Below are 64805 nucleotides of genomic sequence, written 5' to 3'. Positions count from 1 at the left end.
TAAGAATGGACTTCCGGAATGGATGAAGTTCATAAACCAAGGTACCACTGTACACATAACTGTAGTTCTGATTTCAGCCACTGTGCTCCACCAGTTCCCATTGTTTTACTCAGCCTAATACCTGGGCAGCCTGGTCATGGCACAGTAATCGCTTATTATGTATCTGCCCAGTAAGATGTTATGGTTAGGGCTAGCTGTGTGGATCCATCAAGTGAGAATGGCTTTGTTGTGCACATATGAAAAACACTTGCTTTGCGCCTGAGGGTTTAGAAAGTGAAACCCTAAAAGTGGGAGCTGCTAAGCTGTACTAGGGTTGCCATTTTTAAAGCTTGGGTCAGGCCAGTGTCGTACTCTGCACAACACCAGGTTGTGGAGATCATGTGACCATGCAGGACTCTCATTCAAAAATATATTTCTGTCCCCATCCTATTTTGTGCACTGCCAGTCCCAGTTGTTATGCTGAAAGATAAAGCCGTTCCTTTATCTTCCACTTGTATTTCCCCACAACCTCAGGCTGGACCTTTCACCCTGCTGCAAGGAAAACAAAAGCCGCTTATACAGTCTTGAAAAAGGAGGAGGAGGAGGAGGAGATAAAGAAAAGAAAAGGAGTTTCCAGACACATGAAAAGTTTCCATTCTGTTAAGTTACTAGATACATGGAGAATAAGTTGCTACAAATTAAATAGTAAATCACAGAATTCTAGTCTGCATTATAATTATCTTATTAAATTGTTTTGATCTCTACATGTATGTGTTTTTAACCTATTAACACTTTGAAGACCCTTGGGCAGAAAAGCGACCAAAAATAATATATATTCATTATAGTGTGTGTGTGCATATGTTGGTCATTTTGGGTCAAGGCTCATCTGAGTCCATTTTGTTCCCCCATTCACTAGTTTGAAGTTTAAACATATTTATAACTTCTGTTTTGTTCTGACAGAAGTGGATGAAATTTGCAGGCACATTAGTTCCTGAAGAATGGATAAAGCCTGTTAAATTACAGGCAATAATAAGGACCAGGAGCTATTGTGCTGAGTCCTTTTTAATTATTATTTTTAAATAAACATCTAAAAATGTGTTTTTGGGGACTGGATTAAATTTGCAGACAAGGTGATCCCTTCCGAGGGTTTAAAGCCTGCTAAATTTCAGAAGGATGGCTGCAGTGGTTTCCCCACAAGGGTCACTGTTTATAGTTTTTGGGTGGGTAAAAAAAAAGGACCACTTAATATTCCCTAGTGCTTGGAGGACAATTGGTCTGAAAGTAGCAGACTTAAGAGATATGCCCTTGGGAAAGAACCCTGCCAAATTGTAGACAAATAAGTCTAGGACTTTTTTTGCTAGTCACATTTAAAGTTGATTGGGGGCAGGGGGGAGAACTTAATCTTCACCTTGATCAAATCATTTAAATAGAGCCAAAAAATACTTCACATTTGTGAACATTACGTGCTCTATTTAATGAATGATTTCCCCTTCCTTCCTTCCTTCCTTCCTTGATGGTTAGTTTTGACATAGCTACACAGTCATGTACTTTGCCTTCATGGTCTTCAATAGTAAGGATTGCTGTCGTCCCCCCCATTTTGGCATAACAAATTATAGCCGTTACTACAATGTGCACAAAACAGGCAAATCTCTTGCATTACTTAATAATGGAAAATTTATTTCCCACTTGCTACATGTTGTTAACATTATGTTATCCCTTACCTTTGCCCAGGTATTCTCTTGTTTCCAGATAAGTCCACCACGTATGAAAATGAACTCTATCTTCCTTTTGACATTTCCAACATTTCTTGCTAACTATACTTCATAGGTTACATGATTTCACTGCTGCTGTTTGCCAATATATCATCAGCTCAACACAGTGGTCTTGATAACTTGCACAAAGTGAGCAGCTTATTTGCTCTTTTCCTCAAGTATTCCCAGACACCAGAAGTTCTAGCACATTCCCAAATCTTCATTTTATCATCACTTTAATGCAGTGTAACATAGTTTATCATTTTAATATAGGCTTATTTTCCATATTTCAAAATCTCCTAAGACGGGTCCAAAATTGAACTCTTCTCCATATATTACTGTACGTACATATGATTTATCAGGACACGTTGTCTGCCTATACTGATCTCATATGTTTATTAAACTATCAAAACGTTAGATTCAGAATATTTCTACTTATTCTTATTATCCATCCATATGATCCAAAGAAATCCACTTGAAATCCACTTTTGTATTAACCTATAAGGTGCCACAAGACTCTTTGTGGTTTTTGTTGCAACAGACTAACATGGCTATATTATATCACTGGACGTTGTTAAGTAGGACTTGCAGTTCTTGAGAGAGCATATCACAGAGGGCAACACACTTCCCTCTTTCTCTCAGACTACAAGACCAAGGCCGTGTGCTGGCAGATCATGGTTTATAACTTTGGTTGTTCTCGTCTAACCCTGCTTCTGATTGGCTTTGACAGATTTCATAAGTTCTGGATACCCTAAGGGGAAATAGGGATATAAACGTCTTAACTGTGATAATCCTCAACATTTTAACCTGATTTCCACCCACCCCTGACAGTAATCACCTTGCAGCCACTGTGGACCTCTAACCCTAGGTGAAATGTCCCCTCCTCTCATCAATGCCTGGATGCTGACTCAGAGCTATATTGCCCCTATTTGTGGAAGTATCACTTAGCTGTCAGAGTTAAAAGTTGTTGATAAGACATCTCCTCTGGGAATTTTCTTACCCATTTTAAAGCTAGCAGCCAATACCACATTTTGTAGTCAATTTCCTAAGACATGCATCACGTGAACAAGTGCTACCTTTTGTTGGTCCTGAACTTAATGTCAGTCGAATCCAAGTTATTGTATCAGTATAAAGCAAACTTGTGTGGGAAATTGTTAAGTTATTCATCATTTTACATAGCTTTATAAATAAATCCTTGCTTCAAACCAGGGATGGGGAGCTTCTGCCTGCCTATATGTTGCTGCACTCTAATGCCCATCAGCCCCAGCCAGCAGAGTCTATGGTTAGGAATGATGGGAGCTGTAGTCCAGCAATGGAGGGCTATAGTGTTCCTTTGCTGCCCTAAACTAAAAAGCTTCAGATCACTTTAGCCTTCACTAATAAGGAAGTTGCTCCAAAATCTCTATAAACCTGCCATTTTATTGCCAATCCCTTTCTGAATTTATCCCAGAATTGGGCTTGCCTTTTTGCTGCAGCTGTCATTCTCAATGAGCTTTCCACCGCTCGCCCAATATCTCTCCTCTCTCAGTAAATCCAGAACAGCAAACACTAAAAATACTTGGATCAACTTTGCTCATGACGACGTGTCATTGCACGTAATATAGAAGTCCATTTTACCCAATGCAGAGAAGCTTCTGTTGTAATCTTTTTTGTTTTATAAATGCAACGTATTGTCCCTTCAATAGCAACAACGAAAAAGTCTTCAGAATGCGACACTCTTTTAAAGACTATGTTATCTAGTGTTGTATCATTTTGTAACTCCCTCATTCACCTGCATTTCCCACAGTTATCCCTGGCTACCTGTAATGTTAGGTCATCCACGAGTTGTGAAAGATTTTGTAGCAAATTGCTCATCATGGGAAAAATTATTTCATTTTAACAGATTAATGCCTATATTTACAACACTTTCATAATCTTTTTTTCTTTTGACCTGCAAGATAAGTACAACTGACATTTAAAAAGAAACAAAATGGGAGAATATGAATTTAATTAGACTTTTAATTAAGTTACTGTGCGATTCCTAACCCTGTTCATTACAAGGAAGGCTCTGAAATCACCAAGCACCTCAAAATATGACAGTCACTTTTAAAAACGCAAAAGCTTGACTTTTAAATTAGCTTTAAATTTCCTTCTAGATTTTAGGTAGTTGTACTTGATGACCCTTGAGGTACCTTCCAACTCTACAATTCTATGATTCTATTATATCCTCCCTTTTAAAACCAAGCTCTAGCTAAGATTTTTAGAAAAGGCATTTATTTATTGTTTTCTGCAGAGATCATGCTAAAATCTTAGGGTACACTGTATAGTTTTCTATCACTTGGCAATTATAATCATTTTGCACAGCTTAGTCAAATATTGGAATCCTACCCAGAGAGTTCAGTTGTTTTAAAGCAAAGAGTTAAAGTACAGTGGTACCTCGGGTTACATACGCTTCGGGTTACATATGCTTCAGGTTACAGACTCCGCTAACCCAGAAATAGTACCTAGGTTAAGAACTTTGCTTCAGGATGAGAACAGAAATCATGCTCTGGCGGCGCGGCGGCAGCAGGAGGCCCCATTAGCTAAAGTGGTGCTTCAGGTTAAGAACAGTTTCAGGTTAAGAACAGACCTCCGGAACGAATTAAGTACTTAACCTGAGGTACCACTGAATGTGTTTAACACACTCTCAAAATAATTGAAAGGGAAATTCTGGATTAGAAAACACTGTGGAAATTGCCTTGTATTATTTCACAATGTTCCTTTATAATATCTAATTACTAAATTTGTATAAGCCACCCATTAACATTTGTTCTCTTATTTTTACAGAATAAATTACAATATTAAATATAAATTACAATAGTTAAAATTAAACAACAGAAACAATAAAAGCTGCCCTTTCTAGTAGAAGATAAATAAAACCACTTAAATTATAAGATACAACTCAAACCCTCTGGGGCAGTACCACCGAGCAGGCCCCAAGGCATATGCGGAAGGTGGCAGTCCCATAACTGCACTGACGGTCTTCCTTTTTTAGAGTATATAAACTATCTAAACAGAGGTACTGAAAAACTTTAATTAAAACATGGGGTTTTAAAACAATCCCCATTTCAATAGAAGTATCTCTATTGTACAGAAGGCAAACAAGCACTTCTGACCTAGGTTTGCTTTTTCAGATTTTTCTGTATCTGTTAAACTGTGAGCCAAACCTGAAAGAAGTGCTTTCAGAGGAGATCCAAATGACACCTGTAATAGACAGGTCTCTTAATCAATTGACCACTTTGCCACGGTGTGTGTACAACTGGGAAGGCTATGTACAAATAGAGAAAACGTCATAGTGTAGCAAAAACCATTACGTTCTTTACCATTTCTCCGGCCTCAACACACACAGAGAGATAGGCACTTCCCTAAGTAGATTTTGTGCACTACTTAAGTGTTTATTGTTTATGAGACAGATTAATTTGAATTAGGAGCACAAATACTATTAATCTCATGGGGCTGAGCTACTCCTAGGAGTGCAACAACTAGCTGGAGACTCATTAATCTTCAGAGGGGTAGCCCACTACTCTGCTTCAACAGAAATACCAAAGGGTTTTGTGGCTAACAAATTTATTATAGCATAATATTTTGAAGACCACCTTTCACTCCATCAGATGCAAGAAATCTTATCCTGAGTTGCAGGTATAAGCACACATTGGTGGTGTATTTAACAGTTTACAACCTCCTCACTCCCCAAATGTGTCTCAGGATAACATTTCACCTATCCACATTTCCTGCATCTGATAAATAGACTCCAGTTCACAAAATATTATATTGTAATAAATTTCTTAGTCTTTGTTCAAATTAAACTGGAAACCTTTTCAGAGCCCTGCTTAGGGTGATGAGACCGCTGGACAAACTCAAGCAGGCAGATAGTACTCAGCTTTCAGTACAACCCTCTAAAATCAGTGAGACTTTCTCCAGTAGGATTGCAGCCTGGGCCTTTTTTTCTTTTCTGGGCTTTTGAATTTGTCTCTTCTTCCAAGTAAAATAAGGAAGTGGGAGCAGGAGAAATCCCTGCCGCGGAGCACGACCACCCTCCCTTGCATGCGCCTTTTGTTAGGGGCGCTCCTCTTCTCCCCAAGGAAGGAGGAGTACCTCTGCTTGTGGGACAACGGCTGGGCTTCTAGCAACGTGTAGGTGTGAGTTGCCTTCAAAAGGATAAAAGGCACGGCTGGCGGGGGGGGGGGCAGTTTGGAGAGGGCAAGCCCTGACACTCACGAGGCTTTTGGGGATGGAAATCCGAGGGTGGTTCCCAGCAGCAGGTTCCAGCCTTCCTGAATTCAGGATCTGCAGGAAGAGGGGTTTGAAATCTCGGCGCAGTAAATCACCTTACACGGAGATCCTATGGGTTTCATTGCCCACATTATCTTATTGGTATCATCAGCAAGCCCCTCTCCTTTGAATGAGCCGCGTTGGCATTTCTTATTGTAGCAAGCGGCTCTTTTAAAAATTTGATCTATGCCAAACTGGCCAAAAGATTCACGATCGTTCCAGGAAGCCATGTTCCGTGTTTCTTGCCCTGTCAGGGAAGGAGATTTAGCTACCAGAGTCAATATCAGTAGGTGTTTTGTTTTGTAACTCCAAAAAATACCGAAGAAGAGATAGTGTAAACACGTACTGAGCACGTACTGAGACCGTTGTTACGGGGTTGTAACTAAGCCTTTAAGCCACTGTCTCTAAGCCTAGCCTACCTCGCAGGGCTGTTGTTGGGGCGGGGTAAAATGGGGAGGAAGAGAACTATGTGTGCCCCGAGAGAAAAGATAGAATACAAATGTAATGAATAAATAAATTATATTATATTAGAGAGAGGCACACTAGAGATGTAGTTTTAAACCTTTTTAATGACTCTAAAGATAGTTTTGATTATGTTTTGTTCGCTGCGCTGGGACGCTGCGGGAGGAAGGGCGGAAGAGAACTATAATGGAAATGTAATAAAATGTAATAAATGTCCTAAATCGACTGCTGAGTGAAGAGCGGGCAGCAAATATTTAGAACAGACATGTAAACATAAAAGCTAGTTTTGGAAAGCGTTCCTGCCAATTAGTAGTATTACGACCTCGCATCAGAGAGGAGCGTCCCCCGAAGATAAATGAGCTCTTGCTTTCTTTCTTCCTTCCTCCTCCAGCTTCCCTACTTGATTTCTCTGTTTTTCGAAAATTTTAATGAAAAAAACAGCTTCTTTCAAAGGTGTAGTGCAATGAGGATTAGCGTTTCGAATTATTAACAGCTGCCTTTCTTAATATTCATCGATGTGTTTATTGGAGAGATCCACTGGAAGAGCACGACGTCTTCTAACACGCTCAGCGCTGCTGCCTGTCATTCTTTGGACGCTTCCGACAACCAGGAAAAACGGTTGTCCAATGATGATGGTGGTGGTGGTGATTTTAAAAGACCGGTGTTTTTTTTTTTCTTATTAAAATCTTCTTCCTGAATGGATGCAGTTGATTCTACTTAAATATTTTAATAATAATAATAATAATAATAATAATAATAATGTGTTCTTCAAAGTGGAGAAATCTGCGTGCGTGTTACGCTCATTTGAAGCAGGAAGCTGTGAAAACGGAACCTTTCAAGAAAACGTAGACTCACCCGATTATTACGTTAATATTTATAAAGGTAAAGCTTCCCCCACCCAACATCTCCAGGAAAATATTAGGCCCAGGTTTCTGCGATGTCCCGTTAATGCATTCTCAGACGTCTGGCAGCCTATGTACAATCTAAAATGGTTGGGATGGGATTATTAGAAAGACCACTCCAGCGTGGCTATGTGCTTTCGGGGTCTCAGAAGGATTTAAAAAGTGGAATTGGTGTCCATTTTTTGCACGGAAAGCTATGCTTTTCTCACATGATAAACACCATTGCTTCCACAGAGCTGACCTTAAGAAACTAAAATGCAAAACGAACAGACAAAAACCCCTTAGGGACCCTTTCCATTTTTTCTCAGTCTCTTTTTAATCAGGTGCTCCAAGTGGTGGAGATGCCAGGTTGCCGGTCTTGTAACTAAATGATACCGACTACCTGCCCACTGCCTGGGAAAACCCACGGAAATACCACCTCTCCCTTCCCCCCTCCTCGTTTTCTTCCTGGGCCCTTTACCTGATGACCCCTTTTGTGCCTGGATTTCTTTGTATTCTCTGGGAACTTCTCAGGCCTTCCTTACCATCTAAGCATAACCTCCTCTGTCGGGGCCTTTCCTCTCCCCCACCCCGTCATTTCTATCTGCTGAGTAATTTGTACCCAGTGGCTTCCCTTTGATTCCTGCACTTTGAAATGCAAACCTGCCTTTCAATGCAAATGCTCCGGGAGCTTGGCCCAATAAAAAGCCTTTCCTCAGGGAGGTGCCTTTGCAAAGTGGGGAAGTGAAGGGAGGAAAAGAAAAAAAAACCAAACCACACCACTGACCAAGAAGTTCAGGTGAGCAGCTAATCAGGAAGAAGCTGCGAGTGATCGGCAAGGGCAGGCCTGGGAAGAGGCGGCTGTGGCACAGGGCGCACACATTATGCGCGCAGGGCCACTTGGGGATGATGTATGTGGGATACCTGTTGGATAAGGACGCCACCAACATGTACCCCAACCCGGTCAGGCACCCCAGCCTGAACCTCAGCCCTCAGAATTACGTGCCGGTGCCCCCTCAGTACTCGGAGTTTGCCAGCTACCACCACGTGCCAGGGATTAACAGCGATCCTCACCATGGGCAACCCGCGGGCGCCTGGGGCTCTCCCTACACGCCCACCAAAGAGGACTGGCATTCCTATGGGGCAGGAGCCCCTTCTTCTGTCGCCAACCCGGGGCAGCTCGGATACAGCCCCCCTGATTTCAATCCAATTCAGCCACCGGGCTCTGGACTGCTGCCTCCGCCTATGAGCAGCTCGCTGCCCCAGCTCTCGCCAAATGCGCAAAGGCGCACGCCTTATGAGTGGATGAGGCGCCCCGTCCCCACCAACAGCGGCAACGGTAAGGAACCGTCTCCGTTTCTTCCTCCTCCTTGCTCTTGGGGAGAGGGCTCGCTTAGGTCACGCAGGAGACCAACTTCTGCTGTTTCTCTGCCTTTCCTTTTTTTTTCGCTCAGCAAGCCCCACACGAGTTTCCGTTGCTGGTTAGTAGGACTGAGCTGTCAACTTTATAAGGTTTACTCTTCATTATCTTTCGCCCATCAACTTGTAGACACAAGAGTTTGTGGTCAAGCGGCATTTTAACACGAAAGGGTGCTTGAGAGGCTGGCTGCAAACCCAGGGCCATTTCAGACTCTACACTTAGCAGTTAAACCTGCAAAGTATATGCGGTTGGCATGCGTAACCTTCATACTGTACATGTAGATTTGTCCGTCAGTGAGGTGTGATTGGTGAGAGAGTCTATAACTTGGTGCTTTGCTTGCAAAAGGTGCCAGGTTCGATCCCTAGCATCCCTGGCCAAAAGAAGTGGCAGGTAGTGGGAGCCTCTGCCGGTCAGAGTAGGCAATCCTGGGGTAGATGGACAAATGGCCTCAGTACGAGTTTGCTTCATATATCCAAGACAATGGTCACAACTCAGCACAGAGTTAAGGCGCTTAAATGTGGATCTTAGCTAGTGTGTGTATGATCCATACTATATGTTAATCACATTGACTATGACTAAAGAGATTTACCTGGAAGTATGATTTCTTTTTTCTGTAAACGTTATAGCCAAAATTATAAAGGTTATAGGTCTAAGGAGTGGGTGCAATGGAGGATTTCTAAGAACATAAGATGGGATGAAGATAATATGTAACATTAATAACATGTAGTTTATGGTTTGGGCTGATGGCTGTGTATGTATGTGTTTGCTATAAAATGGATGGCTAGAACTTTCAAATAGCTACCTTTAACTGTCGCCTTTTTCAGTATCATTGTCAAACACTTCACTCAGATTCTAGCACTGAGTCACAAGTTAATTTTTCTCTCATCTAGTAAGCCTGTAGTAAACTGACATTTTCTCAGTCTAGATTACTGACAGCCTCTGCAGGTAAATATTATGCTGATAGACAACTCTGATGGATAAAGCAATCTATGTTGATTGCAAATAGTTTGGTAACCTGGAAATTGCAATATGTCGATTGCAAATATTTTGATTGCAAATATTTTGGTAACCTGGAAATAATTTTTGTTTTATTTTGGTAGACGCTTTGAAAAAGGACTGATTGTGGGGAAGGGGTTAATATACGTATTTGGATGTGTTAGTTACCCATTTATTATTAAACTAGCAAGGGAGTGGGCAATCTTCTTGCTTTGTCATTTGCAGGGGCTTGTGTTAATTAATCAAGGAGCTGCTGTGCTTATGAGCTCTCTTGTTTGTGGGGTACATCACACTTTGTTTTTAGTATATACTTGCTAGCAATGCAGTATTATAAGAATGTTCCACTATGTTCAATAACACTCACTTCTAGTAAGTTTATCTTGAATTGCAGTCTGTGTACACTGACAAAAAAGTGTCCATGTTCCAATTTTCTGTTACATATACCTTTTAAAATATAAACAATTGTTTCACATAAGATGCGAAGTGGCTCTGCTTAAGCAACAGCCTCAAAGATGCACTCCTGTATTTGTCTGGAAAAATCAATATTCCACATGGTGTCTAATCAAATTTTGGATCATTATAGGACATGGGCATGGACTTAAGTTTTAATAATTCTATTCCCCTTTTTCTTGCTCCATTACTGGGAATCAGCCAGGCTTATGATACTTTAAACTGAGATGCTCCTTTATTTATTTTATAGATCTATAATTTTGGAAGCTGCTACCATGAAGCTACTGCACTTCCTGTGCAATAAGGTTTCACTGTTTCAGTTCTGATCCTGAATGTTTGCAAGTCCTTTTCAGATCCTTGCTGGAGGTGGTTATTGGGAATGGCAAACCAGCTCTTTTGGTGTCCTGAGGCAGATGAGAAGAATCGCCCGACATTATCTAATTTGTGTGAGCAAATGCCAAGAAAAACTTAGAACCTAGTTAAGCAAGCAGAAATATCTCTTTACTGGATCTGATGTACTAGCAAGTGACTGGGGGCGAGATGTGATTTAAGGGTGGGTTTAATACGGACGGATGGATTAAATTCTACTTTTCTTAAACATTTCTTCAATAGAACTCAAACCTGTTTACGTAACTTCTAGGCAGCCTCTAGTCCAGCCCCAAAGCTGTTTAGCTTCAGCACTCTGGCTCTGCTACATGGATTCAGACCATAGCCCAGGTAGCATGCGAAAAATCATAAGTGACATCAGCCACAGTCTTGATGACCACCATCTCTTCTTTAAATGAGAAACTGTCAGATCACTCATTTGGGTTTGGACTGATCTGTTGACAAATAATATGGAACTACTAAACTGGGTGATGGATTTGCTTTATGTGATGGTTTAGAAGGCAAAGAAGAATGAAAAGATAATTTTGTATGATTGTATGGAAGAATTCGATGTTTTGCAAGGATGGGTTACACCTATATATGAGAGTTCCACTGGATCTGAGATATGCTTTGTTTTTGTGGAGATTCTGTACATATGTGTGTGTGGTGAGTGCATACATAGGCATCTGCACATAGTCAAGATCACTTAACACAGATTAGGTACTCTTTAATACTGTCTGTAATCATATTGTTTTATTCATAATCAGAGTGGTAAAAAGGTAGATTCCCACCTTTCAATTCTTGTGTTTATACTCTAATCCATTTTAGTGAGTGCAAGTATGAAACCACTGGGTGTTATTTATAGGTTCTTAATTAAGGCAAGAGTATGTGAGAATGATGGATCTACCCTGTAGGCCAGGGTAGGATTGTGGGTAGAAAGAACTACCGGTATGTGATTTTCTGTGAAAAATAGGTGTTGCACAAGAATGAGCTACTTAATATCACCATAAGATGTTAAAATAATAAAGAGTTCAGTGGCTCTTTTTGAAGTGTGACTGCTTATGTGACAATAAATTGGGTATAACTAACACATTTATTGTGACATAAAACTTTCACAGACCAGAATGCATTTCATCATGTGCAAAGTGTTCTTCTAATGCTGTTAAAGCAGCAACTCTTTATCACTTACCTAGAAATAAGCTCTATTGAACTAAATTGACTTATGTGAGTAGTCAAGGATAGAGTTACACTGGGAGTATTTTTAAAGAAACATGAAGCATGGTTTGCAATCAAATGAACTGATTTCACATAGTATGTAGTTTTACAGAGGCCGTGGGGTGGAGGACAGGTCATCTCTTTATAGTGTTTATGTCCACATGACAGCTATAATAGGAGTAGCCTATCGTTTTAACCTTTCTGCTGATGATTGGGCAAACAAAGATTTGTAACTGTGTAATTTATCGAAATAAATAGAACTTCTGCGGAATTACAAAATGTAGAATTAAATGCAAACTTGCATTCAGTGTCGAAAGGAATTCAAAGTGAAAAAAGGTGGGGAATGGACAAGAAGATAGATACCTGTTGACAATAGATTACATAATGATTTAACTATCCTCACCAACCGCTGTGGGTGGTAGGTCCCAGAGCGAACCTCATAGCTGGGCATTCGATCTCCGCTGTCCAAATCTGACATTCTGCTCTCTGCATGCTTGTGTCTCAGTTTCCTTTTAAAACATGATTTGGTGTTTCAAAATGTCACAAATCCACCTTGACTCACAGCGAAAAAATGGGAGGTAATATTATAAATTCTGGGGTACTTTTTTTTCAGGTGGGAATTATGTATGTGGCGTGGTCAAGCAATGCACCACATGTATGTCATTTATATATGCCACCTTATTCCAAGAAGCTCAAGGTGACATACTTGGTTGGTTCTCTTCCATCCACTTTCATCCTCGCTGCAACCCTGCGAGGTAAGTTAGGCTGAGGCCACCCAGTAAGTTTCTTTTTTTTTATTTTAATAATTTTTATTAACTGGCCAATCACATCAAATTAAATCACATCACATAAATTCCAAATTACAAAGCCAGATTTTTAAATTTTGTTGGGGGAACCCATACTTCAAGATCCAAAGGGGGATTCAGATCATCTTCTTATTACTGCGTTAATGTCCAAATCAGTCCCAATCAGTCCAAACAAAATTCATAATTCTATCCAGTCTTATCTTGGTGTTTCCACATCATATCTTGTTCATATAATTTCTATTTTTCCTTTACAATCTCTTCTGTTAGTCTCCTTAAGCCGATAAGCAAAATAATAATCCTGTGTGGATTTCCCGTTCCTCCACTAAGTCCAGATGGTTTCCATATATCTCCTTCGTAGATAACATCGCTCTTTCCATCATAAATTTGGCATTTGTCGCTCTTAAGTCCCACCGAGAAGTTGATCCACGATATGTAAACAACTCTATTTCTCTCTTTCTCCTCCCAGACCTAAGAGCTCCAACAATGCCTCCCAAAATGGCGACGGCATTTTTAACTGTGTCATTCCAAAACTCTTAGCTTTCCAGCTTCATCTTGAAACATTGCTTTGGTTCGAAAGTTTATCTCCACACAGCCTTAAATCCACAGCTTAAGTCCTTAGTTTCTGACTCATTAGGGGAGGGGATTCTTGTTAAATCACATAAGGAAAAGGAAGGCAGGTTTTCCCCCCCTCCCCCCTCAGTCATACCGTATCTTGACGTATCTTCTCATATTTTATTCTTGTCTTCTTATCAGAGATCTCTTCTGTCAGCAGTCTTTACTCCCCTTTTTCCTTGAAGCATGTGCAATTTATCTCGTCCAAATTGTTTCTTTTGAAGATGCTTGCAACTAGCGGCGCGAATCAGGGACGGCGTCCAGGAGTGCCGGAATCCCACAGGAGGGCTTTGTGCCTAGTGTCCCCACCCCCACAAATTCGGGGGTGGTATAGGGCACAGCAGGCAAGGGCCGTCCCCCCCATAATCCTGGGGGGGTTAAGGAGGCTAATTACCCCCATCATAGCCTCCAAATTACCTCGTGTGGGTCGGAGAGATGTTATTGTCAGCCATCTTCCGATGCGCCACCTAGTGGCCCCCCCCACCCAGTAAGTTTCACGGCTGAGCAAGGATCTGGACCCTGTCGGTCCAAGTGCTAACCTAACGCTGGTCTAAGTGCTAACCTAACTTAGTTGGTCTTTAAGGTGCTACTGGAAGAAAAAAAATTTTTTTGTTCTAACGCTGGAATGTGAGGGACGGACTGGGGTTCTCATCCAGCGTTAGCCATACTCCGAGTAGAGCCGCTGAAATGAATGGACTTTTAAATCTCTTCCCTGCGTTTCTATGAGGTGAAAAGGGCGCGAGCGGCGAGAGCGAACTTTCCCGCCAAGTCCATTATTCCTCCTCGTTGCCTATATTGCCTCGCCTGGAAGCCGGGCCTCCCCTGGACGGGAGCTTTCCGTCCCCGTCGCGTGTTCGCGCCCACCCGGGAGCTCTCCAGCAGCCGGCTTCGTGATGGCGCTGAACTCTTGAACTCTGCGCGGGGTCGGGATTTTAAAGGGCTGGGCTTGCTGCCGGGTGGGAAAGTGGAAGTCTCTCCCCAGGGAAACGCAAATGAACATGCCGGGGAAAGACCCCGCGGCGCTGCCCAGTTCAAAGGCGGCCGGGACCAGGAGCTGGTTCATGAAAGGGCCTGCGAGCGCCTCCCTCAAACCCAGGGCAAATTTACAAGCGTGCCCCCTTTGTCATGCAGATAGGCAGCGGCCCTGCGTGCAGCGGGGCGCCCAGCGGCTTCCATTGTCCTCAGCTTCGGGGGCTGGGAAGCGGGGGCTCCTGGCGCCCTTTGAAGTGGGGGCAGCATCTGCAGGCACTTTCTGCTTCCTGCCCGGCTTCACTTCGGGCCGGGCAAACAAGCCCGCCGCTGGCGTGCGACAGGCCTCCGCTCGCTCCCGCGCAGAAGGGCCAGACTCGCACCGAGGACAGGCCTGTCTTCGCCCGCGCCGCTTTCCTTTCTTCGGCTGAATGTGAGCGGCGAGTTGTACTGGTGTCTCTTCATTTAAGCCGAGCGGCGTGATGCAATACTTCAGCATCTATCTCACAAATAGGCGCCGGCATAATAGGTGAAAGCTTGTTTTTCAGAATCTCTGCTTCAGCTGGAAATTTGGCACTGAAAATCCTTCAGGTTTAGAAATGTGTCGCTCAATTCGGTTTTGAACCACGTTTTATATACCATAGGCCCAAACTTGCGAGACTTGATTTCAGCGAGAGAGATTTAAGCAGGAGTTTAACATTTCCTTGAAATCAGCAAGACTTTTAAATATCAAACTTGTTATTTAAAAATACTGTAAAACAAAGCAGTGGGTTTTGTTTTGGTTTTAGTTCACCATCTTTATTCCTTGTAAATAATGATTTTGCCGATCACAAAATTGCCTTCACTTGGGCATACAGTGGCCCAAGTCTCAATCATGCCATCAAACCTCATTATTTTTGAATGGAATGAATGAATGATTGAGTGGGAATTGAAAACCTGGTCTGGTCATACGAAGATGCACCTCCTCGGCAACATCTGAAGCAAGCACAATCAATGACTCTACCACCATCACCACCTTGCACCATGATTCATGGATTCATCCACAACAATAGTGACTTCTTTTCTGCCCTCTGACAAGGCTATACTTTCCAGGAATGGTGTAATAGTATGTTCCCATACTGTTTTACTTACCCCTCTACAGCCTTTTTAGTGAGGGATAATGCGTAAGTACTGTTTTGTGGGAATTGCAAGCATGTCTGCACCAAAGTAGGTTGAATCATTTAGGAGTTGAGCAGGCTGTTATAATACATTGATATTCAGAGACTCCTGGTTTCCTTAAATAGGTTGCTAAAGAAAAGTACAATGAAGTGGGCTGGCTGGGAAGGTCTCAGAACAGTCAATATTCCCCTTAGGAATTCCCCTTCTGGAGAGTAGATCCTGGACTATTTCCCTACAAGAAATCTTAACAATGTGTCAATTCTCCTGTACTTTATAGATTCTAGGAAAATCTGTTCATCTCCAGATGTCTATTTTGGTTTTGTTCAGTGAATTCATGCATCACAAAATTTTGGAAGGCATCTCACCTTGGACTGAACCAGTGCTGATTTAATATTTGCACATGAGAGTTGAACTAAAGCACAGAATTAGGGGTGGGGATGCATTTTAGTTGGTGTTTTCTCTTGAGTCTGGAACCATACACACAGTTTACAACTTGCATGCTTTTCTAGACAGGCCTAAGCAAGGGTGAGGAACCCATCGCCTTCAAAAATACATTTTTGAATTGAGTTAAGTCTTGAAGGTATGTGAAGGTGATCAATCTCATTGCTTGCAGTGAATTAGATTAGTAACCTTTCTAATTGAGTATACGGTCAATTAGACTGAACTCTGGAAATGTACACCCTTAGACCTAGATCCTATAGGAACTTCATTTTTTTTTCTTTAGCAAGGATGGGGAAACTACAAGAAAATCACAGCAGCTGCTATTTGTGTGAGTGGGTGGTCAGACACACAGGTTCAGGAATCTGTCATTCATGCATCTCAGACCCAAATGTAAAAAAGGGGGGGAAATCAAATATTTGGTCATTTTCTAGCAATATTTTTAGAATATGTACATTGGAAGTGACTCTGGAGAGTAGTACTGCAGTATGAAAGGCCACCACTGCATGAGTCACTGCTGAAATGGGGATCTGTAGGAGAATATTGAAATTTTGTCATATTATAAACTTACTGTCTGGCTGCCCTGGCAGACTGTACTTAAAATAGAGCCAAATCCTGGTGCACCAAGGGGGAAAAAACCAGTTTATGCAGCCTGCATTAACTATAAAAATTTATCTCTGCTTATTCTGCTTCTCTGAGTGGCAGTGAGGGGAAAGGAGTGAATTCTGCCAAGGCCTCTCCTGCTCCTGAGATTTACCGGTAGTTATCTACACATTCTCAAGCCAATCTTCCCAAACAACAACAATGAATAATATTGTTGTTCTGACGAAGGTATCTGACGAAGTGTGCATGCACACGAAAGCTCATACCAAGAACTAACTTAGTTGGTCTTTAAGGTGCTACTGGAAAGAAAAAATTTTGTTTTGTTTTGACTATGGCAGACCAACACGGCTACCTATCTGTAAATGAATAATATGAAATCTTAGATTGCAAAGAGGCAATCCAGTGTTTGATGTCCATGATGGGCTGGATAAGGGCTAACAAACAGAAACCAAAGCTAGTTCTTCTGATCAGTAGGCAGGATTTTGGTTTGGAGGTTCACTGGCATTGAAGGGACATGCTATTTGGGGTAATTTTGGACTGAGTCTTAGACCTGGTTTTTCAAATCTTGGACATGGCTAGAACCATCTTTGCATGAATAAGATTTCTGTGCCATCCACATACTTTTTTGAAAACTTACAATTTGGCTGTGATGATCCACGCCATCTTGCCTTGATTATTTTAACATGTTGAATATAGGGCTACCTTTGAAGACCATTCAGAACATTCTGAACAGTTGGATCAGGATGCTGCCACCAGGTTTCTTATGCAGGTGAGATATAGTGCTTATGTTACCCAACTGCATTCTGCATTGGCTGCCCATTTGTCCCCCAGCACAAGTCAGAGTTCGGGTTGACCTAAAAAGCCCTAGGGACAAGGTTATCTGAAAGACCATCTTCTTCCATACAATCCTGCTGAGAATTGAGACCTTCCACATATGCCTTTCTTACTGTCCCTTCAGCTATTCCTAAGACAACAATTACGGATGAAATTTTCTGAAAATCTTTATGTCAACCTTATCCAGAGAGATTATTACCCCCCCCCCAATTCCTGCCTTGCTCCTTGATCTCAGTGACAAGCAAGTTTTTTAAAAACCAGCTCTGCTAAAAATAGAAACATTCTAGCATTTTATATGCATAATATTATATGCATATACATTCCAGGTTTCTTATGGTAGTGCTCACATAAAAGAGGTACATGCAGCAATGCATATAACGAAATAATACTTGTGTTTTAATACTGTACTTATATAGGACAAAATGGTGCTTCTTTTTATATACGTATAATAGATGTATAATTTTGCATATAATTATCCAGGTTTTTTAAAAAACATAAAATGCATGAGAGGTTGTGACATAAACTTTTGTATTCAAGAGGTGATCCAATGCTTGATTGGGTCAGAAAAGCCAGATTCTGTGTCTAAATCCATTCAAAAATATTTTTTTCCTCCATCCCACACGACAAGGCACAAAAGGGCATTTTCTGTGGTGGTTCCTGCCCTCTGAAACACTCTTCTTCATGAGATAGAATCCTAGAATTGTAGAGTTGGAAGAGACACCAAGGCTCATCTAACCCTCTGCAATGCAGAAATTCCAAAGGCACTGACCCATTCCTCTCTATGCTTCCTTCACTGCTTGTGTTCAACAGGACAGTTAAAACATTTCATTTTAATAAAGGTTTTGAGACCTCTTAATTTTGGGGGACTGCTGGGAGTTTTACTGTTTTCTATAACTTGCCTTTATTTCATATTGTTTTTAATGTACACAGCTCTTAGGGAGGAAGGGTGTACAATATTTTAAAAACAATAAACATGCACATTATCAGACTTCTGAATTGAGCTGAACCCTGTGTGCCCTACCATAGTCATTGCAGTTGATTTATTTGCCTATTTTCTCTCTGCCTCACAATAATGTGAATGCCCTACCGTAGCAGCCAGTTATATGAAAAGTGTGGACAAACTATGGAAATGCTAACGCGCGTAAATTGTGTGATGAATAAAGAGTCAGAAATGCATTGTATTAGATGAGGTATTCCTTTCCCACATACTACCTGCACTGGGTTGTTGAACTTCATTTCTGCTGGATATTATTTGCATTCTGACATAATGTTAATTCATGGTTTACAGTTATGAGAATAACAATAACCTACACACACACACACACACACACACACACCCCACCCCGCAAGAGCTTCCCCACTCCACTAGGAGATCAGAAACTTCTGCTTTGGTTTTAGATTAGCCAGGTTTAGGACATGGCTTTGAACCCATGGCTGTTAAAACAAGCCAGTTTAATAACCAATACTCTGTGTTTATCGTGATAACCAAACACAACCATTGACTTGCATGGCTTGTTTGCACAAATACTTTTTCATGTATTAGTGGTGACTTTAGGCAACTGTAACATATGACTAGTTTGCACAGAATGCATTGCAACCAATGGGAAAGTAATGTAGGTGCAAGACTGAGAAATGAAATATTTGTGTGACCTTTTTCATAATAAGGTGCATGGGACAGGTGAATGATACACCTTCTTTAAAAGGAGCAGTAGGACCCAGTTTTGTGAGACCATTATGCCCGGAAACCCTGATCCTTTTCCAGAGTGATTTTCCCAGTGTTTGGGCTGCATTTACTAAGTTTCACGAGGTAGAGTTTTAATTTGTCCATGTTTTTGATAGTTGGTAGACCCAGAATGACACTAGGTTTCCACTATTTTTGTTTTGTGCAACACCTAATGGGCATTTGATATATGCTTGTAACAGCCACGGCATTGCAGAATATAGTAATAAAATAAGGCCATTAGATGACATGTTTAATGTTTTTATAATGCCTTAGATTATAATGCCTTAATGTTTTTATAATGCCTTAGATTTTAATAAACCGTTTAGAGAATGGTAGCTTAACAGAGAGGTCTTTTTGCTAGTTTTCTGATTGGTTATGTCGATTCATTGTAACACTTTAAGGGCCTCGAACTTTCATCTTTTTGATTTGTTTACTTCCCAAAGGGTCTGTAGAATAGAAAACATAAGAGAACTGGTACTGAAAGAATCACACATTTGTTATCTGTGTGGTTAACTTGAGAGCCTTTTTTAACCAGGAAAGGATTACAATCTAGTTCTGCTTAGAACTCATCAAAGGCTTGGTATCACCTTCACTTTATCAAAACTGGAGCCAGTTGGTATTTTGAGGTCCTGGGGCAGCAAAGAAGGTGTCTTATTTTGTGATGGTGGGAAACAAAAACACTGTAACCAGATTTTACTTAAAATGTTACACAACAGAGTTGCATTAAGATAAAATAAAATCTCAAAAACATTTCTAAATAAGTTAAATGATCTGGTTGGATTGGATTATGAGAAACTTATTCTCTCCTTAAATACAAATAAACAAAATAAAAAAAATTAAATAATAAACTACCGAAGAATTCATACACATTTCAGTTACGACACTGAAAGGAAAATATATACTTGTATATTATTATGAAAAATGTTTTATATAAAGTATCTTAAATCAGGGTGAATAAAAAGCAATTATTTTCAAAAAAATAAAAAATTGGATTAAAAAAAATTTAAATGAGTTTTTTTTTAACTTAAATTGGATTTTTAAAATAAAATGCTTTTGGAGGAAAAATCTTTCTAAATATAGTTTTTTATTTAAGTTACATTATAGTCCAAAGGCTATTCATCAGGAAATAAGGATTTGTTTTATGTTTTTCATGTGTGCTAAAACTCAGTCTAAGTTTTTTTTTTTTTAAATCGTTTAACCACATCAGTTAACAAACATGGATACATATGCTATAATGTTATTGTTTTAGTTAAATAAATTGTTTAAATTGTTCTTAAGGAAATGATTATTTTTCTCCTTCTAATAAATTACAGAAGAAAAGTTGTCCAAATATAAACAGTTAAATTATTAAACCTCCCAATAATTTCATAATTATCTGTCAATGTATTTCTAATAGTATAACCAAATCAGTAATTTTTGATATAACTGTAAAAACTACTCTGAAAATTTATTATTCCAAAAATGTAACCTTTATCTGGTTGTAAATATTAAGATTAAACCAGCAAGAATGAGTCTTTCTATATATAAAAAAGATTTAAATCAAGTCTTACTGACTAGTGATTTAAATCGTTTTTAAAATCGATTTGATTTAAATCAATCCACCCTGTCATAAATACGTAACATTTTTCAATGAATAGTATTTTATTGCCCAAAATAACTTCATTAAAATACACTTAGTTAATAAAGCAATGCTCTAAATATTATTGAGCAGTTCTGAGATTGGTAGCACTTGTCATAAACCCCCATAAGTTGTTATACGGATTCTCACTAATACAAATAAATTTAATATCAAATCAGAATAAATGTCTTAGAACTAGGCACATAGGTGGAATTTATTGTATATACATATGGTGCCAGAGGACTGTAACATTTGTGAAATTCTTTTTTTGATACGTAGGGTGGTATCCAACGCTATTCAAAGTAAACTCATTGGGTTTAAGTAAGAATTGATTTCAGTGGGTCTACTGTGAGTATGGCTTAGTTAGGTGACACACCATGAAATTTCATTTCGAAATAGAAATTGAAAATATGAGCAACGAAAGGGAAGAACACATAAAAATACAACACCACTAATTAAGAGAAAAGGGGAAAGAATAATAAAAAGTGAAGCTTAACTGGTTATATTCTTGGTATATGAGGTTGTGAGCTGTGATATTTTTCTAGAAAAAGAGGTGCCAGAGCTCACCATGAACTTCTCCCTCATTCTCTTAGAATGGCAATGAGAGGTGCCAGAACTGAGGGCTCGGGTGAGCTCCGGTTGAAAAAAAAAACCTGGTTGTAAGGCAATTATAGTAAAACAGCCTGAGGATCTCTTAACTATTGAAAGCATCGGATGTGGAAATGATATAATTGAATGATAATGAGAAACTACTTGTACATATATATAGAAAAACTGTTAACGCACATAGATTGGAATAATCTAATTCTTCTGCCAGTGCAAACCCTTTCATTTCATTTTGGCCAGTAAGGCACTTTGTATACAGGTGCTGTCCTATGTACATTATATTAGGTACATTATATTATTTAAAATCTGTAATCATTTTAAAGCATTTTTAATAAACAAAGGAGTAACCCGCTCAGGAATAAGATTAACATAGAGAGCAAATAAAACTATTAAATGAAATGATACAAATCAAACAATCAGTTTGCATTGATTAATGGCTGGCATCATGCTGCAACTGGAGTATGCATTTGCCTTAAAAATATCAACAGTTTAATTATGCATGTTATAAATCATAATGCTAGATGGCTATATTAAAGGCTCCTTCTCAGCTTCTTATTGAATACATCGCTACTGGGATATATCCTGAGAGCTGCTGGAAAATAACGTAGTGGTGTTATTAAATCTTGGAGAACCTGGGAGAAAAAGGGACCTTTAGATGATACGATTTAGTGTTCAAGATATCATGAATGAAATTATTAAAAGCGTCTAACACCCTGATCAACAGGACTTAGATCTATTGATTTTAGTGGAATTTATATCCACTTGTTTAGTTGGATGGGGATTTAGGTCATTTTGTTTGCTTATAACCAAGCACACAGTTCCAGCTTGTGATATTGAGCCTACCAATTATTTAAGCAGGAGCAATTTCATCTAAGCAAGCTCAAACACCTTTTGCTTGAAACTAAACAGATATATAGGCACACGTAGTTTATGCATCATTAGCAGCGTTAGGGATTGGGCCAGCTTTAATTTGCTTGTTTGTAGCATTTTAAGACCACGTACCGCTAAGAGGAACAGCACCTTTCACGATTAACAACAATCTAAGAGCATCAAACATAACTGCAACTTTATCAAAATATGAGAACACTTAATGAAATAAGAATAAAAATAGTTGATGCTGAATGTCAGCGTATTTTTGTACTATCCACTCAGCAACAATAATTCTAAAAAAACTCAGCGGCCAGGAAATGCCTTTTTAAATAAATAAATAAAAACCTCACTTGATGCCAAAAAGCAATGGGACAATGGCAGTACATGATCTTATTTTTAAGCAAGCTACCGTATTCTACACAAGCTACAGCTTCTGAACGTTCTTTAAAGACAGCATGTGTAGAGTGGGCCACAATAGTTTGCCAAGGTATAGGTGACTGGCCAAAAATTAGAATAGCAGCAAACTTTAGCACAAATCGCACAAACATGAGACTTCAAGAGTAACACTGCATCCGTAAACATTTTGAAACTGCAACCACTCCTCATTTTTTTTTACGCACACAGTAGAACTCACACCTAAACTATATGTAATGACGAAGATCATTAGTTTTTAAACAAATCACTAATAGTGATTTACAGGGGCGTAGTGTGGGGGGTACCAGGGGGCCGTGACCTTGGGAGCACAATATTTGAGGGGGCAAAAACCAAGCGCCCCCATGTAGGCACCCCCAGTGCAGCCCAGTCCAGCCCAGTGCTCCTCTCCACCCACAGACTGGCCTCCCCCCTGCCTAGAGATGGGAAGGCCTGGAATAAAACTGGAAAAATTGGGGTAAAAAACAGGGCTCCCCCCCATTTTTGTCAAAGCCGTTTTCCCCCAGAAAAATTGAAGAAGAAAAAATAGTTGGATATAGTTTGAATATTCCACACACTTTCCTTCCAATTTTTCCTGAAAAAAATGGCTTTGGGAAAAAACAGAAAATAACATGACCCCCCCATTTTTCCATTCCCCCCCAGGCCTTCCAGCACCCACACTTTAGAGCTCCCAGCCAACTGACACCAGGCAGGTGCTCTCACTGTACTCTTTCCAGCAACTGCTCAAAACATTTTCGTTAGAGCCAGCCCATCTGAACACGCTGCATATGATTTACTTCCTTTTAAACACTGCTGACTTTAATCATCTTTTGAATACTCTTAAATACCTGCTTTTAACTGTGTTTTATCAATCATTTTAATGTTCTGTTGTATATTTTTGTTTAGAAGCTCTCTTACCATCATGCGGCTTATAATATATAATAACAAATTCAATTTAAAACACACACACACACACACACACACACACACACACACACACACTCCTTTTCCTTTCAAACAGAGTTTGAGGTTTAGTGCAACATACTATTCAGTAACTGGATGTTGGTTCCTTCTGGGCCTGGCATGCAAAAAAATTGCCTTATGCTTTACCCCGGCTGTCCTCAAGTAGAGATGGGAAGGCCTGGGGGGACGGGGACGGGAAAATTGGGGGGAAAACAGTTTTTTCCCCGTTTTCCCCCAAAGCTGTTTTTTAGAAGTCCATGAGAAAAATGACAAAAGAGGAAGAGGAAGAAGAAATGGAAATGATAGCAGTAGTTCAGAAAATGAGATAGAATAAACTGCATGTATATGCTGTGTCTTCTGTTGTGTGTTTTTTAAAGCACTACTCAAAGGGTAGACCTTCTATGGAGCTTAAATATTGAGGCAGACCTTAATTTTATTTGCTGTTGGTGCTAAGGGGCAAATCTGATTATTATTTATGTTGATGGTTTCTTGATTTTTTTTGTTGCTTTTGATGGAAAGGGGGATGGTTACCTGTTTTATTGTAAGCATAATACTTTTATATAAACAGTGTTTCACACAAATTGTAAAACTACTCCACACTGAGTTTTTTTCCCATTTTTCCAAAAGTTCCCTTCCCCCCGGAAAAAAACGATTTCCCCCCATGGCTTCAAAATTTCCGGAAATTTTACATCTCTACCCCTGCCCAGGCAGGCAGGCGGCTCAGCGCAGCCCTGCTTTGCCCTGGTGGGGCTGGGGTCGCTCTGGCAGCATTCGTGTTGAGGGCTGGGCGGCTGCCTCTCCCCCCTGTGCATGCCCACAGGCCCTGGGCACTGACAACTGATCTACGCTGCTGGTGATTCATATTGAGACCGTGGGGCTAGAGAAAGGAGATACTCCAGAGGCACATTCCAGCAAAACAGTATTCAGTAACATTTTACTGAAATTAACTGGACTTGCCATTGCAACTAACTTGCTGGATTGTGTCTATAATGTTGTTTGGAATATTGTTTTATTTGGGCAACAAAACAAATGCCTATTATTATTATTAAAAGCTACAGTCATTGTTAAATGTTGCTCTTTTCCTCTGCAGAAGATGTTCACAACCTATGTGTGAAAGTCTTGCACTTCTTTGCAATTTTTCACAGACTTCCTTGTGATTTTATTTTCAACCCACCTTTGTAAATAAATAGTCTATGAATAGTTCATTGCCCATGTTTTATATGTGAGCTTTGAAACTCGCCCTTCATATAAGTAGTAATGTGGCATAATTTCCACTCTGGTGCAATACCTTTTTCAAAACAATGAGTCACAGTATTTTGTTGCTAGATATTCAAGCTTGGCTATTGTCATTTTGTCACAGTGGTTGCAATGGAAACGAGGATTTGAATGCAGTGACAAGTCGATGTTTCCAAGTTGCAGAAAAACAGTTGATTAGAATCTAAATAAACATTCTCAGAAATACTTCTGTTTCTGTTATGGGAAGGAGATTAAAATTCACTCAAATCCTAGGAGATGAGTGTGTTTCAGTCTGAAAATACTGCTGCAGATTTCACATTAGAGCCTTTGTGGAGTCTTTAGCAGAAAGGCTTTTCATCTCTGTGTGTAATTCCTATGTGTGAGTTCATTGTGGATTTTTCTGCATGATAAAACTTTTGGGGTTTGTTTTCAATATGGAACACATCACTGTCAAATACCTGAAACTGATAGCTTCTCTTCTCTATGCAGAGATACATATAGAGGCATGCTATATGTACACACAACCATGCACGTACACACACAAGTCTTTCTTAAATTATTAACCACAGCATGCTGCTGACCTCATATGAGATTTGTTGAGCAGCCAGTCCTTTGTCCAAGGTACATACAGTCCTTAAGGTATGGTTTCTTTGAAGATCCAGAGAATAGCAGCCTCCCTTTAAATATGCCTGTATATTTAACCGATACAGTGGACACTCAGGTTGTGAACGTGATCCGTGTGGGAGGCACGTTCACAACCCACAGCATTCGCAACCCGCAGCACTATGTCTGCGCACGTGCAGGTCGCGATTCTGCGCATGCGCAAAGCGTGATTTAGTGCTTCTGCGCATGCGCCGAAACCCAGAAGTAACCCATTCCAGTACTTCCGGGTTCAGCGCAGTGCGCAAACTGAAAATGCACAACCTGAAGCATCTGTAGCCCGAGTATTTCTAATGTGCATTGTACATTGAATGCACTAAAATTAAAGATCTGAATGGACATTAAGGGACTCCAGTGGTGGAAGATACATCTGCCAAAAATAAAAGCCCTAAAAGGATTTATACTGGAATAAAACCAGCTTTTAAATTGTAGGCAAGCAGATCTCATTCTCTTTTTACATATAATGTGTATATATCTCATGACTTGCATCATTATATTAACAGGAACAGTTCTGTTCTATAGCATTGCTTGATGCATATTTCCTTGGAAACAATAAGGCTTACTTTCAAGTAGGTGTGCAAAGGATTGCTGTTTTCATTCCACACTAGCACAGCAATCTACCTGCCCCCTGCCACCATCAGGAAGAACTTTTTGTCAGTAAGAGCGGTTCGACAGTGGAGCAGACTCCCTTGGGAGGTTGTGATTTCTCCTTCCTTGGAGGTTTTAAAGCAGAAGTTGGATGGTATGTATTATCTAGTTGAGATTTCTGCATTGCAGCGGGTTGGGCTAAATGACCCTCTGGGGTCCCTTCAAACTCCACAATCCTGTGATTCTATGATTCTGCCCTGGCCTTGTGCAGCAGAGATGGGGAGGGGGGGAGACTTCAGAGACTTATGATTGCAGCCTAGATCTATTACACAGAGTGAAAATGACAAAGGTGAAAACAGCTTAAAAGGCAGCAGCGCAAAACTAAAAAATTAGCGGATCATTTAAAGCAGCCTTCACCAACTTGGTGCCATTCAGATGTTTGGGACTGCAACACTGTGGCAGCTTGGGCTGATGGGAGCTGTAGCTCAGAACATCTGAATGGCACCACATTAGAGAAGACTATTCTAATGAATGGCAGAGAGGCAACCTGGTGGATCTTCACTGTGAAGTCGCTCCACAATTTTGATGTCACCTCCAACCTGAGCTGATGTATAGATCAGTGGCATAGCGTGGGTTGTCAGCATCCGGGGCAAGGCAAGTAATTTGCGCCCCCTAACCCGTGGATTTGCGCCCCCTAACCCTAACCCCCAGATGTTGCGCCCGGTGCGGCCGGCCCCCCCTGCACCCCCCACGCTACGCCACTGGTATAGATGACCATGAGAGCAGGACCTGTGAGACTGATCTTAAAAGCTGTGGGTCCACAAGGGAGTGGACAGTTTTGGAGATTATCTGGTCCCTAAGGTGTTTCTGTAGCTATGCAAGGGAAAGCTATTGTCCAGATTAGCTCTGGCTCCTAAAACAATCCAGCCTAATCTAGATGCTGGACACCTAGATATTCACCTGGTGAGTCAGCATCCACAAGCCTGAACTGAGATAAAACCAATTCCACTCCAAGACTGAGGGGGATGGGTAGAATCAAGGAGAGAACAGGAAAACAAGAACTCTGTGGTGGGGTGAAAGGCAGCTTGGGAGAGCGACATTTTGATCAGGAAAACGTCCTACTGAGAGAAGATTAAGCAGCCACCCCCGTTCCACCACAGCCACTACTGCAATCAAATTCAGAGCCCCTGAGACGGCATTAAAATAAAATTGAAGCTTGCTGAGAGACATGTATTTGCTACTTTATGCCTAGTTTGGTCCTATTATGGAATGCTGTGATGCCTAATCTTGTTTTTTTAAAAAAGAATCCCTTTACTCCACAACAACCATTTAGTAAATTATGGCGCTTTCCCCCCATACACTGCTTGCTGGATTAAATAGTGTTCTGTACTCAAACATTCTGCATTTTTCCGCCTCTGTGGTGAATAATCTGCACACGCACTCCTGTCTTCTTCTAGGTAACCAGGCACACGGAAGCAAGAGTTTTAGTTCCTGTTGTGGCACAGCTTAGAAAGTATGCCAACCTTGCTCATTATGCCAGGCAGCTTCACTGCTATTTTAGGTTTCACAGCTGAGAAGATGGCTGTTCCTGTGGGTTATGAAATAAGGGAGCACTTGTCCTGGTTGGAGAGGCGTTGTGTTTCGAAGGTACTTGCACAGGGAGCAGATGTGGCAGGCTTTTCACACAAAGTTGCTCAGGTAATTACTAATTATACTGCAAAGTCACAATCCACTTGTTTTAGGGCCCCACTGTTGAATATTCTGCTGAATGGCTAAGAATATTCTCTCAACTCCAAATGAAATCTATTTATTACTTCTTCCACACACCCCTCCTTTTTTGTTGCTGTATAACCTAACACTCACCTCAGAGCACAGTTTAACAAGAAAAGTATATTATCCACAGTGAGAATCTGTGCCTGCTTATTTGAGGCGACTTATTCCCAGGGAACTGTGTATAGGATTGCAATAATATAATGGGAATCACTGTATTTGTTTGGAGTCTGCTCTTTAAAATTATTTAGCATTTGGGATATTGTGGTTAGATAAACCCCTGGTACAGTGGCACCTCAGGTTAAGAACTTAATTTGTTCCAGAGGTCTGTTCTTAACCTGAAACTGTTCTTAACCTGAAGCACCACTTTAGCTTATGGGGCCTCCCGCTGCCGCCACACCGCCAGAGCACGATTTCCATTCTCATCCTGAAGCAAAGTTCTTAACCCGAGGTACTATTTCTGGGTTAGCGGAGTCTGTAACCTGAAGCGTATGTAACCCAAGGTACCACTGTATTTCCTTTCCCATCATCACTTGACTAAAAGAATAGTGGTCCCTATAAATTTCATCTCTTGTTTCTGACACACTTAGGGTGGTAGTCAGGTAGCTTTTACTCAGAATAGACCTGTTGGATTTAATGAACAGGTCTAAGTTAATTTCAGTGTGTCTGTTTCGAGAAAAACTTAGTTGAATACCAACCTCAGCTTGGAAAGGAACTTTCTCACTTGATGAGAAAATCTGTCTGAAACAAACTGTAAGCCACCCAAGCTGATGCATTAGTTTGGAGATGTTTTTGGTAAGTACATTTTAGCTTGTGTCTTTAAGAAAACGCAGCTTTTTGTCAGAGATTGTGAGCTTGCATGCACATGACATTGGCCTGCTTTGGATGACACACTAAGCCAAACGTAGGCTAAGCCAGACCTTAGCTTGGCCTAGAGCAGCCCAGCAGCAAAATGGACCAGGGAGGAGTAAAGCGGTTGTGATCTCCTCTTGGGAAGCTTGTACACTCACCCGATTTCATTAAGCTAAAGTTGTTTCGCATGTTGTGTGAACCAGGTAGTTGCTTCTCCAGTTACCCAGAACTGACAGAGATTTGGAAGTAAAATGATTCCTTATCAGCCTGACTCATCCCCATGCCACATGGATAACGATTCTTGAAACTGAGAGGAATTCCAAAATAGTTCTTGGGTATGGTGAGCACGTGCTGTTCCAAGAGAACAATGTCACGGGAACTTAGGCAACCCCTTGATAATGCCTAAAGCAACTCCTGGAATCCTACCACCTACATGTATTTATTTCATGTTGGTTGTATGCTGCTGCCATATTGGGAAGAGGTGCCATTGGTCTTAGATGTGCATTCCTTTTGTGGTCCCCCCTCCCCGAGTTGCTATTTGCTCAAAATCACAGATTCCTGAAATACTTTAACAAATCGCATTAATCTTCCCACTTTGGGCAAAATTTCACATTGGTTTTCTGTGTGAAAACTGCTATTTCAGAAGGCGCAAAACTGGTTCATGGAAAATCTTTACCCTCCGGCTCCTTTGTGCCCTTTTCCATGCCTGTTCTGATCCATTGATAGCTCATCTACTTCTGCTTAGAGTGACAGGGAAAGAACATGTCCGCCTTGCCCTCCCTTGTATTGCCATACTTTGCTGGAAGCTTCATTGCCCACCACTATTGAGCGGCATGACTTTTGCCCCAGTCTAGCAGTTCTGGTGATGCATCATGAATGATCAGGTAGGGACAGAGTGTAGATGTGGATAGGCATGCACACCTGGGTGGTAATCCAAATGGACATACCATTAAACACTATGCAGAATATTCACCTGAAAGTGGATGTTAGTAGTTTCAGTGGAATGTGCATCATTTGTACGTAAGCCAGGATGTGAATCTTCATCCACATTCTGAATCAACTGATCAATTTCATTTATGGTTTAAATAAACTCTTTTGTTATTTGGGAGTACATAAATATTGCAATAAGTACTACTGGAGTGGAGTGAGGGAGCAATGAGACGTCAGGGAACACATCGGCAACCTTGCAAACAGTTTTGCATTCTGTTGAAAACGTGTGCAAACCATTAACAAGCGGGTGTATTTAACCACAGTGAAAAAAGACCCTAATGTTTGGCTGAACACAGGTGTAAATCCATTTCTTTTTTACGTCCATGATCTATTCAGATATTGATATACTGTAATTGGTTTATACTCTGGTGTGCCGCTCCAGGCATTAACACAATCCTTTTGTTTTCTTTGGGGACAGCTTGCTAGCAGAGAGTAGATTAGGTTATGCAGATTAATTGGGATAAATCCTGGCCCCAGAATAGCAAATGATACAGAACAAATCCTTGGATCATGACTAAATTAGTACTTAGGTGTTGATTGTTTTAGGTAAAAAACCTGAATGTGTATCAGTGCGTCTATGCATGTGCATACACTCAAAGGTGATTCCTTTTATGGTTCGTGTAGCATATTAAAACAGTTCCCTTATCTAATGATAGCTAAGTTGAGCGCTATTAGGGTTACACATTAACAATAGTAACGATACCTTCCCTCCATACAGACATTAGCCTCCCCATGATCCCCATTTTGAACTTCTTGCCTCTGGCCTCATTAACAGGTTTATTTGGGCTGATCAAGGAGGTCATTTACCTCCCATAATTGTGACAAGATTGTGGATGGGGGCGGGAATTCAAAATAAGTTAGCCCTTCTTATCAGAAGATAGTCAGGTGGTGGCAATAAAGTTTTCAAATATTAAAATTGGACAATTGGGCTCAATTCCTACTATCAGGAAAAGTGGTTTAATGAATAAAGAATAGGAGTTAATTGGAAAGCAAAGATAGCAGGAGAGCTGCCTTTGAAGTTAGGGATTAGGGCTGGGTGATATCTGGTTTTCAACATCACAATATTTCACCAGCTAAACATCGCGATATTTCAATATATCACAATGTTTGAAATAAGGCTGAAACTATGTAGAGGTGAATGTGGTAATGCCCTGGCAACTGCTACTACTTACAGGTCTAACACTAAAACTGATAAATTTTTACGTACCTTTAACATATTGTTAAAACTGTTATGTTATAGTACTACTGTACTGATAATGTTTAAATTAGCACATTATCTCTAAAACTAAAGCTGTAGAAGTAATTCAGTACCATAGATATCAAAGGTAAGGTGAGAGAGTTTCCTAAAAAATTAATTACGTTACTAAACAAGAAAAAAGCCAATCACAATCACTGTCACAATTTTAGATATTCCAATATATTTCACTATTGAGTCTTAGCTGAATGTGTGCATCCCGCAACACCAGTTATTAGATTGTTAATTTTCTTTTCTAAACCAGGCCAAAATAGAAAGAAAGGAATGAATACATTTTAATAGAACAAAACATTGCCAAAGAGGAATGTGCATTTCTTTTATAAACCAGGCCAAACCAGAAAGAATGGATAAAATTTTACAGAATAAAAAATGATTAAACATATATATATTTTTGCAGGGAAAAATATTTTTGCACAGTGCTTTAAAAATATTTACAAATATATGAAAGCAAAATACCAAACTATAGCAACTAGTGGTTAAAAACAACAAACAAACAAACAGAATAGTTTTAAAGACACCCAAAGTTTGACGTTCTGCTCAAATCAGTAAAACTCAAATCCTATTCAAATATGAATTTTCTGACAAAATTGCTTCCAGCTAGATTTTAGGAGTGGGTCTTACCACTTTCTCATCAGAGGAAGAAGGAAGTGCCGAAATGGGGACGGTCTGCATTCAGATAAACAATATATTTGCGACAACTGCATGTAAAAATGTTGTTATTTTTTTCCACTGCAGATTATATTTTGTTTAAAAAAGGTGTGTGGGGGGGGAAGTATTCTAGGCTCACACTCTTCAGTCAACCTTAGAAGGGATGTGAATGCGTATGTATAATGGGGCATGGCTTTGCTGAGGCTAGCAAACTGTTCTGGTAACGCCTATATTTACTGTCCATATTACCAGCAGAACATCCTCTTAATGGGCAACTGAGCATGGTGGAAACAAGGGTGGGAGGGATAAATTGATGTATGGATGATACATACGGTATTTTTCCGTGTATAAGACAATGTTTTGTACGATTGGTGGGTGTGCGATTGTTGGCAACCCGCCCTTCCAAAAAGCTCAACAATTCCAGACAATCTCCCCCCATTTCCTTAATACGGGGTCCCCAAAAATACAGTAAATAAAATCTGGCATGAAATGCAGTATTACCATGCAGTGGAATGTTGGATTGACATTTCAGAAAATTGTAAGTCATGCTGTTTAACATGTACATGAAACTGCTTGATGGGGTTACACTCCCTCTGAAGGAGCAGGTACATAGCTTGGGGCTCAGGTGGCCTCAGTGGTGTAGAGTACCTTCCATCAGCTGCAACTGATGGCCCAGTTGCACCCCTGTATGGACAGGGATAACCTAATTTTTGTCATCTATGCTCTGGTAACCTCTAGGTTAGATTACTGAAACACATTATGCTTACGGCTGCTCACTAGGGCAAGATGGTTTCAAATTTCACTGATCCTGGCCAGACTGCACTGGCTAACAGTTAGTTTCCAGGCCCATTTCAAAGTACTATAAAGCCTTAAAAGGCTCAGGACTTCTCTCCGTATGAGCCTACCTGGACCCTAAGATCATCCTCTGAGGCCCTTCTTCTTGTGTCTCCTGCATGAGAGGTCCAGAGGGTGGCAACACAAGAACAGGCCTCCCCATTTGCAGAATGCTCTCTCCAAGGTGGCTTGCCTGGTACTGTTATTACATCTCTTTAGACACCAGGTGAGATCATTACTCTATAATCAGGCCTTTGGCTGATTAACATTCTATGGCCTTTAAATGAGTTTGTCGGGGGAGGGGAGTTATTGGTTTTGTTTTTGTTTTCATTGTGCATTTTGTGTTCTCATTTTGTATTTTTATGTTGTGAACTGCCCTGTGATCTTTTGCTGAAGGGCAGTATACTACTACTACTACTACCATTACTACTAAATAACAGGTTTTCAGAAGCCCATCATTTCTGTCTTTCTCTTTGATAATCATTTCAAATGACACAGGCAACTCCCTATTTACGCAGGGGTTACGTCGTTTTTGCCATATTCGCACTCTTTGGGGAACTGTTTTTGCCTCTTTAGGTGCCATTTCTGGGTTTGCGGCAATGTGGGCAGTCACACATGACTTGATTGTGTGTAAATGGGGAGTTGCCTGTTGAAGCAAGTACACAGAAACCTATCACATGAAATGATTTAGGTATAGTTGTCTTTTGTATCCAAACTACCAATCTTCCATGCTTTCTGGTCAGCACACATTCCACTAATACAGGGGAATTCCCACTTATGTGGGGGGGTTCTGTTCCCAGCTACCATGCGCATCAGCGGGATGTTCTTAAGTCCCTTCCCCCCCCCCTGCCCCCTTTCAGTGCTGAAAATAGTGTGTGTGTCAGCAGTTGCATGTGTGCTGATCGTGCACGAGTGGGAAATGCCTGTATGTCAGAATTTGCAAATTGTAGCTGATACATTTTACATTTTCCCTTTTTTCCTAATAGCCCTCTCCCCACAAACCCATCTGATAACTTGGAACTGATATAGTAATTGTGTTCACTCTCCACTCAGTCATTAGTTTTTTTCTTCTGTTTATGAATCATCCGCATTTCTGTGCTCTACACATATTTGCTAATTATTGACATGGATGAGTAATGCAGCTAAGCCAGGGGTTGCCAACCTTTTAGGGGCCACAGGCACATTTTGAATGTTGAAAGTGCCATGGGCACCACCCCCTGTGGTTATTCCTCCCCCTCCCAACCAGACAGAAAGCAGATCTGTGTAAGCATGTGCATATTCTTTGCTTTTGTAAGTGGTCTGAGTAAAAGTCAGGTGCAGTAGAATTAAAATGGATCCTCTTGAACTTGCCGAATGTTTGACATGGTTTAATGGTGGTTTTCAGGGGATCCCTTGAAAAATTAGAGTAAATAAGGATCCGTGTCTCAGATCCATGTTTTTGTGTCATGGCAGTGCTGGAAAACAGTGGATCTGTAGGGGGTTTCCAATGGATACAAAAGTGATCCATGATTTGATGGTGGCTTGGGATATGTGTGAACCCATGAAAATTATGAAATTTCAAGAGGATCAATTTTACTGCTTCCTGTTAAGCTGTCTAGGAGCCAATCTGAGCCTCGGAAAGCACATAGAACTGAAAGAAGTGGCGAAGAGTGCCACTCTTTCAACTTCCTCCTTCAGTGATATGTAGTTTTTAGGAGGGTGAGGGAAGATAACCACTCTGGCTACTTAATAAAGATAGTGCAGTGACACGGCGGAGGGGATTAAGAGCTTTCACAGGCATCAGGGGAAGTCCTCCAAAGTGTTGTTGTGCCCATGGGCACCATGTTGGCAACCCAGAATGAAATAATATATAAGCTGTATTGTTTGTGGACTCCTCTTTAATACTCCCCTGCTTCCTTCTAGTTCCTTTGAGTGACAGAATATTCAGATTATTTGACACTACTTAACAGCCTGATCCTATGCAAAGTTAGACATGCCTAAACCCACTGATTTTTTATATGCATGGGATGGACTGTTAATCCTATTTGGCTGGCTGATAAAATAGATTAGAAAAAATGAGTTATCAAGTATGAGTAATTAACGACAAAACAAGCACGCAGACCTTGTGTTTCTCCAGTTAATTGGGGGCTGGGATGGGGAGGTAAAAATCCTATTTAAATTCATGAAATGTTTGAAATTGAAAGACAAAGTCATGAAGAGCGTTGTAAATGTTCTAGTAAGATGCCCATCAAATGGGCCAGAGGAGGGAACATATTTCAGAAAGTGGTGATATAGATGGACTGTAGCTGAGTGTGTTGGCGGGTTGTGAGTCAACCTCCACTAAGTTTTCCCATTCTTAGGTGGGTTTTGGACACCTTTCTTTTCCTCTGCATCTTTTTCCTCCAGGCTTGCCCTCCTATATTGTAGCAGGGCTCCTGTGCCTTTAAAATGCTGCATGTCCAGCACAAAAGTAACAGCTGCTGCTGCTACCCTCATCTATACACTCTTTTTCTTCTATGTAAAGCTGGTGTTGTAGGAAAAGAGCAGAGGGTGAACTTATAGTAGGAATGGGAGAGCATAAGATTGTGGGTCCCAAATATCAATCAGGTTGCTTGACTGTTTAAGTTACATCCCATTTGGATTACTGCACTGTGCTCTATATGGGGCTGGGGGGCTGCCTTTGAAAAGTGATCAGAAACTTCAACCAGCTCAAAAAGCTGCAGCAAGATTGCTGGCTGGGGCTGGCTATAGGGAGCATATGATTTCCTTGCAAGAACAGCTTCACTGGGAGGGAATGCGAAGGTGCTTGCACTCTCTAAGACAGAGGCACCGATGCAGGAATAAGATGGAGGGCTGGTCGCGCGTGCGCAACGTCATGACGGCGGTGTCACGCATGACGTCACAATGTTGTTTGCGATGCCTGGATGGGCGCTGTTGCGTGCAACATCCAGACATCACGCAGCATCTCTCCCAGGAGAGACACATGGCTCGGGCACGCTGCAGGCCCTGCGGTAAGTCCCACCCCCTGGGTGAGTGGTACCCAGTGCGCCCCCCCCAGCTACGCCTCTGGGGAATCCCCTAGGGCCTGTTGTGAATCATGGAGGCCAGTGTAATCAGTACTTGTTTCAGCAGTGGGCACACAGCAAAATGGCATTCATGCAGGCATCACGAGAAATACTTGTGTGGAGAGGCACATCGTGGAAAGCCAGTGAGAGCCAATGTGGTACAGTAGTTCTCGGACAGTGCATTGTCCCTCCCATACTGCTCACTTGACTGTCTGGATTAGTATGTAAATAAAATGCTGTAATAACTTTTGAGAGCCAGTGTGGTGTAGTGGTTAAGAGCGGTAGACTCGTAATCTGGTGAACCGGGTTCGCTTCCTCGCTCCTCCACATGCAGCTGCTGGGTGACCTTGGGCTAGTCACACTTCTCTGAAGTCTCTCAGTCTCACTCACCTCACAGAGTGTTTGTTGTGGGAGAGGAAGGGAAAGGATATTGTTAGCTGCTTTGAGACTCCTTAAGGGGAGTGAAAGGCGGGATATCAAGTCCAAACTCCTCCTCCTCCTCCTCTTCTTCTTCTTCTTCTTCTTCTTCTTTTGAACTGAAGTCAATGCTTCCTATTTATACTCAGAACAGAATTTGGCCTACTTTTGCTAATATACTTCAGCAGCGCCAGGGCCAAAATCTGGTGCTCGACATTTGGTGAGCAGCTGGAGATAAGCAATTGCAATTGCCAGGCAGAATTCTCACCGACAACTGATGTTGATCCCAGGCATTAAAATTAATGAGCAAATGCTCTGGATTTCTCACCCGCTGGGTGCTGGTTTCAATGCCAATCTTATTGGCAAAAGTTAAGGAAAAGACAGCTAACAGACATCTGCTCTTCTCTGGACTGGTTCCTGTTCAGTGGACTGAGATTCCTATTCAAAAGGATGTTGATATCTTAAATGGTCCTGCCTGACATTTTGGACAGAATTTATTTATTTGCTGTTGAGAGTCAAATGGTCATACGGTACTCATGCACTGTGTCACCATAGAGCCCACAAACCCCATAGTTCCCTCATGGGGCTTCCAAGCCTCTGGAATAATGCAGAGGTGTAGAAAGTTAATTGTGAGGACTGCTGCAAGATTACACAGCCTCATTTCCATTTTTGTTCCCTACTCCACTGTGCACAAGAGCTCCATTGTACATGACTCATAATTAGTCTGCAGGGGTCCAAGCTGGATAACTGATGTGAATGTCAGGCTGCCCACAGAGAACTCTGCTCAGTTCATTTCTGGTGGATTTAAATTAAATTCGTCTTGAATGCTAACAAATTGAACAGGGTGCTTGAGAGAACCTGCAGTGGTTAATTAAATATATGAATTGTTTCTATTCTTGAAATTACTGCCTCTTCTTTTAGGAGTGAATGTTGATCCTTATGCAACCTACCTGGCACCATCCATGCACAAAAGGGGAAGTACCAGCAGATCTACAGAAATAAATAAGAAAGGGGGGGACCCTAAGAGGGTGGGAACCGTAAAGCAGCCCAGTGAGAGCAAAATATGCACAGTGGCCACAACAATTGCTGACTGACAGCTGCAGGAGAGAGATGGAGGAAAGCAGAAAAATGAGTGAGAGGGAGAATTGGATGGAATATCGTGGATGAGAACAATGGCTGGACTGGAACCCTAAACAGGAGCACTGCACATGGCTACGTTTTGTTACCAGTTCCACTTGTACAGCTGTTTTATTACTCACAAGGGTTTCTAGATGGCAACAACACAAAACACACACAGGGTGGCACACACATTTTGTGTTGTCTTAAATAATGTACAAGCTAGCCTGATTTGTGCAAATTCCACAATATGTAATCCCTTCTCAGGGGTTTGCCCTCTGTTTGCATTTGTCTCTTGAGGAATGGACACTTGCCGCCATTACAGGGAAGGAAAGGACGCGTACGATGTGGAAATGTCTCTTAGTGCACTCCTTATAGACAGAGGTTTCTTTGTAAAAGTGAATTGGGGCACAGAAACAACATGACTTCCAATGCCAATGGCAATTGCTAGGTCACACCTCAACTACGTGAACATCAAGTAAGAGCAAAACAGGGAACATCAAGGGAGCGACTGCAGCTGCTAAGAACGTGCTGCTGTTAAATGGGAGGCCTGAATACCTCTGAAGAATGGAACACTAGGATGAAGAAATGTCAACACTTGCAATCAGAGAAAGCTGCATGGTGTACCACTGAAGAACTGGAACTGATATGTATCTTAACACTTGGCCAAAGTACAAAAAAGCGTACATTTAAGAATACACTTCCTGTAACTTTAAGAAAAATCTATAGCTAGAAGTTTTAAAAGGCACAACATGAAATACGAATTTTAACTCAGAGAAACATTCCACCTCCACTACCGCTCCTGCCATCTTCCACCAGATTACCACTTTGCCATTCCCCACCTCTCCTGTCCTCCTCCTCCTTTTCCCATTGCTGCTTTCTTCAATGTTGTTGTTTAAATTAAATTAATGTACTTCCCTTCATCAGACGACCACAAGGCGGTTATGGCAATACATTTTCCACATCCCTTCTGCTAATTCAGTGTCTTACTGTTTATTAGGGAAGACCAGAACGAAAGACAAGTATCGTGTTGTCTACACAGACCACCAGCGCTTGGAACTAGAGAAGGAATTCCACTACAGCCACTACATCACCATCCGGCGGAAAGCAGAACTGGCAGCAACGCTGGGACTCACTGAGCGGCAGGTTGGTACAGAAGGGTCTTGCACAGGAGTGGGGGGTCCTGTTGGACTCCCAACTCCAATCAGCCCCAGCTAGCATCACCAATGTTCAGCAGTGCGGGAATTGGGAATCCAGCAACAACTGGAGGACCACAAGTTCCTCGCCCCTCATGCAGCAGGATCACAAACCATCACAAAATGTAAAGCATTACAATGAGCATCTCAGGCACAGATGCCAGTGCAAATGTTGAGGATAAAGACTGCAATCTTATACACACTTACCTTGAAATTGACCCCACTGGATACAGTGGCTTATGTTTGTGTAAATACATATAGGATCAGGCTGTGAACGTGCTTCATGGTTGGTTATCCTCTGTCTTGCTTGGCAGGTATCAAATGTAGGCTAGATACCTACATAACTGTTTTTTAGTTAGGTGGTCCAGGTTGGTGGGTAGTGATGGGCCAAGGAAAAAGTGGTCAGATGATGAGCCCTTTATAGCACTGGCATCATTCACCTGCCTCAGTGTAGGTCCCACTTTCCTCCTCACTGTTTGACTATGACTGAATAGTTCTCAGCAAGAAACCTTAATGCTCAGCTATTACTATGTGGAACATAAAAATGACACGGAAGATTGGAGTCCCCAGAAAGGTATCTGATTGCAGACTATTAGGGGCATTAGAAAACAGCAACAACATCCTAAATGAATTCTTACAGTTATGTATCCATTTTGCCTCTGCTCTGAATCATGCCATGCTCTTCCTCCTCCCAATTCCTTTTCATCTCTGCCTTTCCTTGGCCACTATATATTCTTTTACTTTGCCTGTCCCCTCATTCGTCTTCGTACTGTAACTTGAACCATCTCATACCTACAGTACATACACACATCATTTTATTAGTATGCCACTTTCCATAGTTCAAGCCATGCTCAAGGCAGCTGACACCACGAAAGAAATCACGTAGTTACAAACATAACAAAAGTAGTCATAAGCAATAAATAAAAATAAATAAAATACCAAAAAGGACACAACCAAATTGAACAATTTCAACATAAGTCATAATGCATTTAAAAATATAGTATCAATAACACTAATAACACTTAATACTAATAAAGATTAGTATCAATAACAGCACACACACCTGAACAAAACCCCCTATGCACAGCCCAAGAGTCTTTTCAGCAGCCTCAACTTTTGTAGATGGAGTCAGTCAGGGCTCCGCTGTCCCAGTCCAGGTGAAAAAGGCTGACAAGACAGGGAGCAGGTCTTCCTGGACTCACAGTGAAGATGGTCTTGTCCTGTGCATCCATCTCAATCCTCTTTCTCTCCCATTTTCCTCCTTTATATTCTGTATGGCCTTTACCACCTTCTGCGTTTGTCTCTGCAGGTGAAAATCTGGTTCCAGAACCGCAGAGCAAAGGAGAGGAAGGTGAACAAGAAGAAGATGCAGCAGCAGACCCAGCCTGCCAGCACAACCACACCGACTCCTCCAGCAGTTGGCACCCCTGGTCCCATTGGAGGCATCTGCAGCAGCACTACCAACCTGGTTTCCTCATCACCAATGACTATCAAGGAAGAATTTATGCCTTAAACCCAGCCCTTCCAGTTGAACTGCATATAAACCAAAACAGCAATACAGTGGTACCTCTAGTTAAGAACTTAATTCGTTCTGGAGGTCCGTTCTTAACCTGAAACTGTTCTTAACCTGAGGTACCACTTTAGCTAATGGGGCTTCCCGCTGCCGCCGTGCGATTTCTGAACTCATCCTGAAGCAAAGTTCCTAACCCGAAGTACTATTTCTGGGTTAGCGGAGTCTGTAACTGAAGCGTCTGTAACCTGAAGCGTCTGTAACCCGAGGATTAACCACAAGAATCGGCACTAGCTGGCATACTCTAGAAACTTACGCAGAGGCAATGCTATCACTGCTGAACCAATGAAGCCATTTCCTCTTAGACCCACTGGGTTATTTTCTATGATACCACTGCTGGGGAGAATCATGGACTTATTCCTAGGAATAGAAGAAATAGGCTCATTATCTTTTCTGTACTTTTCTTTGGGAAGGACTTGCTCCTGTTGCAAAATATTTAAAGAGAAAAGAAAATGCAAGCATGGATGCTTTGGGGTTGGGGGGCAGAAACAGAGAACCAGGGTACTTAGGAAGTGTTTCAGGAGCATTTGCCAGTATCTGGCATCTGACCACAACCAGGCCTTGATATCTTGGCCAGAGGGACTGAGCTTGTCAGGTCAGCTATCCAAAGCCAACTCCAAGCCATCAGAGAAGCCCATCCACACTAGGCAATGGAGGTCAGGAGGCCAGTGCCACACACCTGAGTTACAGTTGATATTTGTAGCACTAGGAGCAAAAGTCATTTAAAAAGCAAATAAATAGGGGCCAAGTACGCAAGAGCAAAAAAAAAAAAATTGAGATTAAATGCTGACACGTACAAAACAATGAAAGAACCTTAAATGAGGTAATAAGGTATAAGGGAAAGGAAGCAAAGGGTTGGCTTCTGCACAGCACTGTCTCTTACTACATCAAAGATTGAATGCTAAGAATGTCCTTTGGTTGAGTTTTTTGTTTTTTGTTTTTAAGTTTTATGTGCCTGCACAGATTTGTATATTTTGTCCAGTGCTGACCTTGGTTCAGTTCCTGGTAGGTGGAGTGGCAGAATTCAAGACAACAGCCTAGCAGCTTTCTGACTCAGGTTTGTCCAGTTTCCTCCTACCACTTCCTTACGTGATGTTTGAGCTGTTGAGGAACATGTCTTTGAATGGATTGCCAGGGCTTTGCATTTGTTGTTGTCTGCTGATTTGGCTATACAGCCATACCTTGGATCTCAAACGCCTTGGCTCCTGAACGATCGAAGCCTGGAAGTGAGTGTTCCTGTTTTCGAATGATTTTCGGAAGCCGGACATCTGGTGCGGCTTCCACTTGGCTGCAGGAACTTCCTGCAGCCAATCAATAGCCGCACTTTGATTTCCAAACATTTTGGAAGTCGAATGGGCTTCTGGAATGGATTCCGTTTGACTTCTAAGGTACAAATGTACTTTCCTTCTTGCTTTTATATATGCCAATATTTGAATGACTTGCACATTGAGATGAGTAATGGCCATTACACTTCCCCCTGAAGGCGGGGAACCATTAATTATCAGCCTGAGGGCTGCATTACTTTCTGGACAACCTTCCAGGGGCCACATGGCTGTAGTGGGCGGGGACAGAGGCAAAAGTGGGTGGAGCATCACATGCAAATTTTACCTTTATACAGTAGGCTAGTTTCTACACTTATACACACACATCCCTCTAGCCTCCATCCAGACAAGCAAAAGACATTATCAGAGTTCAAGGACAGATTTCAGTCAGTGAAAATCACTCAAGGAGGGTGTGAAGCAGGGGAGAGGGTGTGGTGGTGGGGAAGTCTCAAGGGGCAGATATGGGAGACTTGGAGGGTGGAATTTTGCGCCTGAGGTTTCCACCCCTGCCCTGGGGAGATGGAAATCCTAAGCACAGCCCACAATTACTTTAACTTAATGTACCAGTTCCTTGTTTCCACATGTAAAGCACTGAGGCAGAAACAGAGAGTAAAATGATTAATCAGTGAAAAATGGACTCGCTTGTAACCGGACTTTGGAGCAAAACTTATTGATTTGGTGTACCAATATGACTTGCTGCAAAGCTTCATGAGCTTATTCCTGATCTTCATTCAAATTGTATTACTTGGAAGTAAAATGAATCTTCTAATCCTGGAAGCCCAATGGAAGTTTGGAGAAGTGGCAATAAAGCTGATGTCTCCCCAATGAAGGTTAACAGTTGGCTGAATCAGACCTACTTTCATTCATTCGTTCTCCACCTTTGATGTATATTTGGCTTTGAACTCTTAGTTCTCTCCTCCTGAGTATTCCCTCTCGACACCAGTGCCTTCTGGGCTTAGTGTCAAAACCACTGATGTTTATATTTCTTCATAATGGCTACTCAGACTGGTGATATTTTTTGTATTTAAGGTACATTTTTTAAAGCCTCTTTAAAAATAAAAAATACATTTTATGTATTTGTTATTCTATCCTTTGTACACTGTGGTGAGATTTGTGAATTCCTCAGTTTGAAATTGGGGCAGCAAATGGCCTATAAAAAAGTTTGGCATTGAAAATAACGTATGTGATCTACTGGTGTTGAGAAGTGGGAGTTAGGACAAGTTGTTGTACAGTAGCAAACATGGGTCTGAACCAGCTTTCATTGTTCAAACATACATTTTTAACAGGTGACAATTACATTGCACACACAGCACTGAATGTGTGCTATGATCTTATAGGTTGCCATGTGAATTGGGAATCCAAATATCTCCCAACGACATGACTCCTCCATTCTACTTTTTTTGGCCACTGCACTTTGGTTGATTGTGATGGGTGGTCTTAGTCAAAGTGATCAGTGACGTTGTGGATGAGGAATTTTGTGATGCTCTTGTAGTAGTCTTCCCTGCTAAAGTTGCACCTTTCCTCCAGATAGTCATGCTGATGGAACTGCCATTGTGCTAACGTTCTGAGCCATTGTTTCCTAATGCAGGAAGTTTTAGGACAGCCTGGGTTTTTTATATAGAAAAAAATCTCTTATTAGCTGCTTCCAGTCCTCATCATATTGTTCCCTGACTACTGCTAGACTGCATCAGGCTTGTAAAGGCCATTCTTGTCCAGGTTTATCTCCCTCACCACTAACATTCTTGCAGATAGTCGCTCAGATTCAGAAAGAGGTAGACTCCACCGTGGTAGCAAGGCCAGGGTGGGAGAGTGCTAGAGCCCTGTCGAGTCAAGCTGCATGGGATCAATTCCAGTCTGTTACCTCCGGGGATGTGGACTGGCTGCTTAGACAAGTGAAACTGACCACCTGTCTCCTTGATCCTTGCCCATCCTGGCTCATAAAAGCGAGCCAGTAAGGGCTGGGTGATGGGCTCTGTGGGGTGGTAAATGATTCCCTCTGTGAGGGAACTACTGCATTGGGCTCTACATGGGGCAACATTTGAAGGTGACTTAGAAACTACAACTAATCCAGAATGTGGCAGAATGTGGTGACTGGGAGCGGCTGCCGAGATCATATAACACCAGTCTTGAAAGACCTACACTGGCTCCCAGTACGCTTCCGAGCACAATTCAAAGTGTTGGTGCTGACCTTTGAAGCCTTAAATGGCCTTGGCCCAGTATACCTGAAGGAGCATCTCCAACCCCATTGCTCAGCCCAGAAACTGAGGTCCTCCTCCAAGGGTCTTCTGCTGGTTCCCTCACTGTGAGGAGCAAAGTTACAGGGAGCCAAGCAGAGGGCCTTCTTGGTAGTGGTGCCCACCCTGTGGAACATCCTCCTTTCAGATGTCAAGGAGATAAAGAGCTACACAAATTTTATAAGACATCTGAAGGCAGCCCTGTATCAGGAAGTTTTTAATGCTTGATGTTTTACTATGTTTTTATATATGCTGTAAGCTGCCCAGAGTGGCTGGGGAAACCCAGCCAGATGGGCAGGGTATAAATAATAAAATTATTGTTATTGTTATTCTTATTATTACTACCACTACTACAATCTGGTGTTCCTTTGTGGAATGGTTCTGTTTTAAAATGTATGCTTCTTATTAATAACCTGATTCTTGAGTTTTAAGGTTATTGGTAACCTAACCTTCCCTGTGTTAAAAGGCTGCAATTCACTGCAAACCATTTCTTATCCCTTTGCAGCCTTAGTCCATTGAGGTGCATTGTGATTAACACAGTTAAGGAATTTGGCGTGTCTTCTTGCTGTTGGTAATATGGTTTTTAATCTGGTGCCTCATGCTATAAGATAGAGCTCACACAACCCTTTCAGGTCTTGAATTTCCTTTCCCATTCCAGAAGTAGGTACGACTTGTACCAGAAGCCAATATGTATCTCTAGATAATATTTTCCCCTTTAACTGGATACCTATTCCATTATGTGCTGTTTGGATTGTTTTACTAAACTATTAATTTGAGCTGTGCTGGCACTTTTGGTTTTGAGCATCTTTGTTTCTCCTGTCCTTGGTCTATAGTACATTTTGTATGATCTGAAGGACACAAAATATCCTTGGGATTGATGAATAGAGACTGCATCCTCTTCAGGCCCCTTTTTTAGCTGTATGATTCTATAAGAACTTAAAAGAGTCTTGCTGGCTTAGGAAAGTGGACCATAGAGTCCTATCTCTGGTAAGTAGCTAAGATCCAGCTACAGAAATAATGTAAGAGAGGAAACAGGGCTATTACAGAGTGATCATTACTTATTTCCACCTTCCAGCAACGAGGTTCAGGAATATCTTAAGAATTAGCTCCTTGTTCACATCCATTCATTATTTTATTAAATTCTCCTTTGAGAATGAATACACTTGCATTGTGCGGAAAGGATCCTGCTGTACTTGTTTTAAGCCTGCTTCCTATGCTAAATTTGGGGATCACAATTCGTTTTTCGCAGATACGGCGAAGAAAGCTCTCTTCCTTCTCACTTGCACCCAGCGGCAGGGTGTGTGTGTGTGTGTTTTCCAGAGGCTAGTTTGCTTTGCATAGAAGCCTGGTAAAGGGAGTTCTTGAGAACTGTTGCAATCTTGACACTGGGGGCAGCTGAGGAAAGCAAGAGAAGGGAAGGGCTTGCTTCTTCCTAGGGTCAAAGACCAAGGCCAGCAAACCATAAACAATCAGTTGCGCTGGGCTTCTAATCTCGGTTTATGGCTGTCCACAGGCTGACGAGCCTCCCATCCAAGAACAACAAACAAAGAAGGAAGGCATGCGATACTATCGCATCGGGATAGTACAAGGGGCAGCTGGCAAGGGTACCTTCGGGACCCAAGGAAATTGCTTTGAAAACATGAATGGTACACCTTGGCCTCTCTCAAGCTTAGTTGTCCTGTTACACACATTCCTTCCACTAGCAGAGCACCAGGACCAATTTTGCAGGTGGTACTTCTCTCAAATGGTATGTGGAGGCATAGTGTCACTTGAGGGCAGACAAGGAGATATGGTGGTGAGTCATCCTAGTTTCTGTCAAATTCAATGTCTTGCTAGTCAATTACATGACAGCAAGATGGCCTTGTGCACCTCTTATTTTCAGTTTTATTTTTTAATTCAATTTATTATATCCCACCCTTCACCAGCTCATGAGCCCCTCAAGTCATGATTAAGCAACCAGGAAAATCAGTGAAAGCAATTAACAATTCAGATACTTGAAGTATATAAAATAACAATACACAATGCAACAGCAGACAACTCACTGGTTTACATCTGGCGCATCAGGTACTCTCGTCACAGAAACCTGGTCAAAGATGTGTGCTTTTACCCATCACTGAAAGGTAAGCAATTAGGGTACTAGACGTACTTTGAGGGGAGGGTATTCTACAATTGAGGTGCCACCACAGAAAAGTCCCTGTCATGTCACCACACCATTAACTTCATCCAGTGATGAGGCTATGACAAATGCCTATCCAGCTGATCTTAATGCATAGGGGGAAGTACTATAGGGAAAGGTCCCACTGGAAGTCAAATTGGTAGCATATAGGCAACTGATATTGGATCCAAGTATCTGGGGACTATTCTATAACCTGGGTGGGATTAGATTTGGCAAGCGCCTGCTAGGCTATAAAAGGTCTGCAGCATTTTTCAGGCCCTTGTGATGGAGATCAGACAACACATTTCAAAAGATGAAAGCGATAAAGTATATTTACGAGTTGTGTAGAAGGCACCAGGTGAGGACCACTTTTTAAAAAAATTCTCCCATATATACAGAACTCCCTTTGCACCTTTTGGACTGGATCTGTAGGTTTCCCCCTCTGTGTCAAATAACTGGGGCCAAATAAGTGTTTTTTAATTTTTATAGTACAGTGGAACCTGCGAACGTGATCCATGCGGGAGGCATGTTTGCAACCCACAGTGTTCGCAACCCATAGTGCCGCATCTGTGCACACGCGGGTTGCAATTCAGCACTTCTGCGAATGCGCAAAGCACAATTTAGTGCTTCTGCGCATGCGCCAAAACCCGGAAATAATCCGTTCTGGTACTTCCGGGTTCGGTGCAGTGCGCAACCTGAAAACACATAACCCGAAGCGTCTGTAACCTGAGGTACCACTGTACATGGAAGATGGATCTCCCTCAGAAGGTTCTGGACTCTCCTTCCTTGGAGGTTTCTAAGCAGAATTTGGATGGCCATCTGTCATGGATGCTTTAGCTAAGTTTCCTACATTGCAGGGGGTTGAACTAGAAAGATGACCCAGCTCTATGATTCTGTTTTTCTGCTTCAACAATATTTCATTATGTTCCTATCACTTTATGTAATTATGTTTTGTATAAATTATTTTTTAAAAACCATGTTCTATTTACAAACAAAACATTAAAATAGCTACCTTTCTACTGGTATGATGGGGCATAGCATAGCCAGGATTTTTGTGGGGGGGGCAGAACCTCAGTTTTGTATTGATTTTTACTTATTTGGGGGGCAGTTGGCCCCCTGGCTATACCCATGGGGGAGTCACAGGAAGGAAACAAGGCTGGGAGGGGGCCACGATAGGAAAAAGGTTGGGAAACACTGGTCTAGGTGACCAGCATATCAGGAAGCTCTACAAGCGAGGGGCTATCTCTAAGAAACAATGTCTTCAAAGGCTATATGACCCTGGTCAGCAACTAATTTTTAACAGCAGAAGTCATATTTTGAACCAAACAAATATTTAGAGACTCAGCCACATGGGGTCACATAACCTGAACCCCAAGGAATTACCTCTCGCAAATTTCATCTCAATGGAAATACCAACAGCACTTCCTTTTAGCATTACAGCTGCTCACCATCATTCTGCATATGTGGAGCATGCTCACAGAGCTTTGCTGCTGTTCCTGCTGCAGATAAAGGGGTGAAGGAATCTTTGCCTGCATCTTAGTATGTGTGAAGTTTCCGTGTATGCTGGTGGTTGAATTTGGCCCCAGAGCTCCAGATACCTGCTGCTCCTTTATCATTTCACTGCATTTCTGCATCTTTATCCCAGCAAGCTAGATAAATTAGTAGTTTATTGCAGCATGCCAGGATTCACAGCTTATCATTGCATATGCAAGTGTCAATGCGGGTGAGGAATGCACATGCCCTACTTAGGAGAAGGAAGTAAAGGCAGGCAGTGTAATCTAGAATGGGACAGAGCTAATAACATTGAAGAGGCATAAAACGGGAGAACACAGGATAGCTCAGTCGGTAGAGCGTGAGACTCTTAATCTCAGGCTTGTGGGTTCAAGCCCCATGTTGGGCCAAAGATTCCTGCATTGCAGGGGGTTGGACTAGATGGCCTTCCTGGTCACTTCCAACTCTATTCTATGATTCTATAAGGAGAGAGGGAGAGGGGAAGAGAGAGAGAGAGAGAGCACACACTGGGGATTCACTGACTCAACAGCAGTTCCGGCCATGTATTGAGATGATGAACTTCCAACCGAAACTCTATCAGGCTTCTGCCTGTTTGCACAGCAGGGTAAAAGTCCATGGAACGACAGGCTGGTCCCTGTGGTTCCCGCCAGGCATGTGTGCACAGGGAGCAGGTGATGATGAGAAGCAGTCATAAAAGTGCCCTCTGTCCCCACCCCCGCTCAAACGGCTTGGCCCAGGTTATGAAATGGGCTCAGGTGCGTTTGCCCAAAGTCATCTCCCCACCTGTGTGCACTTTCAGGAGCTTAGCTGAGAGAGTCCTGTTTGCCTTGAACCAGGAGTGAGTGCAAATGTGCAATTTGGCTTCATCAGCTATCTACTGCTGCTTGTTTCCTGGTTTTTCATGCTTCTACTTAAAGGGGGGGATTTCAAGGCACCCCCAGAAGGTCACATCAGGTGCTCTCTTCAGTGGTTCTGCATGAAACCCAAAAGGCAAGAAGAATTATTTAAGTCACTGCTGTTTGTTTTCTGCAATTGTAGCTATGTATACTTTCTACACACATCTGTGGCTCTGTGGCATAATTTTGATCTCTGCTTTTTAGTCCTCAAAGTTGTAGTAATAGATGGCAGATTAATGGTCTAGGTGGTTCTCTTAGATCTTAGGGAAGAGGATTTCCCCAATGTTGCTTGGACATATTTTTTTTTTAAGGAAGAAGACAGCAATGACAGGGATTTCATCTAGCACATAAAACATGTGCTCTACAAATGAGCTATGGCTTTTCTGGAAAAGGCTCCCTTGGTTGGAAGACTGAGGAGACTAAAGAGTGTGTAAAGTGGGGGGGGGATCTAAGTACTGTGATAATTCCTGCCGTCCAGTTACCACCTTTTTCCTTAATTAATTTGGAATACTTATATACTACTACCTCATTAACCCGTTTCTGTATCTGTCTTGCTGCATTTCCCCCCTAAACGTTCTGGAGTCTGTCAAAATTTGAATAAAGCATTTTCAGGTGGAGCCATTCCATGCAGAATAAGCCAATAAAGTGGCATGTTTGTCTTTGTTTGCATAATGCATTTTGTGCCTTTTGAACCGTGTGTAGGGGTGAAGAGACTCCTCTAGGGAGACCTGCTCTTTCCTATAGAGAAGAAGGAATTTCAGCAGGAGGCGCTGCAGGAATCAACGTTTGTGCATCAGTGCAGGCTTCCTTCATGCATTTGCCAGTAGAGGGAGCAAGGATATCGGGTGAGGGGAGGGGGGACTGGCTCAAAACAGGAAGATGTCACAAATGCTCCTGATCCCCGAGCTGCTAGGGTTCAGTCCCTAAATCCCTGGGTCACAGTTCAGTGCAAATCCATTTAGAAGAGGAAAAGTACTGAGGAGGTAGCTAGTCAAAGGAGGGTCAGACAGGTTAGAAATGGGCAGGCAGGGAACATGAAAGTAAAACATGAATTCAGCTCTCGCTGTGATGAATTTGGAACAAAATAAGGACCTGTCTCATCTTGACTGAAAGCATTAGTATACGCGGCAGCTGCCCGATCTAGCAGTCACACTGTGTTCTACTGCCTGAGTGTGGGGGTTTTTCCCCCCAGATGGTACAACACAGACCTAGACCAGATCTGCTACCTTTGTTATGAAGTTGGCAAATCAGAGCTGATTACTTGCCATTGGATAAAGCAGGTGTGGGAAACCTCTGACCCTCTGGAGGTTGGTGAACAACAACGCCCATTATCCTTGGCTGTTGGCCATGTTTGCTGGGGCTGATGGGAGTTGTAGTTCACCAACCTCTGGAGGGGCAAGAGTTCCCCACACCTGGCACAAAGTAAGGCAAGCAGAATGTGGGGTGGCATTTAGGATTTGTGGGAGCCAGTGTTAGGGACAGTAGTGCTTGCGACAGGGCAACCTGGAAGCATGAGGTCTGGTTCCTTATTGACAGGGAGACAGGCAACTGAAAATAGAGAAACAGGGCAAAGAACTGATATGGGGCAGGTCACAGAAGTTGTGTGCAAAGTGGTTGGTGCTGATAGGATCCAACAACCCATTCTACTTGCTAACAAGGAAGTATTTCTTAGAGCTCATAAATGATACATTCCACTGCTAGAACCAGTAATAGAATCATAGGTGCTTTATTTGGCTTGGCAGAAATTCAGTTATCAAACCAGGCAGTTGCTGTGAATCTAGGTGAATAATAGACAGGCATTCCATTCTGTCTCAGGCCACATAGAAAAGGTTGGTAGCACTTTAGTTTTTGTTAAAATCAAAGTAAATCCTACATACCAGAAATCTGCTTCCTCCCGGAGTAGATTACCAGGATCAAACATAGCATGAGAAATGGAAGTTAAGTGTGTTGAGTACAGCTTTAGTGTAGGTGTCTTTTAACACTACTGCTGATAGTGTTCACTCCAGTCTGTTCCTTCTGATAATGCCTCCTAAACATGTTCAAATTCCAACTCATTGAAAAGCAACAGATCTCTTGAATGCCACTCCACTGATGATGAAGTAACAACACAGACATAGGACATGGGGATCTGCCTTGTATTGAATAAGACCATTGGTCTGTCAGGTTCAGTGTTTCCTACACTGATTAGGGTTCCAGAGATCATTCCCTCACAGCCTTTCCCAGGAGATGCCAAGGACTGAGCTCTACCACTGAGCTATGGTCCAGTGTCATGTTCCCCAAATAAACCAAGATGACTCTGGGAAATCGTCAAAGTCAGACATGGAAGCAACAGTCCCAGCATCTTGCTTGATCCCCCAGAAACAGGTATTGAGAGGCATAATCACTTGCTTCTGTATACAAAAAGACAAAAAGTCCTGTTAGCCGCTGGCAAGCCTCCTGCTCCAGGCATTTGTCCCCTCTTCACTTACTGCTTGACACAGCCTGCAATCTCCATCTGACTCCGAAGCAGAGCTGTGTGCCAAACAGCCAACCTGCTGCTGCTAGCCCTCCCTGGCAGCTCGCTCTCATTCCGCCTCATTCTCTAGCTAGCTAATGGTAACAACATACTCTGTGCTGGTCCAGAGAGGGACAGAAACATACAGAGAAAGGCAAGGTTTCTCCTGCTCACTTGCTGATCTATTTCTCTGGATGGTTCTTCTGTCTTCCCTATTGTTGCAGAGAGAGAGAGAGACAGAGAAAGAGACGGAGGGAGGGAGGGAGGGAGGGAGGAGAGAGAGAGAGAGAGAGAGAGAGAGAGAGAGAGAGAGAGAGAGAGAGAGAGCATCTCTGGAACAAGTGGAAGAGCCAGAGTGCGAACAAGCGAACTGCAGGGAGGGAGAAGGAGTGCATAGCAACGCGACTCCACGATGAAGAACCAGGAGCACCATCCTCAGAAGGTAAGACGAGGAGGCAGCGAGCAGCTTGTACCGGAGGCACATAATTAGATGCCACAAAAGGGGAAAGTGTGTGTGCGTGTATCAGGGGAAGAGAGCTGTAGCAGGTGCCTTTTTCTGGATGGCAAAACAATCCAGGCTCAGGATTGCACATCCCACAGTCCCTTTATCCTTTCCCCAAGGTAAGGTTGGCAGGGGATGCTTCCTCTGGGACCCAGACCCTTCAGAGTAGCAGGTTGTCTGCTGCTAAAGGTGGAGAGAGACGACACCTTCTGCCCCTGGCAGGACCCCAGGAAGCAGCAGGTGGGGCAGGTGGGAGGCCGGGGGTGGCTGTCTGTCTGTCATTGCACAGCCAGCTCTTCTCACTCTCTTTAATTAGCAAGCGGAGGGGGGGGGGCTGTGCCTATACTTGAGTGCACCCGCTTTTCACCAGCCAGCCTCATCACGCAGGTGTTTCTTTTTCCTCTGGAAGGCAGGTGTTTCCACCAGGGGATGATGCATGCTATATGGCTGGGGGTGGGATTTAGGTAAGGAAGAATTGGGTGGGGAGAGAGAGGATTGCAAGTCCCCTGTAGTGTTTGCATCAGTGCCTGTCCTCCCACTGCATCCTATGTGCAACAGGTGCTAAAAGGGAAAGAGTGCCCAGGAAGACAGGCTAGAGAGGTTCGCATCGGACATGGCTGGAGCAGGAAACCAGGTCAGGTCTATCGAGCCCCTCTTTGCTTCTTTCCATATCCGCTCCCTCTCGGATTGCATCACCTGGCTGGCTCCTCCCTCTTTCCCCCTGGGAAGCCTTCTTCTGGCAGTGATTCTTTTCCCCTTTCCCCTCCCAACTTTTGCATCACCCAGGCAGAATCTCTTACATAAGCATGTCGGTGTGGCATAGTGGTTAGAGTGCCAGGTAGGACCTGAAAGAGCAGGGTTCAAATCCTCACTCAGCCACAAAGGTCACTTGGGGCCAGTTACAGCCTAGGGTTGCTGTGAGAATAAAATGGAGTGGGAGTGGACCATGTGCTGTATGCCACCCTGGGATATGCATGTATTAATGTTTATTCATTTATTTATTATCCTTCCCCACATCTCCCACTTCTAACTCCACTGTTAGCTGTTCCAAGACATTTTGCAGCAAATGGAGATGGAGCAGCAAATAGCACCCAGTGCCCCCTACCCCGGTTCAAGGCCAGCCAAGTTATTTTGGGCCTTGAGGCAGAAAATCCCACAAGACTCCAACTACCATTCAGAGTGCGCTCTCTGAGAAAGTTCGTAAGATTTGCAGGGATAGGTAGTCTATAAGCAAAGCCATCCATCCTGCTAGCAGGGGTGGACTTTGGTAATATTTTGTAATATGACGTCCTGTGTGAGGCCAACATTTGGCACCCCAAAATGGATCTTCTCAGTTTTGAGCCCCCTTGGCTCGGCACCACCCTAAATCTGGTGCTAGTGCTAGTCTTTGGACTAAAAGGCTCTCACATCGCGGCAGGTAGCAGGCAAAGCAATTTTTTTAAAAAAACAAGTTACAACCGCCAAGAAAACCCCCTAATTAAAATGCGCAATGAAACAATTTAATCAAAACATTAGAATAAAAATCCACAGTCAAAATGCACAATAAAGCAATCCCATTAACACAGCAGCAGAAGATTCAAGTCAGGAGCTGTGGGGAATACTTGTCTAAATGGGGATTTGCTATGATTTTGCTGAATAAGTGAGCCTTGTTTTGCTCTAGTGACTTTCAAGGTGGCTTCCTGCCGCCTCTAGTCCAAGTCCCCACCTCCCATCCCAAATTTTGAGAGAAATGAAAAACAATTTGTTTCTGGGCTAGTGGTGCTGGATAAGTAGGTGAAAGTACCACCATTTCACCAAATAATGAGCCTTCACCAGCACAGAGTGGTGGAGATGCCATGCAGCCTCAGCCAATTGATCTGAACACCTCTGAGAGGCATGAACTTATCTAATCCCCAGGACACTTACTTGTGTCTGCTTTCCCCCCAACTTTTGTGTGTGGCACGCACACTGACGGGGTTCAGACCATAATATCTCAGCAGCTTCAGAACAAGGCAAGGCATTAAACCAGCTTCAAACCGAAGTTTAAAATCATAAGCAGCTGCTCTACAACAGAGCTAAGCCCTCTCTTTTAGGCACATGTGTGCACACATACACACCTCACATAAATGTAACTTAATGCTAAGGTCCCTCTTCTCTCTCCCTGTAATGTGTAGCTGAGGAAATGAAAGATATGGCATCATTACACTGTGCTAATGTAGAGTAAGGGGAGGCTACTACATATCACATCTGGTTCCAACCAGATCTGAAGTCAAGGTCTACAAAATGGGACACTCCCAAAAACTGTGGAGAAAAATATTCATTTTGAAGTGTTTCGGGGGGGGGGTGTCTGTTGATTTCTCCAGCTGCCAGCTTGTGACTCAGATGTGGCACAGATGCATTTCTTAAAGTGAGGGATTTTCTCTCTCTCCTGTAACTCAGTGTTCTTGAGTGTGATGTGGAACTGATGACCTAAATCAGTAAAATAAAGGCTTTTGTGGGGCTTACACACACTCTAATAAATGTTTTTCGTATTCCAAAAGGCGGTCTATCACATTTATCTGGTGTGTATTGGAATAATAACATTTGTCCTTTTTGCCTTTTTACCACAATAGTCACCATATACTTTCTTTTTTTATATATGCAAAGCTAGCTTATCCATTGTTCCTTCATTTATCTGAACTATTTCCCACCCTCCTGCTCTGATTCTGCCCTTGTTTTTTCTGCTCTGAACTATTTCTGTTTGAGGATGCCTTCATAGAATACCTAGCTGTCCAAAGGACAGGAGAAGGGAATGGCAGAAAGCTGTTAAAAATTTCCTGCTGAGGAACCTGTGCTGGAGTCTCTCAGTCTCCCAGCAGAGTTTGGCATTATAGATTAACCACAATGCTTAAACTTTGCAGCCTGGGAAGAAAAGCTTCTTGCCTCAATTTGTTGTTCCAAGCGATGGTGTGTGTGATTGATTTTTTTCTCTCTTCAGGAACAGAAGGCTGCCTAAGAAAAATTAAAAGCAAAGATGCTCAGAATGCCACCAAGATTCTAAAGAAAGCACCAGATTGTAGCACGGAGAGACAAACATGTCACTCCAAAGTATAACAGTGATCATACTCAGTGGAAAGTGGCCTTGGCCAAAAAATGGGGTAGGGCCTTTGTCAGAATGAACTTTAGGCTGATTCATATAACTTCAGTTGTGGGATAACCCTTCATTAACCCTTCCTGGTGCTCAATTTGTAGAAAGCCAGGTAGTAGAAACTGCTCTCAGGTATTAGACATATGTACTCTACATATGCTCAGAGGCATACTCTTTCTTCAGACATCCCATGGCATAGTATATAGGTTCCAGGAATGAGCCATATCACTATGGCCTTCCTGGACAGAGATAGCCTGGCCACTGGTAACTGCACCATATGTGGCTGCCCTTGGGTCCAACTAGTGCAGAACACAACAGCCGTACTGTTGATGGGGGCATCTGGCCGAGAACCTGTGACACCATAGTTAAAACAGCTGCACTGGCTGCCCATCTGCTACAGAGCCAGGGTCAAGATCCTTGTATTAATTTACAAAGCCAGCCTGAACCACTTAGGTCCAGGGTACGTCAGGAATCACCTGAACTGTTATATCCCAGCTCAGTCACTGAGCTCATTGCAGGGGCATTGTTGGTCGTTCCTCAAATGTATGAGGCCTTCTTGATAACAACAAGAAATAAAGCCTTTCATGTCATTGGCTCAGTCCTGTGGAACACTCTGCCACTAGAGATTCAGCTGGTGCCTTCTGTTCCAACTTTTCAACACCTGCTGAAAACTTTTCTATTTCGCTAGGCTTATGCAGTCAATTAAGAATACATCTTTCCACATTGGTTAATTGATTTCTGTTTTTAACATTTTAATATGCTTTTTACTGTATTGTTTTGTGTATTTTTGTTGTAAGCCAACTTGATATATATATTTTTACAAAATAGCTGCATATAAATAAACAAATAAAGGGATCCCTGGCTAAAATTCAAGCTCTGTGGGCACCCTTCCCCTCTCCCATCTTAATTAAGTACATATTTGGCAAACAAGTTCCCTTGAGTCCAAAAGTGTGTGCAAGTGACTATAAGCTGTGATGTGGACATTTTCACACAGTAATTTATGTATGTGGCTGGATATCACAATAAACACTAGTCCGTTAACTGCCTTCCTCATACCATGCCTCTGCTTTGCTTTGGGGCAGTTAAAAAAAAAGAGAGAGCCAAGTATTGTATAGGTTGATTCATTGCACCTGAGATACTGACACTGAGAAGAAAACAATAACCAAGGACCAAGCTTAGAGTCTTCTTACTCATAGTAGTCTCATAGATGATGAAGGGCATTTAGACAAAAGAGAGTATGGCAGGAGGCGGGTAGAAGGGAGAGATTAAGCAATCAAAGGTAAATAGTTTGGACCATAATGTGGGCTGAAAATGGGGTTTAAGAGAATCTATTAGAGAACTAACATTCTAAAGATTACTAGTTAACATTGATTTCATGCCAAGCAGGTGCTAGAAAAAAACCCTAAAGGATTTTGACTTATTTAATGAACATGTTTCCGAAAAGAAAGGCATTTATTTTTATTTTCAAAAAACCCTCCAAAAAAGAAGTGTTCTGGAAAGTGTAAGGTTTTATTTTATTCAGACAGCACAGAATGTAATATATATATGTATTTAGAAAAGTATTACAATGCCTGCTGAAATGATTTTTTTTAATTTCAGCTATTTATATACTGCTTAATCACCGAAGTATAAAATGGTACCTCGGGTTACATACGCTTCAGGTTACATATGCTTCAGGTTACAGACTCCACTAACCCAGAAATATTACCTCGGGTTAAGAACTTTGCTTCAGGATGAGAACAGAAATCGTGCAGAGGCGGCGCAACAGCAGCAAGAGGCCCCATTAGCTAAAGTGGTGCTTCAGGTTAAGAACAGTTTCAGGTTAAGAACAGATCTCCAGAATGAATTAAGTTCTTAACCCGAGGTACCACTGTATAAGTGATGTACATAAAGATTACAAAAGTAATTCCGTGGATAAAATCAGTTAAAATTGTTCGTAAAACAGAAAACTTCCTTAAAATTTACTGCTTTAAGTGCATACACACACGTATGCACACACAGACACTATTATTATATTAATAGAAAAAAGTCATAATAGTTTCCTTGTACACCTTACTCAGCTAAGCATTTTTAAAATACATTTGCCGCTTATTTTAAAGGCAATTTCCCACCCCAACTTGCTTTAGAACACAGATCTATTGCACCCAGCTAGTTTGTCCTACTTTCTCTGTGTGCTGCCCCACTCCTTTTTCTTACAAGGGAATGACTGCAAGATCTAATTGCTTCAGCAAAAATCCTGGTAAAATATAAGCCGTTACTGCAAGAGGTTTAGAAACTGGAGGTTTACATTGTGTAATGGTGAGACTTAGGCTGTGTACACATGGATACCATTTACTCCAACTTCAGTGCACTCCCACTACTGGAACAGTGAAACTGAGTACACAAGATATTGGCTGAAACCCATCTGTATCCTGCAGTTTCTTGAGAAATTCTCTTGTTCAGTGCATTTCCCCTTAAACCACCTTCCTCCTGATTTGAAAATATAAGCTGTGGTTAAGCTGAGATATTGTACATCTGAGATAGCCATTGAACATGCACTGATGGTAGCCCATGTGCAGATGACCTCTTCATCAAATAGGACAGGCAAACTTGGCGCTCCAGATGTTTTGGGACTACAACTCCCATCATCCCTAGCTAACAGGACCAGTGGTCAGGGATGATGGGAGTTGTAGTCCCAAGCATAGCTGTCACCATTTCCCCTTTTTTAAGGGAAATTCCCTTATTCCGAATAGGATTCCTCGCAAGAAAAGGGAAAAGTTGACAGCTATGGTCCCAAGACATCTGGAGGGCCAAGTTTGCCTATGCCTGAAATAGGAGTTCAGTGCAGGGAAACTAAATCAGATAATGGGCATGGGTAAAGACATGGTTTGAAGCTCCATTGACCCCGAATTAGGTGATCATTCTGATCTGGTTGGGGCTGCAATCTCCTGAATGATTGCATAGACACTTTTTGAAGTTTCCTGGATCCTGCACTGCTCCTGGGTGCCCTCAGTGACCATAAGCGCTTTTCAGCATAATTGGCTGATGCACCAGTTGTGTTCCTAGCTGGAGAAGACCTGGCCGGTTCTTCATGCCCCTGTTATGCCCAGTTTAGATCATTGTAACCTGTTCCATACATGGCTGGCTGCCTTTCCAAAGTACTTGAAAGCTTAAGTTGCTTCAAAATGCAGCTGCCTTGGTATGATGCTTTGTCATCCCAGTGATACTCCAGTTGTACCAACATGAATTTTGGTTCCAGGCTTAATTTGAAGACTTAACCTTAAGGCCTTAAATGATCTGGAGCCAGCTTGATTTAAGGACTGCCTTCTTCCTTTTGCTCATGCTCAAGCACTCTGTTCAACTGCCACTCTGTTGGTAGTCCTCCTGCTGTCTGAAATTTGGCAGGTGGTGACACAAGATGGCTTTTCTGACGGCGGAGCCTAGACTGTGGAATGACCTCCCCAGAAAGAGCCATATGGCTACCTCACTTGCTCACCTTTCAGTGAGAAGCTAAAATGTGGCTTTTTCAAGGAAGCTTTCGGTCTGTATTAATTTTATCTTGTAGCTTAACATTGCTAATATATTTTAGATTTTAAAATGCTGTATTGTAAATCACTTTGACAGCCTTTGGGAGGATTAATGGCATATAAATGTGTTCAGTGAACAGATGAATGGCTATTATGGTGCCTGGAAAAATATACAGTGCCATGAAGGGCATTTTTAGTAGATTTTCCCTGGTTATATTCATTTCTACAGATGTTGTCCCTGTCCTGTCCATATAGTTACTTTCTGCTTTGATGTGTTAGGTCTAGATGATTATAAATGTAAGTGTGTATGTGAGAAAGCGAGTGTACATGATAATGTACTTGTCCACATGAGTTACAGATATGTCATGTACATACATAGGCATCTTTTGCACTAAGATATATAGAAGTTTCTCTGGGTATCATGTTCATATATGTGCCATGAAGCCTTGGGCCAGTCACCATCTCTTAATCTAACCTTAGCAGAACCATGTACACCACCTTGAGATCCTTGGAAGACAGAGGTGGTATATAAATGCAATAAAGAAATAAAAATATATAATTGCATCTATGAGGTCTGTATATGGATACACATGTTATTCACATGTGTGTGATATTAGCTTGCCCACGTACAGACATGTTTGTATGGCTGGGTCTGAGCAGCGATATGTGTGCATGTAAGTGCAAGAGCATGTAAACATATGGCAGGTAAATCTGTGCTTCATTATTTCCTCAACAACTAACACTTTCTTCACTTGTCTCCATGGAAACTGAACAAGAGGAGCATTGCTACAACTGTAGCCTATTGTGGGAGAGGAAAGGGCAGCTATTGGAGGGAAAAAAGGAGAACCAACGTTTAATTTGGGCCAGTGCTCACCAGTGCTCTGGCTGTTTTCAAGGAACATATGAATTAATAATAAAGATCAAAGAGTTCTCCTGAGTTTCGGCAAGTGAATCTTTCAATCGCTGCTGGGTAGCCAGAGCTTGTCCCCTCATGTCAAGGATTTTAAGGGAGAGCTTTCAAGTCAGAGTGTGTGGTTTCCATATAGGGTTGAGCCCCGTCACCTCTCTTTTTATGAAATTAAGAACCAGATGCAGGCAGCTTCATGCGTTGGGAAAATATATTTGGAAGCCATGTCAAGGGAGGATCATTTTTAAGTCAGACTAGTTCAGCCAGTGTCTTAGCTAGGCAGGCAGTTCTTAAATGAGGCAATGGAAGCCAGAGAGATGATGGGTTGCTGTTTTTTAACTTGGCAAACCAAAGAGGGTTTGTTGGGCCAGAGCAGAGGTAGTCAATGTACTCATTGTATGTTGTATGCTCCAGGAGTTATGAGACTCCAATTCCCATCAGCCTCAGTCAACTAGATCAGTGGTCAGGGATGATGGGAGTTGGAGTCCAACAACGTCTGAGGGCACTATGTTAGCTATCGCTGGCCCAGGGGTGTGATTCAGGTGCAATAGGGGCTAAGTTAATCCCTGACAAACATCATGCAAGCTGGGAGAGCAGGACTGGACATGGAGAAGTGGTGTAGCTCTATGCCAGAGCACAAGCTTTGCATGATGAGGATCTCAGTTTCAATTGCTAGCATCTCCAAATACGGCTGGGGAAAACGTCTGTTAGAACCGAACCTCCAGAGAGCGTAGTCAGTGTAGAGTAGACCATGTGGTGCTCTCCAGATGATGTTGGAGTCTACCTCCATCAACTCTAGCTGCCATGGCCAGTGATTAGGAAAGATGGGAACTGCAGTCCCAACAATAACCGGAGGTCACAAATGGGCTGGCTCTGTATAAAGCAACTGTTATGTACTGAGTTGAATAGGATCCAAACTGCAGCAGTCTGATTGGTCCTAGAACAATAGGATCCAAAAGGCAGCAGTCTGATTGGTCCTAGAACAATAGGATTCAGAATGCAGCAGTCTGATTGGTCCTAGAACAATGCAGCAGTATGATTGGTTGGCAGGAACCACCCAATCATGCTCCAGATAGAAGTGAATCCACAACCTGATTGGCTTACAGTAGAATTCCGGAATTAGCCAATCATGTGCAGCCCATTGTGTAAATAATGTATATAAAGCAGATACTTTGAGGGGACTTTCATTCATTCCTCCTCACCACTATGAGCTGAATAAAGAGCATGAAATCACTTTGCGACTCTGAGTATATTTCAGCAACAGCTCCTGCTGTGGACTTCTGAGGCTGAGAAGATGGACTTCACTCAGCTCATGACAGATGCAAGTCTTTCCTTGCAGCTCCCATCAGCCCCAAGCAGTATGGGCAGCCATGATGAAAGCTACGGTCACTCAGTGGCAGATCTCTTGGTGTTTCAAATTTCAGGGGTACCCTGTGTGACGCCAAAATTCGGAGCCCCTCCACCTCTTAGGCTCCCCAGAGGGCACCCCTGAGGCACCATGCCCCGTGCGACTGAACCAGTCGTGCTCCCCTAAGTTTGCTGTAGTCCAATAACATGGAGGCCCAAAGGTTGCCCACCCCTGTGTGTGTATATTACAGACATATACCACCATCTAGCTTCTATCAACCCTTTTCTTTAAAAAAATAATAATTTCCCCTTGCTCTCTGAAGTTTCCCTTGCATTTCTTTCTGTCTTCTTCCAACAACCTTGTCTTTAATTCCTCACTTCTTCCCCTTGTCAGCCAGTGATTCCAGACTTGCTAATGACTCCAAGCGATCAAGGAGATGGTGACCTGGAGATTGAGTACCCTGAAGACAGAGGGAATTGGACAGGCAAGCTGGATTTCCTTTTGTCCTGTATTGGATACTGTGTTGGACTGGGGAACGTCTGGAGGTTTCCATACCGTGCTTACACAAATGGAGGAGGTAAGCCCTGGGCTTTTCTTACTAGGGCTTTTGTGGGCTCCTGCCACATCCTGTGCTGGAGGGTTGCATCTCTATATTGAAAACTGACAATAGAAAACTGGCGTCAGGTAGGAGGTGTGTGTGCATGCAACTCCCACAGTAGCAGCTGCAATGCAGGCATGGCCCAGAAGGACTCCCCAATGCTGCTGCTTTGCCTGTAGCCACAACCAACTTCAGGAAACACACCAAGCAGATACCTGATTTCCAGCATCAGCTTCAGCTTGGAGTCACAAACGACTGTGCTAATCCCCTGGGTTGGATGTGCATTTGCTCTTGGCTGGTGCACAAGCACCCTGGGGACACTGCTGAGTTACTGTCTCTCTGCAGCTTGCAAGACATTGATCTGGTAGGTGGGAGCCTACACTGCCCACCCCAAATGACAGGCACACCTGCATCTCTGAAATGCAGGGCAGGGGGGGTGGAGTGCTTTTTTTTTCTTTTTCAAAAAAGACAGACACCAGGGACACAAGTGATATTGAAGTGGTATCTAAAGAATATCTGCCTAGGCTATGGTCCCTTTAATTTTTACAAAACCAAAATGGGGACGGGGTGATCACTACAAAAACTGCCAGAAAGTCGACACCTAAACATGCAAAACTCAAATTCCTGTAGTTCACTCCAGCTCAGTGCTGGATGAAAAGGCACAGGTCCCAAGATTGTGTATCCTATTCATGGGTGCTAGTCCTCTGTGACCCATTTCGTATACCCCTATAATGTCCTGGGATATACAACTAAGGACACATTTATCAAGGGGCTGGCTGCCATGCCATATGAACTGTTTACTCTTAAGCAGGCTTCAGCATGATGCCAGGCACCTCTGTCAAATGTCCTGTGTGTTTCCGAAAGCAACGCTGATGAATCAGTAGGAGGCATACATCCTTCTGAGTCAGAGCATAGTGCAGCTTGCATGAATTCAGGATGTGAAAGGGCAGCACACTCCTGGAGATACCATCTTCTCCCCTGGGGAGAAAAGCAACAACAACAAGAAGATTCTAACCATTCACTGTAAATCTTTATCAGTGTTTTGCTTATGCCATAGGGGTGTCGGTCCCAGAAAGCTGACAGAATTCAGAGGAATAATTTGATTTTGCTTAGCTGAATCTTCTGGTTAGTGTTTGATGAATAGTGTCTTCAGATTGCTTTTCTAAGAATGGTGGGTGGAATTGTTTTTCTTTGACAAAATTGGCTGGCTTTCAGTAGAGTAGAAACTGAACCCTTTGAATTGACAGAAAATCTTGTGAATCTCAGACAGCTGCCAAAAATGCAAATTTGAAAATATGTGCCATGTAGATAGTCTTTGACGTTTTAGGTTTTTTTCCCCATTTTAATCCACTGATTAGGATACTATGGGGATTTAATTGAGTTCTTGGCTGAACCACAGTCATTCCAGTGATCTTGTCAAGTCATTTAGATTCAGCTTTCACCTTAAAGTCCTTCCTCTAAGTCCCCCAGATCATCTCAGTTTCCTATTACTGTACCTATTTCCTCATCTTTGTAACCACAGATGCTAAGGAATGATTCTTGACCTTCTGCAAGCAAAGCATGTGCTCTATCACTGAACTATGGTTCCATCACAAGCAAGTTATTATGATAGGATGTACCTCCAATACTGGAGTCATAGCGTTCTCAGATAGCAACATGGGCATTTGCACATACATTTAAAGTAACTGGAAATCAAGGGAGCTATTGTAGACTTGGCGTTGCTCAGGCATGCAAGGTTTTTTTTGCAGTATCCACACAATAACACCAAAATACCATCCCGTTCTCCCCATTCTCATTCTCACTTAATCCACATTTACTGTTTCCAGTTTTTGTTTTAACCTATTGGGTTTTCCATAGAAATGTTCAATCTAGATTAAAGTTGCAGCCTGCACTGTAGATCCTACATTGAGCTGGTGTTGCATTAGATGACCTCCAAGATCCCTTTACCACAATGAATCTATGCTACATAGGGAAGTTATATAACAAGGTGCTCACATTTAACTGTGCTCCTTGCCCAACATCCAGTCATGCCCCCTGTGCCTTGTGTCACAATTTTCTATCCTACAGGGGCATTCCTTGTTCCTTATTTCATCATGCTGGCGATCTGTGGGATTCCCATCTTCTTCATGGAGCTGTCGCTGGGCCAGTTCTCCAGCTTGGGGCCTCTTGCTGTTTGGAAGATAAGCCCTCTGTTTAAAGGTATGTGTGCATGCAAGGCAGTTCTCAGCTTCCTTGATGTTTCTGTCTCCCTCTCTTCTGCTGAGAACTATAAAACCAGGGTCCGTTGTGTCAGGAGCAAAAAGGCATAGCAGCAGCTGTTGCCACTGTCTCCGCTCATCATGGAGCAAACGTAGAACATAGGAGTCTATGGGTGTGAATGGATGGTACACAAAGGGATCAGTAAAGCTGAATGGTGAGAGGCACAGAGAAGGTAGCCTTCTCTCTCTCTCTCTCTCTCTCTCTCTCTCTCTCTCTCTCTCTCTCTCTCGTTGTTTCAGAGTTTTAATGGTCCAGTCTCAAGCTCCGAGTTGCATAAGAAACAACCCCAATGAGGCCAGTGTTTTCACATGGCTTGTGTGCTTTTAAATGCAACAGGGTACACTAGAGATGGTGACAAATGTGACAGCCAGGATGAAAATTACTGGTGTGGATAGTTATGAACGGATAGGGATGCTTGAGGAATCAGTCCCTTGCAAATTCCAGTACAGGCAGACACAATCCACACCTCCCAGATGAATGTGCAGATTGGAATGCAGCTATCCCTTGGGATATAGAAATGTGTAGTTTGAGACAAAATATATTTAGGGTGCTTCCAGACTGGTGTTTACAATGGTAACTCGGGTTACAGACGCTTCAGGTTACAGACTCCGCTAACCCAGAAATATTACCTTGGGTTAAAAACTTTGCTTCAGGATGAGAACAGAAATCGTGCTCCGCCGGGGCAGTGGCAGCAGGAGGCCCCATTAGCTAAAGTGCTACCTCAGGTTAAGAACAGTTTCAGGTTAAGAACAGACCTCCAGAACGAATTAAGTTCTTAACCCGAGGTACCACTGTAGTGTGGTGTTGGTGTGTCTCACGTATACACGTTTTTTGCAGTATCCAGCCTGTATTCCTCCCCCCTCCCCTGGCATGGCATTTAATCCAGATTTACCCTTTCCAGGAAGAAGAAGTAAAACAAGCACCTGTTTGCAATATCTTAATAACCTGCTTGCATATTAACTCCCCTCCTCAAAATCTGGAAGCAACCTTAGCAATGCATAGAGGTAGCCACCAACTGGATGGCTTCTAAAGAGGATTAGACACATTCAAGAAGGACATTGCTATTAGCCACAGTGGCTATGTACTGCCTCCCCGTAGGAGGCAGTATGCCTCTGAATACTAATTGCAGGAAACTGCAGGAGGGGAGAGCTCTGTTGTGCTCGACTCCTGCTTGCAAGATTCTCAAAGGCATCTGGTTGGTCACTGTGAAAATAGGATGTGGCCTAGATAGCAGAGCTATTTTCATGTACTTATGTAATTTGTGAGAAAATGTGTCTAAATGTAAATTTTAGTTTGGATTTCTTTTTTAAATGTAGATTAATTCAGAAATAGGGCAAAATGGATTTATGAATGTAGACATGCAAAACTGACATGGACCAGGAATAGGCTGGTTCTTCCATCCTCTGTGCATAATCATGTAACCAAAGCAAATGAAGCTTTCTTCTCCAGTGGTCAAGTGCCAGCCTATGTGGTTATGGCTGACTCAGATTTTCTGGCATGGAAATGTTCACTATGAACAGTGCAGCATATAAGCAGCACCCAAGGAGCTGTTTGAGTCTTGTTGCCGTTATGTTAATCTGTCTTCCATTTTTGTTCCCTTTTCAGGTGTTGGCATGGCCACAATCCTGATTGTCTGCTTGGTGGCCATTTACTATAACATGATCATCGCCTACGTTCTCTTCTACCTCTTTGCCTCGCTGACAAAAAACTTGCCCTGGCAGTACTGCGGCAACTGGTGGAACACAGACCTGTGCCTGGACCACCACATCATGCGCACGGGGAATGGCACTGTCCCCTTCAACATCTCTAACACTGTCAGCCCAAGTGAGGAATACTGGAGGCAAGTACAATAGGCCAGGGAATGTTTAGGTGACCATTGACGACCATATTGGACTTGATTGACAACTGCACACTCTAAATCAGGGATCCCCAGCCCTTTTGGGGCCCTTGGCCCAATCCAGTTTATGTTCCTAAATTAGGTGGTTTTCTATGGCAGATTTGCCCTCCCTTGTACTAAGAGAGACATGATGCTCCTGTCCATTAACCGCCTCCCTTTTGTCCTAGTCGTTATGTCCTGCACATCCAGGAGAGCTCGGGGATTGGCGATCCTGGGAGGATCCGCTGGAATCTATGCCTGTGTCTTCTCCTCGCCTGGGTCATTGTGTACCTATGTATCCTAAAGGGAGTCAAATCCTCTGGCAAGGTAAAGTATGAATTGGCAGCAGGCACTAGTGTGTTTGAAGCAATGCTTGTTCTGGAATTATTAGCTAAACTCAATGGTTAGCCTCTTCCCCTCCATTGCATTTGCAGTGGCCCAGCCAGTAACCCTCTATACACTGGGGCTTAATGTGTATGAATGGGGGGGGGTG

The 64805-nt window shown here is 42.4% G+C and overlaps 2 protein-coding genes across 2 annotated transcripts; both read left to right on the top strand.

Annotated features, from left to right (window-relative positions):
- Positions 1-8124: 8124 nt before the first annotated feature.
- CDX1 (caudal type homeobox 1) lies at positions 8125-39612 on the top strand. The gene is made up of 3 exons (XM_083594717.1): positions 8125-8702; positions 37832-37977; positions 39337-39612. Exons 1-3 carry the CDS (start codon positions 8270-8272, stop codon positions 39538-39540), a joined length of 783 nt encoding a protein of 260 aa, XP_083450843.1. The 5' UTR covers positions 8125-8269; the 3' UTR covers positions 39541-39612.
- A 10878-nt stretch (positions 39613-50490) lies between these two features.
- Positions 50491-64767, top strand: LOC310753411 (sodium-dependent proline transporter-like). The gene is made up of 5 exons (XM_083594702.1): positions 50491-50652; positions 59973-60156; positions 62245-62376; positions 64042-64276; positions 64501-64767. The coding sequence occupies exons 1-5, from the start codon at positions 50623-50625 to the stop codon at positions 64718-64720; spliced, it is 801 nt and encodes a 266-aa protein (XP_083450828.1). The 5' UTR covers positions 50491-50622; the 3' UTR covers positions 64721-64767.
- The last annotated feature ends 38 nt before the right edge of the window (positions 64768-64805 follow it).

Source organism: Podarcis filfolensis (genome assembly GCF_964270895.1).
Source record: "Podarcis filfolensis genome assembly, chromosome: 2".
NCBI classification, from domain to species: Eukaryota; Metazoa; Chordata; class Lepidosauria; order Squamata; family Lacertidae; genus Podarcis; species Podarcis filfolensis.
Note: the sequence above shows the minus strand (reverse complement) of the source record. Positions and strands in the feature narration are given on the sequence as shown.

Bases quoted from the DNA above. Each gene is read 5' to 3' on its own strand.
- CDX1 (XM_083594717.1), top strand. From the start codon at position 8,270: ATGATGTATGTGGGATACCTGTTGGATAAGGACGCCACCAACATGTAC. The intron at 8,703-37,831 runs GTAAGGAACCGT...ACTGTTTATTAG, and splicing joins CCCCACCAACAGCGGCAACG to GGAAGACCAGAACGAAAGAC. The intron at 37,978-39,336 runs GTTGGTACAGAA...TTGTCTCTGCAG, and splicing joins TGGGACTCACTGAGCGGCAG to GTGAAAATCTGGTTCCAGAA.
- LOC310753411 (XM_083594702.1), top strand. From the start codon at position 50,623: ATGAAGAACCAGGAGCACCATCCTCAGAAG. The intron at 50,653-59,972 runs GTAAGACGAGGA...TCCCCTTGTCAG, and splicing joins AGGAGCACCATCCTCAGAAG to CCAGTGATTCCAGACTTGCT. The intron at 64,277-64,500 runs GCAAGTACAATA...CTTTTGTCCTAG, and splicing joins CCAAGTGAGGAATACTGGAG to TCGTTATGTCCTGCACATCC.